The following is a 72,089-nucleotide window of genomic DNA, read 5'->3' as shown; positions in this document are numbered from 1 at the left end:
GCGCCCACAGCGACTTCTGTGCATGCTCTACGAGAGTGGCTCCAACATTGGCGGCTGCTGGATGTTTGTCGCCAGGGCAATACTGATGCTAAGGTATATTCGTTTTACTCAGCCCCGCATCGGCTACATGGGAGACTTGATAGAATATTGGCCTCTCCTAACCTGACCCCTGCAGTTCTGTGGATAGATTACTTAGGTCGCACTCATTCTGATCATAACCCACAGCTTTTGCAGCTGGGAAGGGATTTATCCCCCCATGGAGACTAAGGCCAGAGCTGCTGGAGGACGCCACGTTCGGGACATCACTAGATAGAGTGATCCCAGAATACTTTGCACTTAACGCTGGTACTGCTTCTTCAAGCCTCACTGAATGGGAGGCATTCAAAGTCTTTATGCTGGGATACTGTCTGGACACACAATCGAGTTTGCGCAAATCTATTGAACAAGACCTGGTCCGGGTAGAAAGGTCCCTGCTTTCGCATGAACAAAGGGCTGTTCTGGAATTGGCGTCTGCCTGAGCGGAATACTTGTTTCTGCTGGAAAGGTTGTCTCAACTATGTAGCACACTCGGCCCGCACACATGCAGCGGTAGACAGGTTGAGCAGAGTGATGGCCTTGTTGATCCGCCAAGAACAGGTTCATGGCCCTGTAGTGGAGTTGTGCTCGGCGACGGGTGGGTCGCTCCACACCCCGGGTGAGATACACACCACATTTACTCAATTTTACACAACACTATACTGCTCTTTAACACTAGCGGGCTTAGCTGACTACTGACTATGATGAATTCTTCACCCTGAACACTCTTCCTTTCTTGACAGATGAACAACGTGAGAAACTGGACTCATCCCTAACAATTCTCGAGATACAAGGTAGTATCCGTGAGCTGACTATGGGCAAAACCCCTGGGCCTGATGGTAAACACCCGACAGCATTGGGCTCTTATAGATGCTTAATAAGACTATAAAATCCTGGCAAAAACCCTGGTGACGCGATTGGCGCCCCTAGTGCCCCAACTGGTCCACTAGGACCAAAACGGGTTTGGGCCTGACCGGGCACGTCCCTGAATATTAGGCACCTATTTAGAGTTATGAGATACTCGACTCGGAACTGGCCTTGGGCAGGCTGACTAGTGCTTGACTTAAAGACTTTGATTCCCTGGAATGGCCTTATCTGCTTGAGACACTGCAACGCTTCTGACTGGGCTCACACTTCTTGCGCTTGGCAAGACTACTGTACACCCGACCCCAGCTCAGAGTTAAGATTGGCACAAATGTCTCTTACCCCATTCCGCTATCTTGGCATCAACGTATTCCACACGGAGAAGGACCTTCAAGACGGCAACCTACAACAAGTGGTGACTTCGATCAGAGCCCAGATGGTGTTCTGGCAAACTCTACCTCTCTCGGTGATGAGCAGAATTTCCCTCCTAAAAATGGTAGTTCTACCCCGACTGCTCTATTACTTCTCTAATCTACCTTATTATGTCCCAGACAAATTCTTTCGGGAACTGGAGACTAAGATCAGGGAATTCACCTGGGGTAAGGGTCGCTGTAGAGGAAGCTGTACCTGCCCATGGACAGGTGAGGCCTGGCAGTGCCGAACATGGAGCAGTATTTTTTGGCCTCTCAGCTTCAGTGGATGGCGCAGTGGATTTGGTGTCCAAAGTTCTTTTTTTTTTTTTTTTGTTATTCGGAAAAGAAAGAAATTCATTACATTAGTTAGTCCCACAAAAGATTTAGGGCCAGATGTAGTAAGAAATGGGTTTGCGACTCGCAAATTGCAAGTCGGAGCGACTCGCAATTTGCGAGTCGCAAACCCATATGCAGAATGGTGTCCCTGACACCATCTGCGAATCGCAAGGGGGTCGCAAAGACCCACCACATTAATATTAATGAGGTGGGTCACAATTTACGACCCCCTTGCGATACCCTGCACTCACAGGGATGGTGGCCTGCTGGAGACAGCAGACCACCATGTCTGTGACTGCTTTGTTAATAAAGCAGTTTTTTTTTCTGTATTGCAGCCCGTTTTCCTGAAAGGAAAACGAGTTGCAATACACTCGAGAAAATGAAACCATGAAACAATCTGAAAAAATATTTTTAGAGCCATTTACAAAGGGTAAGGGGTCCCATAGGGACCCCTTCCCTTTTGCGAGTAGCTTAGCACTCACTTCACATAGGTGCTAACTGCGAATTGCTTTGCGACCGCGTTGGCGGTCACAAAGCAATTCTGCATCGCGATGCGAATCGCAAATAATAAGGGGAACACCCCTTCCTATTTGCCAGTCGCATTCCCATTTTGCGAGTCGGTAACCAAGTTACCGACTCGCAAAATGGGAATGTGCATCGCGATGCGTGTTTTGCATGGCGCAAACTGCGAATTTCGCAGTTTGCGCCATGCAAAATGTTACGTACATCTGGCCCATAGTCCTTAGAAGAAAAAGATCTGAGATAAGTGACAATCATAATCAGATTCAACAATAAAAAAAGAAAAGAGAAAAGCGGTTCAAATATCAGTGGGAAAGGTTTGGAACGACGCCCCAGTAAGCATTAACGGGACCGAATCCAATCTTGAAACCGCCCACATATCACAGGGCAATTACAAGATGATACCCAGATAGTAATTTGCCCAGCCACTGTTGACAGGAAGGGGGCGATAAATCCAGCCATGCAGCTCTGTTCGTTTCCTTTGCTTTCTCCGCGACCCCCAAAGCCATAACCTCAGGGGTAAGCTCAGCTCCATACCCCACTACCCCTTTTAACACTAGCCGGACCCCATCTTTCAACGCCTTCAATTTCCCACAGGTAGCAAACATATGGGTGATATCTGCCCCAAGCATCCCACACCTCGGACAATGTATCCCTTCCTGACAACCCCATTTAGCTAGATGAGCTGGGTTATAATATAGATCATACAGTGTTTTATAATGCTGCACTTGTAGCGCTGAGGATAATAACATGGTACACCTGAGCTCTAGTGATTTAAGAAAGATAGTACCGCCCTTCTCAAATTTACCCTTCCACTTCTCACTGTATTTCTCTAAGTCATTAGGCTGTTGTAACATGAGCATTGAGTAAATTGATCTTATTGTCATATTAGACTTCTCGATTATATCCTCCAAAAGGGGAATATTCACAAAGCCATGTGCCCCCCAGCCTTTTTTCCTTAAGAAATCTCTTATCTGTAAATATGTAAAAAAAATCTCTCCGCTTAAGTCCAAACTGCTCTAAAAGATCCTCAAATGCCTTCACTCCAAGTTCATCATAGAGATCTCCTAACCTTCTTATACCTAAGAAGATCCATTTTGCAGCATATTGATCCTTAAATATTCCAGGCAAAGATGGGTTATTATTGATTAAAGTATACTGTAGTAATTAAATCTCCCAAGCCCAGTCTTTTTCTGCCTTTTTGGGCGGCCTCAAGTACCTTAAATCGTACATTCTTATAATACCCAGGTTCATGAAAAATCAGCAAGCTTCCAATAGCTATTGGTCCTGTCAACAACTCGTAAATGTGTGGGCAATATTCTATCCCTGTCTCGCCTTGTTTTTCCCCCAACAATGGGCGCATATACTGAAAAGCTGCTGCAAGCTGATATAAATTGAAGTTCGGAAGAGACCACCCTCCCTTTCTTCGAGGTAAAGACATAAATTTGCCCACTCTTCTAGATTTACCATATGCCCATATAAATCTCATTACTAACCGGTCCACCTCTTTAAACCGAGAGTTAGAAAAACTCAGTGGTATAGCTCGAAAAATATACAGCAGTTTAGGGAGAAGGATCATTTTAACCATATTGTATCTTCCCATTATAGACATATATAAATTGTTCCATCCATTCAAATTCTGTTTTGCTTTGACTAATATCGGGTCCAAATTCAAATCAACAATCTCTCCTCCCCTTGGGGTGATGTCAATACTGAGATATACTGCGTGATCTACCCTCTGAGTGTCCTGCGTACTTCCATAACTATTAACCAACAATTGAGTTTTCGCTTTATTTAGTAAATAGCCAGAGAATATTCCAAATTTACTCGTCACCTCTTCTACTTCTCTCAGTGATACATCTGGGCTAGAAGTTATAACGGCTATATCATCCGCATATGCCAGAACTTTTGTATCCTAACCAAACCTGGAAACTGGCCGGATAGTAGAGTTCACTTTTAGCTGTCTAAGCAAAGGGTCTATATAGATTGCAAATAGCAATGGAGAGCATGGGCACCCCTGTCGGGTACCCTGTTCTATTTGAATATAGTCAGATTGTCCTCCCATCAGCTGGATCTGCACCCCAGGTGATCTATAGATGGCTTGTATTGCCAGGATACATTTTTGCCCAAAACCATATATTTCGAATGCCTGCCACAGATAATTCCAATTCACCCTATCAAACGCCTTCTCAGCATCTAACAACACAACATCCATAGGTTCTTCCGCCACCTCTGTAGCATCGAAAAGCATAATGACCCTCATAATATGTTCGGTGGTATCTCTCCCAGGAATAAACTCATGTTGATTTGATACTACTAATTCTCAATAACCATAGAAAGTTGAGCAGCAAAAGTTTTTGAATAAATTTTAACATCACAATTAATCAATGTGATTGGTCGGTATGAGCCCTGGTTCTGTGGGGTTTTCCCTTTCTTAAAAAAACCCACTATATTAGCCAAATCCCAAGATGGGGGAGTTTTGCTGCCATTTTGCACCTGAGTAAATAATTCCATCATCAGAGGTGACAGGAGTGTTTTGAAACACTCATAAAATTCAAGAGGTAGTGCATTGGGACCAGTAGCTTTCCCCGTGGAAAGATCGCTCATTGCCCTCTCTAATTCATCACTGTTGATAACTTCCTCCAGAATCGATTGATCTTCATCTGATAATTTACTGGTAATAATAGAGTCAAAAAACTCCAACATTGCTGCATCTGCACTTAGAGATGTCGAGCTATAGAGCTCAGTGTAATATCTTTGAAATACCTCCCTAATCCCATCAGTATCTACTATAATTCTTCCTTGTTGATCCCTGATTTCTCTGATAACCCCGGTTGCTGCTTTATGACGCGCTCTCACTGCCAGCAGGTGGCCAGACCTCTCCCCATATTCATACCATTCACTGCAATTAGCAAGATATTTTCCCACAACTTTTCTTGCTGTCACTTCATTTATTGCTGCTTTTGCGATAGCAATCTGCTCCAAAATATTATTTGTGTCTTCACCTCACTCTATAGCCAAAATCAGCTGATTCTCTACTGCTCTAAGTTTGGTTTATGCAACCTTCATCAACTCTTGGGCACATCTCTGTTTCCTAAGACTAAAACTCAATGTTTCCCCCGTACTCCCGCCTGTAAGGCGTCCCAGACCATCTCGGGGGAGGCTGTCCCCTGATTGAACTCTAAAAATTCCATTATCCAGTTCCTCATGTAAGCGCAATATTCAGGGTCCTTAAGAAGCCCCCTCTCAAAAGTCCATTGCCTCAACTTTTGCTCAAAGCCATCCAGGTCAAGATCCAATATTAATGGGTTATGATCGGATGTAAACCGCGGGTATTATTCTATACCAGCATGCCCTAACAACTCAGAAGATGCTAAAAAATAATCTAATCGAGCCAACTTTGCATGAGGGGATGAGTAGTATGTATACCCAGGGTCTGGTGCACACAACTTTACCCAAGCATCCACCAACCCTAACTTCTTCTGTAGCCCTACAATAGCTTTATATACCCGAGGCTTGCGGCCTTGGTATCCCTTGGATGTGGCAACGAGCAAATCTTGCAGCCCATCCCAAGATCCACCGAAATTGAGATCCCCACAAAGGATATAGGGAGAGGGCCATCCTGCTAACTCCACTGCCACAAAGTCCATTACGGTAGGATTATCCGTTATTACAGCATATATAGAGCATAGAGTGAAGTGCCCTTGCCTGTAGTGACATTCCATTACCACCCATCTTCCATTATTATCTGCCATCTGCCTCGTGTATTTTAATCTATTACTCCGATCCAAAATTGCGACCCCTTTAGTCTTGACGCCTTGTTCAGAACAGACAATGACCCTCATACCAAGTGAGCCTAAAATCCCTCTATTATTATACTCCACATGTGTCTCCTCTAAGCAATATATATCAGCCCTAAGGACGTTCAGATCTTCTGCAATATTTTGCCTCTTTCTGGGGTCGTTTAATCTGCAGATATTAACAGATGCAATTTGAAGTCTCGTCATCTAGCCCTTAGTGCTTCTCTGCGAGTATAACCACTCCCCCCCCATCTCTTTCGGATATCCCCTCTCTACTGTCCTCGTATCTTGAACCTTTTTTTTTCCTCTCTTCTCTTGTTCTGCTCCATTAATCATAAACAATACATTACTCCTTTCTTTTCCATTTTTTCTCAAATCCTGTGCCCCACCACACATTCCAGCCCCCTTCTCGAAAGCCCATCCCCCACCCATGACCAACCCTTTCACATCAACCTCCCCCCGACCTCAGCCCCCACCCAAGCTACCCCCCCCACCATCTGAGCAATCAGACCACTAATGGCCTGAATAATGCTGCTTCCCTATGACTACCCCTCCTGCATCCCCCTCAGCTACCAGCAAGCTAATCTTTTTACTAAGATCACTTATGTTTAGTGGATGGGGGGGCGGCCCCTTGGGCAAGGGTCGCTCCCCTTTGGGGGGAATGTCTTTTAGGGTCATTTCTGCCCCGCCTATTATCTTAAGGCTGATCTGCCCCCAAGGGGGACTAGAAACCACAATAACGCCAGGGATGTTTTTTTATTGGTTTATTTATGTGGGGGGCGTCCCCTTGGGCAAGGGGTGCCCCCCCAAGGGGGGCATTGACCTGTTGGCCATTTCTGCCCCCCTTGGGGGCAGATGGGCCTATTTTTTTAGGCCCATCTGCTCCCAAGGGGGGCAGAAGCCACTTAGACACCAGGGATAGTGTGTATGTGTGTGTTAGTGGGTGGGGGGGTGGCCCCTTGGGGGGCACATGTACCAAGGCCATTTCTGCACCCCTTGGGGACAGATCGGCCTATTATTTTTAGGCTGATCTACCCCAAAAGGGAGCAGAAACCACTAGAATGCCAGGGTTTTTTTATGTTTATTTTTGTGGGGGGCATTGACCTGTTGGCCATTTCTGCCCCCTTTGGGGGCAGATTGGCCTATTTTTTTAGGCCCATCTGCCCCCAAGGAGGGCAGAAGCCACTTAGGCACCAGGGATAGTGTGTGTGTTTTTTTGTTTTTTTTGTTTGGGGGTGTCCCCTTGGGCAAGGGTCGCTCCCCATGGGGACACACTACTAAAGGTATTTTCTGCCCTCCTTGGGGCAGATAGGCCTATTTTTTAGTAGGTCCATCTGCCCTTATGGCAGAATCCACTTAGGCACCAATTTCTAAATGTTTGATGGTAGGGTGTTTGTCAACAGATGAAGTATTTGCATTTGCGATAAAAAATGTTTTCCTCCTTTTTGTTCTAGTTCAAAGCTTTTGCTTTCTTTGCTGTGGTTCCATGCGGTTTTGGCGGTGGTTGACCTGCGGTTTGCATATTTGCATGTTTTAGGCAAGTAAAAACAATTTACTCCAAAGGAGTATTGTTGCCATGCATGAATGACATGTTTGTAGGGGGTGTACTAAATTAAGGATTGTGTGTGAAATTGTCCTTAGATTTGTGCACAATGATATTTGTTTTGTCGTATTTCTAATTTGCTTTTCTTTCTTTCTTTTTAGTGGGATATCATTGGTGATTGCTGTATCTGTGCAGAGAAGTTGCTGGTGAGTCAAGCTTTTTCAGGCAAGTGAGTGGTATAGTTTTTGACAGTTTATAACTGTTACTGATAAAGCTACACTTTATTACTTATCTTACACAGTGCTGGTTGTTGGTGGTGCATTTGTCCAGTTACTTTTCGTAGGAAAGATCATGGCTAGCCGCAGGATGACCGCTCAGCAGGAGGTTGGTATGCTTTTTGAGTCATTGTCTGATCATGATTTTGAGACGGACTCTGCATCTGAGGCAGAGGAGGAAGTGAGAGATTCTGGCAGTGATGTTTCTGTTGGAGAGGAATCTTCTGATGAGGAAGCCACACTCAGTGCAGATGAAGGGCCTGTTTTAGAGGAGAACACTGATGTGCCATTAGTGCAGCAACCTGGGGCTGAAAGGTTTCCCGTTATAAGACCTGATCTCTGGGTTGCCCCAAACATGGAGCAGCCAGAGTTGCCTGCCTTTACTGGTCTCCCGGGGTGTAGCGCCAATACAGAGGACTTTTTTCCTGTCGATTTCTTTGAGTTATTCATGGATGATGTGTTTTTGGAAGAGATTGTTGAGCAGACTAATTTGTATGCAGAGCAGCATTTGGGGGACAATGCTGCTAGACGTAGGCCACACTCTAGAGCTACCCAGTGGATTCCAACAAATTTGGAGGAGATGAAAACGTTTTTGGGTTTGACTTTTTTGATGGGGTTGATAAGGAAGCCGTCACTGGCTTCTTATTGGTCTACTAGTCTCTTGATGGCAACAGCTATATTTCCTGCGACCATGAGTCGTAATCGGTATTTGCTTCTTCTTAGGATGCTGCATTTTGTTGACAATGCATTAGCCTTGCCACAAGATCACCCTGATTCTGACCGTCTTTTTAAGATTAGGCCTGTCCTTGATCATGTTGTAGATCGGTTTTCAGAGGTCTATGTTCCAGGCAAAGAGATAAGTGTGGACGAGTCTTTGGTCCTCTTCAAGGGTCATTTGGATTTTAGGCAGTACATTCCTAGCAAAAGGGCACGATATGGAATTAAATTGTATATGCTGTCTGAAAGTAGTACAGGATATGTGTATAGTTTCCGTGTCTACACTGGTAGGGATTCCAGTATTGACCCCCCTGGTTGTCCTCCCACTTTTGGAGTTACTGAGAAAATTGTGTGGGATCTTGGTAGACGACTGTTCAACAAAGGTCACCATTTGTATGTAGATAACTTCTACACTGGAGTGCAGTTGTTCAAGGAATTGTTTAAAGTGGATACTGTTGCTTGTGGCACAATTCTTTGTAACCGGAAAGGCTATCCAAGGGAGCTTGTTTGTAAAAAAAACTTGAGAGGGGACAGTGCTGTGCTTTGCGGAATGATGAGCTGCTAGCTTTGAAATTTTCAGACAAGAGGGATGTCTATACCATCCATGATGAGAGTACTTCCCCGTGACTGTTTGGGGCCAGGTTGCTGACGTGCGCAAACCTGTGTGCATTTTAGATTATAATAAGCACATGGGAGGTGTAGATAGAGTTGATCAGAGGTTGGAACCTTATACTGCTATTCGTAAGTCTTGCATTTGGTATAAAAAGTTAGCAATTCACCTCTTCCACTGAGCAACCTTTAATGCTTTTATTGTGTTTAAGGATAGGTCTCCAGAGTCAAAGATGACATTTGTGAAATTTCAGGAGTACGTGATAGAGAGCCTTATTGTGGTGGAACAGGCCAGAGTTCCTAGAGAAGCAGTGGTGGAGGATGTGGCTAGATTGAAAGATTGCCACTTTGCTGAGCACATTCCTCCCACACCCAAAAAAGACTTTCCAGCTAAGAAATGTAGAGTGTGTGTTCGAAGAGGTATCCGGAGAGAGACTCGTATGTACTGCCCAGATTGTCCTTCAAAGCCTGGGCTGTGTATGGGTGGTTGTTTCAAGAATTACCACACCCAGAAGAATTACTGGGAACAACCATGAGTGTAAACTCATGTCTGTTTTGTATTTTCATGTTTTCAGTTTCATGGTTAGCATTTCTGTCATGTACTTAGAGCTTTTGTGTTTGTAGTTTTGTAATGATTTGTAATTAGTTAGGGGTTTCTTTGTTTAAAAAAAAAAAAAAAGGGATGCCATTGTGTGTGGAGTGGGGCTTGGCTGAGGGTGTACATAGTGTACATATTGACTTGCTGTTGGCTACTGCAACACACTGCCAGCCAAACACCAGTCCACACACTGCCATCAGCTGGTGTGATTGTTGTATCAGGCATGTGGGCGTATGTGAGTGATGGGCCCTCGAGTGGCGCTGTCTGTCGATGTGAGTGTTGTAATGTGCTGGGCCCGTGGCTGGCGGTGTGAATGGTCTTGTGCGTGTCATGTATGAAAGGTGTGTGAATGGACTGTAAAGCGGTTGGTGCCTTGTCGGGGCTTTACAGCTCACGAGCTGTGAGTCATTGGTTCAGTTTTTTGCCTTTCAGTTATTAATAGTGCATTTCATTTTTGTGAAATCTCTTGTTAATAAAATTTGATCCACTGAACCATCACTCACCCTCGTGTCAAATCCATCCAGTATGTGTGGTAAAAATGACAAAACCTGCTCCGCTGTAACCAGGCGTCGCAGCACACCTGTGACATGCTAGGTGCCTCGGGTGGGACCCCGATGATGAAGCATGCCACCAACTTGGTTGGTGGGTGAGGGGTCTTTTTCACATAACCTAAGTGCGTTTCCTTTCACAATTTTAGTGTTTGCCACATCACAGACGTATGTGGACACATCAAAATGATATCTTACAAAACTACCTGTTTGGGGGGAGGGGGCACCTATGTTTTTGGTCCTGGGTGCGGCCTTCATCTAGGGAAACCTACCAAACCCAGACATTTTTTAAAACTAGACACCCCAAGGAGTCCAGGGAGGTGTGGCTTGCGTGGATACCCCAACATTTTCTTACCCAGACTCCTCTGCAAACCTCAAAATTTGCTTTAAAAAGCATATTTCCCTGACTTTCGTTTGTACGATCACCGCTCCAGCACAGAATTCCTACTCCCCAGCATTCCCCTTATTCTCCCAAGTAAAATGACACCTCACTTGTGTGGATCCCCAAAGCAGAGTCAGCCTAAAGATGTATAAAAGAAGAATATGTCCTTATCAACTCGCTATGCTATCCCCTATATCTCTACAAGTTTTTGGCCTTATTCTGTTGCAGGCACCTGGCCCACCCACACAACTGAGGTATCATTTTTACCGGGAGACTTGGGAGAACGCTGGGTGGAAGGAAATTTGTGGCTCCTCTCAGATTCCAGAACTTTCTGTCACCGAAATGTGAGGAAAATGTGTTTTTTTAGCCAAATTTTGAGGTTTGCAAAGGATTCTGCGTAACAGAACCTGGTCAGACCCCACAAGTCACCCCATCTTGGATTCCCCTAGGCCTCTAGTTTTCAAAAATGCACAGGTTTGATAGGTTTCCCTAGGTGCCGGCTGAGCTAGAGGCCAAAACCTACAGGTAGGCACTTTGCAAAAAACACCTCTGTTTTCTGTGAAAAAATGGGATGTGTCCACGTTGTGTTTTGGGGCATTTCCTGTCGCGGGCGCTAGGCCTACCCACACAAGTGAGGTATAATTTTTATTGGGACACTTGGGGGAACGCAGAGTGGAAGGAAATTTGTGTTTCCTTTCAGATTCCAGAACTTTCTGTCACCGAAATGTGAGGAAATGTTTTTGTTTAGCCAAATTTTGAGGTTTGCAAAGGATTCTGGGTAACAGAACCTGGTCAGAGCCCCACAAGTCACCCCATCTTGGATTCCCCTAGGACTCTAGTTTTCAGAAATGCACAGATTTGGTAGGTTTCCCTAGGTGCCGGCTGAGCTAGAGGCCAAAATCTACAGGTAGGCACTTTGCAAAAAACACCTCTGTTTTCTGTGAAAAAATGGGATGTGTCCACGTTGTGTTTTGGGGCACTTCCTGTCGCGGGCGCTAGGCCTACCCACACAAGTGAGGTATCATTTTTATCGGGAGACTTGGGGGAACGCTGGGTGGAAGGACATTTGTGGCTCCTCTAAGATTCCAGAACTTTCTGTCACCGAAATGTGAGGAAAATTAGTTTTTTTAGCCAAAGTTTGAGGTTTGCAAAGGATTCTGTGTAACAGAACCTGGTCAGAGCCCCACAAGTCACCCCATCTTGGATTCCCCTAGGTCTCTAGTTTCCAAAAATGCACAGGTTTGGTAGGTTTCCCAAAGTGCCGGCTGAGCTAGAGGCCAAAATCTACAGGTAGGCACTTTGCAAAAAATACCTCTGTTTTCTGTGAAAAAATGGGATGTGTCCACGTTGTGTTTTGGGGCATTTCCTGTCACGGGCGCTAGGCCTACCCACACAAGTGAGGTATCATTTTTATCGGGAGACTTGGGGGAACGCTGAGTGGAAGGAAATTTGTGGCTCCTTTCAGATTCCAGAACTTTCTGTCACCGAAATGTGAGGAAAATTTGTTATTTTAGCCAAATTTTGAGGTTTGCAAAGGATTCTGGGTAACAGAACCTGGTCAGACCCCACAAGTCACCCCATCTTGGATTCCCCTAGGTCTCTAGTTTTAAAAAATGTACAGATTTGGTAGGTTTCCCTAGGTGCCGGCTGAGCTAGAGGCCAAAATCTACAGGTAGGCACTTTGCAAAAAACACCTCAGTTTTCTGTGAAAAAATGGCATGTGTCCACGTTGTGTTTTGGGGCATTTCCTGTCGCGGGCGCTAGGCCTACCCACACAAGTGAGGTATCATTTTTATCGGGAGACGTGGGGGAACGCTGGGTGGAAGGAAATTTGTGGCTCCTCTCAGATTCCAGAACTTTCTGTCACCGAAATTTGAGGAAAAATTGTTTTTTTTAGCCAAATTTTGAGGTTTGCAAAGGATGCTGGGTAACAGAACCTGGTCAGAGCCCTACAAGTCACCCCATCTTGGATTCCCCTAGGTCTCTAGTTTTAAAAAATGCACAGGTTTGGTATGTTTCCCTAGGTGCTGGCTGAGCTAGAGGCCAAAATCTACAGGTAGGCACTTTGCAAAAAATACCTCTGTTTTCTGTGAACAAATGGGATGTGTCCACGTTGTGTTTTGGGGCATTTCCTGTCACGGGCGCTAGGCCTACCCACACAAGTGAGGTATCATTTTTATCAGGAGACTTGGGGGAACATAGAATAGCAAAATAAGTGTTATTGCCCCTTGTCTTTCTCTACATTTTTTCCCTCCAAATATAAGAGAGTGTGTAAAAAAGACGTCTATTTGAGAAATGCCCTGTAATTCACATGCTAGTATGGGCACCCCGGAATTCAGAGATGTGCAAATAACCACTGCTCCTCAACACCTTATCTTGTGCCCATTTTGGAAATACAAAAGTTTTCTTGATAGCTATTTTTTACTCTTTATATTTCAGCAAATGAATTGCTGTATACCCGGTATAGAATGAAAACCTACTGCAGGGTGCAGCTCATTTATTGGCTCTGGGTACCTAGAGTTCTTGATGAACCTACAAGTCCTATATATCCCCGCAACCAGAAGAGTCCAGCAGACGTAACAGTATATTGATTTCAAAAATCTGACATTGCAGGAAAAAGTTACAGAGTAAAACGTAGAGGAAAATTTCAGTTTTTTTCACCTCAATTTTAATAATTGTTTTTCCAGTTGTTATTTTCCGTAGGAAACCCTTGTAGGATCTACACAAATTAACCCTTGCTAAATTCAGAATTTTGTCTACTTTTCAGAAATGTTGCGGTTTCTGGGACCCAGCATTGGTTTCACTCCCATTTCTGTCACTGGCTGGAAGGAGGCTAAAAGCACAAAAAATCGTAAAAATGGGGTATGTCCCAGTAAAATGCCAAAATTGGGTTGTAAAATCGGGTTTTATGATTCAAGTCTGCCTGATCCTGAAAGCTGGGAAGCTGGTGATTTTAGCACCGCAAACCCTTTGTTGATGCCATTTTAAGGGAAAAAAACCACAAGCCTTCTTCTGCAGCCCCTTTTTCCCATTTTTTTGAAAAAAATGAAATTTTCTCTGTATTTTGGCTAATTTCCTGGCCTCCTTCTGGGGAACCCACAAAGTCTGGGTACCTCTAGAATCCCTAGGATCGTGGAAAAATAGGACGCAAATTTGGCGTCTGTAGCTTATGTGAACAAAAAGTTATGAGGGTCTAAGCGCAAACTGCCCCAAATAGCCAAAAAAAGGCTCGGCACAGGAGGGGGGAAAAGGCCCGGCAGTGAAGGGGTTAACATGTGATATATCAAGTGACATACAGAGAAACATCAATAGAGCTATCTGCAACAAACTATATGTCCATGTTTTCAATCCATATCTTTAAAAATTACTGGTTTATAATCATTAACATATTTCGAGGCTTCTCTTCTTTTGGGGTTGTAAGTATTTTTCAGCACCTTTCGTGTCAACGTATATCTGACTGCAAATAGAAAGCTGTTTACTCTTCTTTGTGAAATGACAGGTTGAGGAATTCAAAATGGCATCTTGTATGAAATGTACCTTTGGTTTTCTATTTTTGACAACAGTACTTTCCACATCTGTGATTTTGGAAGCACAGAACTTGTTGTCTCAAACTTTTTTCACCAGTATCAGTTACTTCACCAAGAAGAGGGTTTGTCTTGTTGCAGATGAAAGACATCATAGCCTGATTTCAGTCCTTTCCATAAGCTTTTTCAACAAATTCCTTAGCAGAAAGATTTTGAAGTATATGATTTACAGCGTATGAAAGTCCAGACAAGTCACTCTCAAAGAGAAGATAAACTACATATGGAACACACTGGCGAAACCGAGTATCTTTTGAATATCATCTTGTTGAGCTGTATTCAGCTGCTGGTATCTGTACAGGGCAATCATCACAGCATCCACCTTCTCCAGTGGGAAACAGTGTGGAAAACAGAGAGCATCCAAGATTTTCTCCCAGACACTCATGGGAGCCCTTTTAGCTTGCTTGATTTGAAAAAGGTCAATTGCAGCACAAATAACTTCTTTAGAATTAGGAGGATGAATGCAGTAGTGTTCTTAAATTTCTTCTGCTCATGATTGATCTACCTTTTCTATCTGATCACTTGATCGTAATGTTTTATCCTCTATATGTGTTATACCTTGAACAACATCAGCATTTGTATAATAAATGTTATTTTGTGCCAGGTATAACATTGTTTTTTTACCTTATTAACACCTATTAATTCTTGACATATCTTTTTGCTCTTTGAATGGACATCATTTCTAAAATACCAAGTGCATCTTCAAAAACTTTCTGTACCTCTATAGTTTCTATTTTATTTTTAAAATCTAATGGCAAGTAAATAACTCTACCCTTAAGACCTTTCTGTAACTCTTTAGGAGGTAATTTCCCTGTTTTCGGTCCCATATGAGCTATAGCTTGGAAAGGATGTACCCACATGCATAAGAACTGATTCCTAAACATTTAAATCTTGAAGTTCTTGTGGAACTGAAAGTATTTCCAACTTGTTATGTACTGCTGTAGCTGGCATTTTATTATCCTCTATCTTACCGTAGCAGTATTTATATATAATAATTTGTCCTATGGATAAATCAAACCATTCCTCTACAAATAAAAAAGGCACCAGATTCCTGCAACTTATGTCTGTTCTCTTCTTCAGTTTTAGAGTACAGAAGAACATTTCAAGTTTGATTTTTGTAGTGGGTGTGTTGACAACATATTCAAATGCATTTTTGTTTCTCTGATGAAACTGTGTTCAACTTTCTAATCTGCTCTGTAAAATTATCAACACTAAAAGCTATATCCTGTTCCTGCACATATCAACTCTTTATTTTCCCCAGACTACTGTTCAGGACCAAAGAAACAAAATTCAACATCTTCACATACTCTTTTCACATCTGCTACTGTACCTTTTAAAAGTGCTATATTCATTTCTCACAAACATAGAGCATGAGTTCTGACACAGTAAAGCCTCCTAATTAGAGTCTGCATTTTCAAAAGGAGAATAGCTAACATTCTAAAATGATGAAAGGTGCTTTGGTAAACTTTCTTCGATATGCTAGTTAATATCCTTGTACATTTGTGTACTTCCTTACTTTGCATGGATCTAATCCTTGCAATATACTTATTTTCAGATTTTTGCAGGAAAATATACAAAGGAAAGTTCTCACTATATCAATTGATTCTTCCTGAACACTGCAAATACTACTACAGTTTTATTTGTACACAGGTGGCTGTCTACGCCTTCACGGTACCGCTTCAGCTATCACTTCTTCAAAATTCCTAGTTACCATCTCCTCTTTTGGACTGGGAGTGCCATTATCTATCTCATAACATTGTCCAGATGTTTCAACTGTATGCATTAATATGTTCTTTTGGGAGAAGCTTTCTTCATTAAAGAAAGGCTCAGTACTGGAAGTATGCTTCTATTCGCCACTGAACATTTTGCAGGACTTACTTCTATTCTGTTTTTTTTTTTCCTTTGGCTTCATTCCTTATAGACAACAATATTTTATCCAGTTTCCTCATTATGCTCAGAATCGAAATAAATAGCTTCCTCTTGAGGGCAAGTGCCTTTTCAACTACAATCTCAACACCTTCCTTTTGTTTGATTGCTTCTCTTTTTTATTCTGTTTCATAGTTTTCATAAGATTCTCAGTTACTCTGCTGCAAAACAGTCTGCTTTTTCCATCTTGTTAAATTATCTGCTTGCTTTATAGTACAGTTTATTGCTGTTTTTATCATGCAATTTTGTTCTTTCTTATGTAATTCAAAACTTTGGTTTCTAATCACTTTCTTTTGCTCACTTTGCCATTTTTCACATACTATTTTAGGAATTTTTTGGTTTTCTTACCAGCAGTTCTTTACTCTTTGATGACATTTTCTGGATTGTGCTCAGTTTTTTCTCAGTTGTAAGTACATAATTACATTTTTTCTGTTGCTGTCTTCTTTCAGTTTTTGAAAGTGTTGCATTTGCCTTCTATTGGTAGATATTTGCAAAGAGAAAACAAACAAATAGATTTCCCATACCTTAAAATAAAGTTGTTATATTATTTAAATATTTAACTAATAAGAAATAATGCCAGTAAAACACCATACAGAGAGGGTGTACTAATAGGGCTAAGCCATGTATGAAGAACTAGTTGTCTGAATTTGCAGGTAGGTTTTGTTAGTACTGGACTAAATATTTCAGTAACTGTATCAGTCCCTCTATGAGTGTGTCACCAAAATTTCAATTACGTATGCATGTATATAACTGGCTCTTTAGGTAACTCCATGGTCCTATAAATCTCTTTGTAGGTGGCTGTATGAATGTCTCACTGGCTCTTTTGCTCAGTACACAGTTATGTAACTGTCTCTGATACTACTGTATAGGTAATTGCTTTCTGGTTGTGTGAGTGAATATCACCTCTGTTACTCATTACTCTCTGACTAGGTGTGTGAGTGTGTATTATTCTCCAAATAAGTATATGAGTTGTAGTATGACTGCGACACTAGATGTATTACTAGACATAGGGCTCTGCAGTTCTACCTATATCTGAGTGAATGTTAAAAACACATGTCTTACGTTTTAACCACAAAGAACCTTCCTTTATGGCCTACTTATAACCTAGCTGTCACAGTGTCCTTTCCTCAGGGTTTTGCTGAACAAAAGGCCCACCTTCCGGCATCACCAACTCAGAAAGCTATTATAGCACAGAGTTATGGTGAAGCCAGTCGGGGGGAAGGGAATTAGGGTAGGGAACAGCAGGGAGAGGGATCTGAAAAGAAAAGGTTAGAACAGATATGTACTTACTCATTCATAGAAATATAACTCATCAATAGACTCTTGACTAAATGCGTCGCCGATATCAGATGGAGACCCCTTTTGAAATGAGGGCAAAGCCCCTTCTTTGAATCATGGAACAAGAATACACTACGACCTCAGATCCAAGAGATGGCAAGAGCTTTGGACTATGATCATACTCAGAATATCAATCCTGTAACATCGATGCATCCATAACATAAACCTTTGATCATGACCTAGAAAATCTCAAAGAATTAAATATGCTTTTCACATATTATGCTTTCCAAAAAAAACAATGAAAACTATGATTTGCTTATCTCAAAAAATACTTTCACATTCACAGCTATAAAGGCCGAAACGTTTTACTCATTGAACTTGAAGCGCTTTACTTATAATACCAGGAATCGCTTTTACTTGTCATGTCTGAAGCGCTACGCTCGTTATGCTAAGGGGGCGCTTTACTCATGTGGCCTGAATTACTTTGATTGTTGTGCCAAGAGCCTTTTTACTCCTGTGGATTGAAGCGATTTGATTGCTGTGCCAAGAGCGCTTTACACTTATGGACTGAAGCGCTTGAATTGCCATGCCAAGAGCGCTTTACACCTGTGGACTGAAGCGCTTGAATTGGCGTGCCAAGAGCGCTTTACACCTGTGGACTGAAGAGCTTGAATTGCTGTGCCAAGAGCGCTTTACACCTGTTAACTGAAGCGCTTGATTTGCTGTGCCAAGAGTGCTTTACATCTGTGGACTGAATCGCTGGAATTGCTGTGCCAAGAGCGCTTTATATCTGTGGACTGAAGCGCTTGAATTGCTGTGCCTAGAGCGCTTTATATCTGTGAACTGAAGCACTTGAATTGTCGTGCAAAGAGCGCTTAACACCTGTGCTCTGAAACCCCTTTGATCGTCGCGCCTAGGCCACTGTACTCTGGAAACTGAAAACTCTTTGTTCGTTGTGCTAAGGGGCGCTTTACTTCTGGAAGTAATGACTTCCTCCAAAATTGGATTCATCAATGCCTTACCGCTACGAGTATGACCTACTCATTTTTTAATTCACCATGGAAACAAGGATACTTCGATTGGATGTCACTCTGCCATGCAGGAACTCTGCTCTCCTTCAGAGAACCCCAAACGAGGTCTGACTGCATCGGAGTCTTCAAAATAGTGAGCAACGTGCTTGGGTGTAGCTGGGATTTATAGGCCTGCCACACCCCAAGATGGCTGCTGACTCTAAAAACATGGGAATTGTAGTCCCTTCATGGAATAGCACTGATCAGTGCATCTTGTCCACCAATGTCCTGAACCTGCAGCTCTATGAGCTTTGCCACAGGGCAGACGACGCTGATGGTCACCTTTGGAACAAGAGGGGATGACAAGTGGTGCGCATAAAGCGCCCCAGAGCCGCGCAGCTGAGTTTCGGGCGGGACCTGGACCGCACGTGGCCTTATTCCTGACACTAGCGGATGCATGAGTTATGTGTAGTATAAGAAGAGTTTAAGGGTCAGCAAGAGGGTTTTCTAATGGCAAGTCTAACTAGCAATAAAGGTGCACACACAGCCTCAGCACTACTAGGCCCTACCCCTGTTTAAACCACTATTTCTCTGAACAGAAAAGTAGGCTGTGAAAGTGCTTCACTACATATCTTAATCAGTGTATCAGTCACTCTAAGGGTGTACCACCAGATGTTTAAGTATGTATTGCAGTATGTCACTAGCTTTGTGTTTTTTTTTAGTAACTCTAAGGCATAATATTCTGATTAGGTCTATGAAGCAGTGTATGAGTCTCTAAATAAATTTGTGAGTGGGTGCATGAGTCTCTGAGTGAGTCTGTGAGTGTCTGCATGAGTACCTCAGTGGATTTGTGACTGGGCACATGAGTCTCTGAGTTGGTCTCTGAGTGTGTGCATGAGTCTTTCAGTCTATGAGTGCATGTATGAGTATATGGGTGGGTCTGTAAGTGTCTGCATGAGTACCTCAGTGGATGTGTCAGTGCATACATGAGTCTCTAAGTGTGTGCATGATTACCTCAATGGATCTGTGAGTGTGTACATGAGTCTCTCACCAGGTCTCTCAATGTGTGCTTGAGTAAGTCACTGGGTCTGTGAGTGCTTGCATGAGTGCATGAGTGTCTGAGTCTATAATTCTGTACATGAGACTTTCAGTAGGTCTGTGAGTGTGTGTAGGAGTACCTCAGTGGGTCTGTGTGGGCATACATAACTCTCAGAGTGAGCCTGTGAGTGTGCGCATGAGTACATCAGTGTGTCTGTAAATTGATGCATGAGTCTCTCATTCTGTGAGTGTATGCATGGGTCAATGAGTAGGTGTGTGGTTGGGTGCATGAGTCTAAGACTAGGTGTGTGAGTGGCTACATGAGTCTCTGAACGTATGAGTGTGTGCCTGAATTTCTGAGCATGTCTTTGAGTGTGTGCATATGTACCTTAGTAGATGAGTGAGTGGGTGCATGAGTCTCTGAGTGGGTCTTTGACTGCATGCATGAGTACCTCACTGGGGCTGAGAATTTTTGCATGGGTCTCTCAGGTCTATAAGTGCCTTCATGAGTCTCTGAGTAGGTCCTTGAATGTGTCCATGAGTACCTCAGTGGATCTGTGAGTACGTACATGAGTGTCAGTTCCTGAGTGGGTCTGTGTGTGCATTAGTACTTCAGTGGTTTTGTAAGGGTGTACATGAGTCTCTGAGTTGGTCTTGTGTGTGTGTATCAGTACATTAGTGGGTCTGTAAATTGCTGCATGAGGCTCTTATTCTGTGGCTGTATGCATGAGTCTGACTAGGTCTGTGAGAGACTGTATAGCTAAGAATGTATAAGTGTGTGCATGACTCTCTGAATATGTATATGAATGTATGCATGAGTACCTCAAAGAGTGACTGAGTGGGTGCATGAGTCTCTAAGTGAGTCTGAGTGCACGCAGGAGTACCTTACTGGGGCTGTGAATGGTTGCATGAGTCTCTGAGTCTGTGGGTGCATGCATCAGTATGTAAATAGGTCTATGAGTGTGTGCATGAGTACCTCAGTTGATCTGTGACTGCATACATCAGTGTCTGAGTGGGCATGTGAGTATGTTCATGGGTACCTCAGTGGGTTTCTGAGTGCGTACATCATTTTATATATGGGTCTGTGAGTGTATGCATAAGTGCCTCAGTGAGTCTGTAAGTAGGTGCATGACTGTCTCAGTGGGTCTTTGAGTGGGTGCATGAGTACCTCAGTGGGTGTGTGAGTGGGTGCATCAGTCTCTGACTGTGTATGTGGCTGGGTGCATTAGTCCATGAATATGAATTGTGCATAGTCATACAGCTATAAACTCAGGCACTCAGTCACAAACCCACTTTCTGACTCATGCATCCAATCAGAGACCCACTAACACACTTATACTCCCACTCACCGATCAAGTGTGGCACTCATGCACCCACTCACAGACCCATTAGGACACTCATGCACTCACTCACAAACTCACTCAGATACTCATGTACCTACTGACAGACCCACTCAAACATTTATACACCCACTCACAGACCTACTTAGAGACTATTACACCCACTCACAGTCAGGCACTCATGCACCCATTCACAGACCCACTGCGGCACTCATGCACCCACTTGCAGACCCACTGAGGCACTGATGCATCCACTCCCACGTAAAGAGTCTTGCATGTAATCACGGAATAAGAGAGTCATGCAGCAAGTCACATACTCATTCAGAGACTCATGCACTCACTGATACACCCACGGAGGTACTCATACACACATTTACAGGTTCACTCAGTGAATAATGGACACACTCAGACCCACTAAGGTACTAATGTACCAACTTGCATACCTACTGAGATATTCATGCATGCACTCATTGAATCAGAGATTCTTGCATCCACTCACAGACCTCCTGGTGCACTCACACATCCACTCATATATTGCAAATACATTTGTATATATAATACTTACTTTTATAAATCTAACATACACACATATATTTGTAATCATATTTATTTGTAAGTATATTTCAAATCACATACCTAGAAATAAAGTGGGTGGATAAAGTATATATTTTGAATTTATATTAGATATATTCAAATATTTTACGAGTTCAGAAAACTAAGCAGGAAAATGGCATACCATTCTCACACAAAGCAACCACAAATGGCAACCTTTTCAACTTTACACTCACTCATACTGTTGAAGCCAGCAAATCAAAACATCCCTCCCATACTACATTTTTCTTACTGTACTTGTCACTGGCTATTGTGTGTTAACCCTTTACTTACCTTCTGTGAAGAAGCCCAATATAGTACGCTATTTATAGGTATTTGTGAACCCATTGCGACACTCAGCACGCCCCCCCAAGTAAGTTCCTGAGGGATTTGTGAATATTTACAGGCACTTCACAGTGTTGTGATAACAACGCAGGGCGTCAGTGGAGTCGCGTCAATGCCAGATTAGCGCTGCAGGCTGCGGTCATTGCGTGCAGCGAAGTCCACGGGACTGAAGCAGGCTGCACCGTCTGTGCTGGTGTTGCTGAAGTCGGACCAGGCGTTACTGAAGTCGGAAGGCTTGTCCCTGAGATGTCAGAACAGGAGGAAAGCTAAATCCAAGCCCTTTGAGAGCACTTTTGTGGACGGCAGAGACCCCTTTTCAGCCCAGTCCTGTCTGACAGGATCCCTGTGAGGGGATTATCAGTCCTTAGTGTGAAGGCAGGTCACTGGCCTTTGAAATGTAAGAGGGAGCCCCTCCACCCTTTCTGCCCAGGGAGACCCATTCAGTATGCAGATGAATGCAGATGTGACTGTGTGTCCTGTGTTTATGGCTGTCTGGGTGGAATGCACAAGGGGAGCTGTCAACCAGCACAGACCAGACGTGGATTGGAGACAGGCTGTAAGGCACAGATGGCAGTAAGTGCAGAGAAATGCTCACTTTCTAAAAGTGGCATTTCTAAAATAGTAATATTAAATTCAACTTCACCTGCAAGAAGGATTTTCTATTAACTTCTGGCCATACTAAACATGATAGAAACCCTCCTGCCAGATCAGAATTTACTGCTCAAAAGTATATGAGGGCAGATCTAATGGTAGTCTATGAGAGGAGCAGGCTTCACAGTAGTGGAACATTAATTTATGAGTTTTTCACGACCAGGACATGTAAAATACATAAGTACATGTCCTGCCATTTTACCTATATAGCAAACTGCCCTATTGGTTGCCTAGGGCCTACCTTAGGGTGACCTATATGTGGAAAAAGGGGAGTTTAAAGCTTGGCGAGTAGCTTTAAATGCCAAGTCAAAGTGGCAGTGAAACTACACACACAGGTCTTGCAATGACAGGCCTGAGACATGGTTAAGGGGCTACTTATGTGGGTGGGACAATCAGTGGTACAGGCCCACTAGTCGCATTTAATTGGCAGGCCCTGGGGACATGTAGTGCACTTTACTAGAGACTGATAGGTAAAATAAATATGCCAATTGGGTAAATGTTACCATGTTTAGGGGAGACAGCATATGCACTTTAGCACTTATGAGCAGTGGTAAATTGAGCAGAGTCCTAAAGCCATCAAGGAAAGATTTATTAAAACCTTAACAGCACAGAACACATTTCAACAAGGCATGCCTTTGTCAACATGTTGACGCTATTTTCCTTACTTTATTTACACCCACTTCGTGATCGTAGCAAAGAATTCATAACATCATAATAACCACATATTTCCATTAAAGTGATCTTTTAAATAACTCGTGCTGTGTATCATTTCATATTAATACTTTTAGCTAAAATAATTTTAACTTTGTGCTCCTCATGAAAGACCCTCAGGCCAACATCTACAATGATGTGGATATATCCACCAATACACTCTCACTAGGGTAGCTCCCTTCTAGAGCAATTAAGCCCAAGTGGGCACAAATATAAATAACAGACACTTATTGTGTTCTCTCCAATTGCGCCCCAGTGGGCTTTTAACTCAAACACCCATATAGTAGATACAACAGCTCTTTTGCTTCTTTCTTCCAATTTTCTCTCTAAAAAGAAAATATAATCCGATGGTTAGATATAATATTCACAAGAAAAGAACAGCTCATAAGCCTGTACTCTACTGAACCGAAAAAATACTATATCATTATTTTGAAATGAAAGGGAACACTATTTGGAATTTCCTTTATCCGCATCAATTCCCCCCATGAACACAACAAACTTCCCCACAGTTCATCCCCTGTGGTTCCTTTCACACAAAAGCTATAATATATTGTGATTCCAGTACTCTCGGCTTTTTCTCTCTATTACCTCCTCTCAAATCTTGTTTAGCTCCATTGATAACTGCATAATTTAAATCTTCAATTTGTCCTGTATGGGTTGCATTCATATGCTTTGCCACTGGGTAAGATGTATCCTTATTTTTTACTGCTTGTAAATGTTGTAGAATGAACTTGTAAGGCTGTACTCCCTAAATATACCTTGGGACAACTGCATCTTAGAATATACACTACAAAATCACTTTTGCAGTTCGATTGACCCCGAATCCCTTGAAAGACCCTCAAACCAACCATCACTTTCTTCACCCACTCTCCATTCTCACATGCTTTGGCCTCAGCACACTTTACAAACCCATCATTTTTACTGTTAATCCGTGAAAAATCAGAAGAGCTCTACGTGGCATCTGTTTCTGAATCACGGGTCACTCCAATGCTTGGGCAATGCTGGTCTACGTTACTGATGTGTCATTTTGAACGTAGTGATAAATCTATGCAGTGGCATGGAGTCATCTTTACCTCTAGACCTGCTAAACAATACATTTTCTCTCCATACAGCATCCACCCGTCTGGAAGCATCGTCCAAAATATCCTTTTCATACCCTCTCTTCCTTAGTCTACACAACATTTCCTGTTTGCTAGAAAACTGCGTTCAACAAGGCACATCAGAGTCATTAAAGATATATATATATATATATATATATATATATATATATGTATAAAGATAACATCTATGTATTAAGAGTAGAGACTCACCCAGAAGTTCGCTGGTCTGGAAACGGAAGTACTTCCTCTGATGGGGTTTTGGCGATGCGGACTTTCATGAAGAGAACTTCCAGATGCACACAGTAAACATCAAGCCAAACCCTAAGTATGCCCTAAGCAGGAGTTATATAATACAAACATTAAGTAGTCATGCATTAAACGACTTTTTGCAAGTGTTTAAATCCCAGAACTTGTCATCAGCTCTCATGGACTACAAAACACCAACTCCCACCCCCGCTTATGACACAGATTTGCAAGTTGTAGCAGAAAACAATGTGCTCATTCACGACGGCTTAGCTAAAGGAAATGCATATATTCTACCACCCTAGTAGAAGCTGTAATTTTTCTGAGTTTGAACCGCTGCACCTTAATCCCTTTTCACATGTTTCACTGTGGGGCGGCCTAAACTGTTCGAGTATTTTTTTTAGTTCCATAGTGGATTTTCCGATAAACAAGGACATGACTTCCTTATCACAGAGCACTACAATGTCACAATGGTTACTGACACTGAAGAATCCCCTGCACGATACACAGTTTGGATGTTTTCGATTTAGAGGGTTTAAAAATGAATGTCAGTCATTTTACTTGCTCCCTTTATGACGACATCCTCTGTTGAGGCAAACGTAGTTTTGCATTTTACCAACAAACTGAAAGTCACCCACAAACCCACTTTCTGGGTGAAAAGTGAACGAATACACCAGGAGGAAGTATTGCCTTCTACATCCAGGAGGAATACATCAATGAGAACATCCTTAGATTAAATCGTGCCGCCTTCTGCAAGCTAGCAGCAGCAGAAAATGTGAAAAAAACGTTTCCAGGACATTGGAATGTTCTGCAGTCTGCATAAGCCGCGAGATAACAATAGAATACCCAATGGTCTAAATGAGAAGTACTAACCCTACTGTTTGTTATTCCCCAGATTTCATTTTTTATAAATCAACATTTCTTCATTTTTCAGGAACATCTATTCACTTTAGCAAACAAAAACATAAAAAAAACAATTTACAAGGTCATATTACTAGTCCAAAAATAGAACGTTTTCTATCTGTTTTTGTTCCCCATTTTTGTAAGTATAACGGTCACTGCGCTTAAATCTTGTATATTTATTATTTATGAAGGTGTTTTTCGCTCGGTAAAACCACGGTTTTAAAGTTATATAAGACCTGATCATAATCTAGCTACAGCTCTTGCTCAAAAGCCAGTGCACATAAAAGACAGCAATGACTTTTGGGTCCATATGTCATAAAAGTGATTTCTAAATGTAATTTGGCCAGCAGCTGTGTGCAGCGGGGATAAATTGTCCAATCGTCCAATCTCTGCTGCACACGGTCTTTAACTAAGGGCAGCAGAGGCGTGGCACGTATCCTGGGCTGTGGCCAGGCACGTGTGCCCTACAGACAGGGCAGCCAACCTCTAGTTTGCGCAGTATTTGGCTGTTTTCAGCAAGGGGTAGTTGCAGGATCTGGTCTGTGAAAGGTCTGTGCCCAATCACCAGTGCTTTAAATGGGCCGGTACTCTCCGGTACTGAGTACCGGCACTTTTTTATTTTGAGAGGGAGAGTACCGGCATATCTCAAGAAAAACGTAATACTTTTAATTGGAGAGTACCAGCACTTCTCAGAAACAAGCAGGCACTCTGGTACAGAGTACCTGCACTTCTATTTTTCCATTTAAAGCACTGTGTATGACCAACTTTAATTGAGCGTAGCCAAAAGATGCATGCAGTCAGAGACCACTCCCTACCTACAGGGCAATTAACCCCAGTGGGTATGGTCTGAGGTCTTTGGTCATGCTAGTGGGAGTTTGCTGCCTTGTGGGTCAGAAGGCCCAACCCAGCTGTGCAAAGCAAAGGGCTGTCTGTCCACAGTGTGTTGAATGCATGCTGCCTGCTAGATTGCCAATCTCCTCTGCATATGATCTTTAAAAAAATGGTAAAGATAACTGCACACAACAAATTAACATAACTAAGTTAGAATTTCACAACTACGGTTGTTACAGTTACTATGCATTCTGGTTACGGGACACTGCACGGGATCATACCTCGAGTTTTGGCATGTGCTACTTATAACCTCTGTTGACTTGTAGATTCTGGATTTTTTTGTAAGTGCTGGTAAACTGACTCACAAAACCACAAAACAATATGCAAGTCGGCGCAAGGCCACTGCACCTCATCCAGGTTTCGTGAAAAGTCAGTGTTTTTTCGTATAGGTGTAACAGTTTTTTCTCTATCAAAATCAGCATAGTGGTTTTCATTTATTGGTCTACTAATGACGTTGGGTCTCCATGAGGAACCTTGACAAAACTCCGTGGATCACATCAGTGTGGTTGCTTCAAATATTAGGAAAGGTGCCATAACGATAATGCTCATAAAGTAGTAATATATCATTCTAAAAAATCGTAAAAATGCTTTGAAAAAAGCTAAAATAATGTTATACTTACAGTGCAATTCCACAACTTTTACGAGCCCTCAGTTATTGTAAGCTGTGCAAACCATTATTGACTCGCCAAGAGGTCCTGTCCTCTTTTAAGACATTACTAATGGCATTTCATCAAATTACATCATCAATTTCACCAATACATGTGTTGGAGCGTAACTCTTATAATCAAAATTAACATAAATTTTTTTGTGAGTTAATGCATATTAAGGCTGCATAGAAAAATATTCGCCAAACCTGCCCAATTGGAAATTAGGGGACTGTACAACAGAAAAGGGATAAAATCCTTTGACACGGGGAGCCATGAAGATGCCATTGTGAGCCATTCTTGCTATTACCCAGCCACTTTGTCACTCTGCCTAAAGACTTTGCTGTTTGACTCTTCAACCCATCCTCACACTTACCTTGCCCGTTCTATACTTCTCCTCCTTATGGGGGAAGTGTCCCTACTTACCCCGTCTTGCTGAACTTTGCTGTGTTTCCTGGCTGATGGCAAATCAACTGATGTCCTGAGGACGAAGACTGACTCTGTATGCCAACCCATTACTATATGAGGATGAAATTGTAATTGTCTGTTTGCCTTTCCTTTCTAGGTGCCAACTGCTTCTTTTGATAGAGACCTTAGTTAGATGATTTCCAATTTTGTGTCATTAAACGTTTTGCATGAAGTCCAACATGCTAATGCTAATTCGAGGTTAGGTAAGGAATTCACTAGACGGACGCAAATAGACAGAGAACTGAATCAATGCTTTGTTGAATAATGCTCTAATGATACTCTACTAAGATTAATCCATACTGACATCATGCTATGTTCTAACGTTTATGAGTCTTGCTTTGATGAAATCTTATTCGAGTTGCCATATTATAACGGTGTTGATGTGTTTTATGGTTTTGAGACTAATAAACTTGCCAGTAGATTGTAATGAATAGGAAATAAAAATCAAATCCTTACAAATTCGGGGTGGTTATTCATGACTGAAAGGTCATGGTGTGTCCTGATTCTCATCAATGTCATTTACTTGATTTGTTATGGTGAATATTGAGAACATTATTGACTTATTGATTGACATGTTGATCAGTTATCTCGTCTTAAGGTGTCTCCAATCAGGGTCAAAAGATTAATCGGCCTAAAACGAGTCCCAGAGTGAATAAATTATCTAGTAAGGGATGCGTCAGCAGTTATGGTAGGAGAGGATGGTTTAGGCCTCTTGGGGCCCTAGGACGAGGGACCATTGTTTAAAAGTGTTTTGGTAATAATACAAATTGGAGATATGATGTGCCCCTAAGTACCAAATGACTTTCCCTGAATCTTATGGTTTGCCGAAGTGAGTTGGGTATGTTCTCGGCATTCTAGTGATAGCATGTGTGATGTAGAATTTGCGCTTGCTCAATTTATGCATAACGCAGATGATTTGTGAAATTTGTGTGAATTTGGGCCAGGTAATGTTTTAGTAGGAGTAGGCGTACTCCGCAGTATGAGAGTAGGGAAGTCGGCGAACTTCATATGAGTGTCGGGCTTTGTGCTCAAAATTGTCCACATGGTTGTTGGTGATGCACGGACCCGTCCTGGTCTGAGACGCCGGACTATATTGAGAAGTGTATGAGATACTTGGCTTATGTTGTAATTTGTGCGGTTTAATAGGTCAATCGGGCGTGGTTGACAAGTTGGGTTTGAGTCAAAGTGTGTGAGTGAAACCTTCAATGGAGATTTGGCAAGTTCTAAAGTGCACTAAAACGAACCATTGACAAGTCGAGAGTAGGATTTGCGGGTCGAATTCTGCTTGCGAGTGCGGGATCTGAGAAGGAGAGAGTAGCGGCCGAGGCTTCAAGTGAAATCTCTGTAAAGTTCTGAAGCGATTGTGTTACCCTTCCTGTAGTAAACTGGCAAATTTGAGTTTATTATTAAGGTGCTCGCAATATATTGCATTAGTTTTGTGTGGATTCAGAGTGAGAAAGACAAGCCGCAAGACTTTGTCAGCCGCAGTGTGTGTGAGTGTGACATCATTGGAGCCGCGCTGGGATAGGTCAGTTGCTGAGAGGGGTCGCGCACAGATTGGCAGCCGTCCGTAAGAGACAATTGGTTGAGAGGGTAGGCAATAAGTGTTCTGGGAATTAAAGTCACTTCCTGATTAGATTCTAAACAAAATAAAAGACGGAAAAGTGAAGTTTTTCAAGGCTCTAAAGAGTGCTTTGAGGGGAGATACATATATTACCGCAAGTGTGGGGGAGCCTACACCGCCAGAGGATACTCCGGCTTATACCGTAATGGAGGAGAAGGGAGTCGTGCCATGTCTTTGGCTAAAGCAGTGGTGCAAAATGACAGAAAAGGAGGGATGTTTGGCGTTTCTGGAGTATGGAATGTTTAATATAAGAATTTTGGAAAATTTACGGAGGGTGTTAAGCGAGCAAAAACCGCCTCCGAGACCAGCTCAGTTTGAGGCATTAGCAATTTGGGATTTAATGGCCATGCGACAGAGACAGCAGAAATTCGAGAGTGAAATGAGAAAAGCAGAAAAGACTCTAGCGGAGGCTAGATGGGATAGTGAGACCAAGATGTGGAGAAGGGGAATAGTAGACGGAATTAGGATGTTTCCGGCAATAACTCAAGAAGCCGAAACACAGGGAAAGAAGGCCACTTGTAAAACCGACAAGGGCTCTAGCAAGCCAAAGGAGCCTCAGAAGTCTTGGGCGGATGCAGATGATTCAGACGATGATGAGTTTCTTAATCAGTTGTTACATGATCGACTGCCACCATATGCCATGAATGCTAATGGACCGAGTACTAGTGCGGGTCCTGCAAATCTGACGCAAAATCAGGGAATTACAAATACAGTACAGACAAGCAATACAGTTCCGATACAGAATGGTGCTAATGTATCCACTGTACCAGACATGCAGATACAGTTGCAGCCGCTACCAATTCAGAGGCTCTACCCTGATGTCCCAGTACTAGAGACAACTATGAATTTGATGGTGCCGTCTGATCTGGTATACACAAGATCAAAGTTAGTGCAGATCGATCCAACTCCACAATTGCTGCCCCAGCCGCAGCAACAGGTGGTTCCGAATTACACTTCAGTCGCAGGACCGCAGTCAGCAACTACAGCACCCATGATGAATCGAGCTATGGGAGTTAATGCTCCACAGGGTTTGGGAACTGGAGAGACACCACCTGCTATATTATTGACAAGTAACGTTGTATGCGCAAGCAAAGCCTAACGTATGCAACAAAGGAGTAATGACTCAAGATGCGATAAGAGGAGGGTTCGCAGGAAGCTCCCAAGTGATGACGCAAGGAGAACAGACGCCTGAAAGGTCTAGATCCTTGTTGGACTTCAGTCCGATTGGGGTTCCTTTAGAGACAATGAGGCAAGCAGGGTTGGGTACACTAACCCCACAGGTAATGAGTACAAATACGTCACAGTCACCAATAATGCAGCCTGGAAATGTCTCGTTGCAAGACTTAACAGCACAACAATTGAACGAGTGGTTAGACAAACTCAACACTCTGCAGACTACTTCAGTGACTGCAGAGCAATCAGAAAGAGAGGAATACCTGAATTTTGTGAGGCTGGATGTGGAAGCCACAGAGTTAGTAGAAGGAATGATGGGGGTGAACAGATTAGAGTCATACACTGAAGCAGAATTGAGGTTTCTGTGCCCCAGGATAACCAAAGAAGTGAGCAGGGTGCATCAGAGGTTGGCAAACCTAGCGGACAAATACGGCATAGACTTAGAGAATACTAAGCATTTGAAGAGGAGTTATAGGTTAGACTTTGAACCTAAAGACTTCGATCACATGAGATCTACTGGAATGAAGGCACACCTCAAAGAGATATTGCAGAGTGCTCTAATTTGGGGAGCATTAGAGAAGTGGGAAGGCAGATGGGCAAAGAAGAGAGATAAAGGGAAAAGTGACAGCCTGGAACCGCAGCAGGCGAAAGCTACACCAGATACGGGAACAATAAAAATGTTACCAATGAGAGAAACAGCTGGAGGGGTTCTAGTCCATGTACCGTGGTCTAGGGGTAACATTCTGTCATTCACAAATGATTATCCCAGGTTGAGGGAGAAGCCAATAGAGTGGTATCAGCAGACGGACAGGTTTGGGAAGCTTGCGAAATGTCTTTGGGAAGACTTGAACACATTGTTTGAGATTATAGTCCCAGCTGATTTGTGGCTTGAGTGCAACAGGGGTGTGGATTGGCCAGCAGAGGAACCGACAAGGGACAAGGCTACTGGAGCACCATCTCCTGATGTGATGAGGTATTACCATAAAGTGATTGAGTTTTTGAAATAGAAGGTGTCGCTGGAAGTCACTGATTGGCAGAAAATTGATTGTACAGCACAAGAAGGCAAGGAGTCTATACATGCTTACTATGAGAGTTTGTTAAAGGCATTCAAACACTATAGTGGCACTGAGGTCATAGAACCGAAAGACATGAATCACCTTGTGTTCAGATTTGTTGAACGGTTTAGGCTAGAGATTAGCCAGATGATTAAGAATCATTTGATCTGTTGGCAAGTGAAGCCGATTGATGAGGTGTTGCAGTATGCAAAATACTGTAGCGATGAGATTGAATTGAAGCAGAAAAAGCTGAAAGGTGATGGTGATGCAAATTAGAGCAGCTCAAGCAGGGATGCAGGGAAATGGAGTACAGCAGATGGTACAGCAGCAACAGCAAGGAAACAGGATGTTTCAGGCACAACCGAGAGGACGAGGTCGAGGAGGTTTTGTGAACCGTGGTCCAGATTTGAATACCATTGTGGTTCAGAATAATGTGGAAGGGATGAAAAAGATGTTACCATGCCATGCGTGCGGGGGCGTGGGACACTGGAAGCGAGAGTGCCCAATGATGGTGCAGGATGGTGTTGTTGAACAAAGCAGTGATGTTGGTACATTTCAAAATGTAAGGGGTCCGAGAATGAGGGGTCCAAATCCAAACTTTCAGAATAACATGGTTCAGATGCAGGGTCTCCAGCCCATGCAGCAAATACAAATGCCACGTGTTCAACCAGCACAGATGCAGCAGGTACAGCAGCAGATTCCCTTGGTACCTAGACAGCAAATGCAGTTACCATTAGCTCTAATGGGACAGCAAAAGGGGATGCTTCCTCAACAGGTCACAGGCCAAACAATGAAACAAAATAATACAGTACAACAGTTCCCATTGCGTGGTGAAGATGGAGTAAACGATGAATGGTCAGATGATTTTTCAGATAGTGAGGAGTGCAGGCTTGCAGCGTCCCTAAAAGTAGATCAGAGAGGACCTTACGTGCAATGGAAGGTGATGGGTCACAAGATTTCATTTCTAGTTGATACAGGAGCTACACGCTCTAGAGTCAGAAGTACAGAAGTTCCGAAATTGCCGCTTTCGGGGCGTACCATAAGGGTGGTAGGAGTAGCAAATCAGCTTTTGACTAGCCCGATTATAGATCCAGTCCAAATTGAGATTGGTACCTTCCAGGGATTACATAGATTTGTAGTCTGTGACTTGAGTCCCGTATCCCTACTGGGAAGAGACTTACTGTGTAAAACGAGGTGTTCGATTACCTGTTCCAATGAAGGGATTGAAGTGCAGACAAACAGTGATGATGAAGGGAAGGATGGTTAGATCTCCGAACCGGAGACGGAGTCTGTAGATGAGCAATACCCTTTGATAACCTTCTTCCTGATGTTCACAACGACTGATTTGCCAACCGAATTGCAGGGAACAGTGACAGGGAAAGTGTGGGACTTGACAGGAAAGGAAGTGGGATTAATAAAAGGAGTAGAACCAGTCAAGGTAGAAGTGAAGCCAAATGCAGTGTTTCCCCAAGTCCTGCAGTACCACATGGCACAAGATGTCCTTATACAGGTGACGCAAATAATGGCAGACTTTGTAAAGCAAGGGGTCCTAGAAGAAGTGATGAGCAGCCCGTGTAATTCACCAATAATGGGTCTGAAAAAGCCTTGTGGGAAAGTTCGAATTGTCCAAGACCTGAGAAAAGTTAATGAGATTGTGGTAAAATGTTGCTCCATTGTGCCAAATCCAGCCGTGATTATGTTTCAGGTTCCGTGTGATGCAGAGTGGTTCACAGTTGTAGACCTGTCTCAAGCATTCTTTTCAGTGCCTCTTCATGAGGACAGCCAATTTCTCTTCAGTTTCAAATTCCTGGACAAGGTTTACAGTTGGTGTCGAATTCCTCAAGAGTTTTCGGAATCACCTTCCATCTTCAATCAGATATTGAAGAAGGACTTGGAATCATTAGAATTGCCATTTAGTTCGACTCTAGTACAGTACATTGATGATTTGTTGATTGCGTCCAAAACAAAAGATGACTGCAGGTACGATACTATTGCCTTACTGAATCATTTGGGAAAGAACGGACATAAAGTGTCCCCAAAGAAGCTACAGTACTGTCAGAAAGAGGTGAAGTACTTAGGCCACCTGATTGAAAAGGGGTCGAGGAAAATATCCAAAGAAAGGGTGACAGCCATATTGCAGATGAATCACCCGACAACCTAGAGGGACGTTAGGATTTTTGGGGGAATGGTGGGTTACTGTCGACAGTGGATTCCCAATTTTTCGATTATCTCTAAACCTTTGGTGAGGTTGACTGTCTAAGAAATTCAGGATGGCCTGGGTGCCATAACAATGCCCGAGAAAGAGATGAGGGCATTCATTGAACTGAGGGAAAGCATGTGCAGGGCACCAGCTTTAGGTATGCCTGATTACACAAAGCCTTTTGTATTGTTTTGTCATGAACGTGATGCTTGTTCTTTGTCTGTCCTGACACAGGTCCATGGAGGTGCAAACCGCCCAGTAGCGTATTTTTCAGCTACTTTGGACCCAGTCGCAGCAGCCTTACCGGGTTGTTTGCGTGCAGTTGCAGCAGTTGGTCAAAGCCTCACCCAGTGTGAAGGTATAGTGATGGTAAATCCCTTAACAGTAATGGTCCCACATTCAGTTGAAATTCTGTTGACCCGAACAAAGACTCAGCATATGACGAATGCTCGCCTGACTAAATATGAAACTATTATACTGGGGTCACCTAATGTATCTTTGAAGAGATGTACTGTGTTCAACCCGGCAACTTTGCTTCCTAATGAAAATGCAGCTATTGATGATGCTGAGGAGGTAGAACATGATTGTCTTGAGGTAACAGATCTGTGCACCAAACCAAGACCCGACATTAAAGATACCCAATTGGAAGAAAATGATTACATTATCTTTGTTGATGGTTCATGCCTGAGAGACTCAGTAGGAGTACTGAGAGCCGGATATGCCGTGTGTACAATCTCTGGAATCCTAGAAGCATCTTGGCTCGAGAGAGTATACTCTGCTCAAGTGGCTGAATTGGTTGCTCTTACAAGGGCATGGCATGCCGCCGAAAATGTGAAAGTCACTATCTATACTGACAGCAGATACGGATTTGGAATTGTCCATGATTTTGGCCAGCTATGGTCACAGAGGGGTTTCCTGACCTCTTCTGGTTCTCCATTGAAAAATGGCGAAAGAATTAAGAAATTGTTGCATGCGATTCAGTTACCTCTTGAAATTGCCGTGGTGAAATGCAATGCTCATGTTAAATCTCAAGACCTTGTGTCAATGGGAAATGGCTATGCAGATCAAGTCGCAAGGTTTTGTGCACTCAACTGTATATCATTTCAAGACCAGTGGGAATTGTTACCTGAAGCTGAAAATGAAACATGCTCAGGTTATGCATTGAGGGTGGTTGACACACTGGAAGAGTTGAAATTGTTGCAGGGACGTGCCAGCAGAGAGTAGAAACGCTCTTGGCTCAAAATGCAATGTGTACAGAGACCTGATGATTTATGGGTGTCAGATGAGGGAAAAATGATTTTGCCAAACAGCCTTTTGTCACAATTTGCGAGGTTTTACCATGGTCAAGCAAATGCTGGGAGAGATGCAATGATCAGGTTGTTCAAAATCGATTGATTCAATCCAAAATTCAGACAAGCTGCAGAAGTTATCTGTCACAGGTGCATTATCTGTCAGTAGATGAATGCGGGGAAAGGGACCGTGGTGAATTTGAGCCACATTGGGAGAGCAGTAGGTCCATTTAGCAGAATGCAGATGGATTTTATTGAGATGCTTGTGTGTGGAGGTCTGAGGTACGTGTTGGTGATTGTGTGCATTTTCAGTCACTGGATTGAAGCTTACCCTACACGTAGGAATGACAGTCTCACAGCAGCGAAGCTGCTGCTTAGGGAATTGATACCACGCTTCGGGTTTCTGATCTCTTTAGAATCAGATAGGGGAAGACACTTCAACAATGAGGTGATTAAGCTCTTGTGTGCTGCACTGAACATTGAACAGAAGTTGCACTGTAGCTACCGCCCTGAAGCATCAGGACTAGTGGAGCAAATGAAGTGTACCTTGAAGTCGAGAATGGCAAAAATGTGTGCAGCTACACATTTGAAATGGCCAGATGCACTGCCCTTAGTGCTAATGTCAATGAGAAATACACCCGACAAGAAAACAGGACTGTCTCCTCATGAAATTCTCATGGGCTGAGCTATGAGGTTGCCCGCAGTGCCTGCAAATGCTCTTGTGAATATCACGGATGATATGGTGTTGGACTACTGCAAGGGTCTGGCTGACGTGGGCCGCTCTTTTTCTCACCATGTGGAAGCAACCGCACTGCCACCGATAAATGATCCAGGTCACACTCTGAAAGCCGGTGACTGGGTTGTTGTCAAGAAACACGTGAGGAAGTTGTGTTTGGAGCCAAGTTGGAAGGGGCCATATCAAGTGATACTGACAACTACTACTGCTGTGAAATGTGCAGGACTTCCAAACTGGATCCATGCCAGTCACACAAAGAAAGTGACGTGTCCAACTGATGAGGAGCTTGAGTTGTCGAAAGCAACAGCTGCTGAGAAAGAAGTCTCAGGGCCGGAGTGTAATCAAAGGGGAACTGAGACTGAAGGAGAGCCCGTTGAGGATGGCTTGGTCACTCAACCAGAAAACGAAATCCAGAGGGGTGACGGTGAGCATATTTGAACTGAGGCGCCAGGAGGACTGACCCAAAGAGAGGTTCTACCAGGAGCGGACGGATACAGGTTTGAAGTTGAACCCCTGACAGACCCTGAAGGCGAAGGAGGTGAGGTAGAAGGAAGTCAAAGTGTTCCGACTCCTCCTGAGCCGCTTGCAGATCCATCAAGAGAAAACACCATGGCACAAGAGGAGGGCACTGATCAACATCCTGAAAAGCCTAGCGGTAGGAAAACACTTAAAGGAGATAACTGGCCAGAACCACAAGCTGCAAGGGAGAAAGTGGTCCTTAACGAAACAATAGAGGAAGAAGTTGACACAACAAGGAAAGAAGATCTCAGTAAAGGAGAGTTGCAGGATGATTGCAAACTGAAAAGAAAGAGAGTTGCAAACAGGCGGTATGCAGGTCCTGAATGGGCTTATGCAACATCAGCTGAGTGGCAACAAGAATTCTTGGCATTTTGTTTTGTTCGTGAAATTCCAGGTCAATAATATGGTACTTGAAGTTGCCCACAAATAAGAGACTGTGTTAAGTTGAAATTGAATAGAGAGGGAAACTGGGAGTGAGTGAAACGCTGTAAATAATTGCTAAAGAAAGACTTTGCTTGAGAAGAGAAAAAAAAAAAAGAGCTTTAGATCTTCCTCAAGTTGATTGTTTGCTTTATATTACTCTGCTCTTTGATTCTTTACAGATCATGAGTAACATTAGAGATAATGATAATAGGGGTAGGATTCGTAGATGGTTGAGTGTTATTTTGGGTGTTGCGAGTGCAATAGTTATTATAGGTGTGATTGTGGGAATGCCATTGGTGGATAAGAGTGCAATTAACAATGCTTCAATTCTTGAGACTGCTACACTAACACCATGGGAGAGGTTTGAGCAGGATATGAAATATTTGCCTGAGGGAACTAACACAAAAAGGGAACTATCTACTAATGTTTTCTATCACTTATTGAATGAGTATGTTGAAACAATGAATGCAAAGAATTGTTATGTGTGCACAAAGATTCCTTTGTCAGTACAAGAAGGGGTTACTTACCATAGTTTGCCGCTAACCTACGGGATAAGTTGTAGTTTGCTATTAACAAGGTTTTATGATCAAGAGTATATTCAGTACTTCTATTCCAATCTAAATGTAGTGTTTTCTTTTGTGCCTTAAAATGAATATTTGAGCTAGATAGCTAGAGATCACAATATAAAGATAGTTAGGGGTTTCTTTGAGGCTATATTGACATTTGGCACAGCTTATGCGCATCACAATAATCTAACCTGCTTATTAACGCCTGCAGAAAAGAGCTTTTTAGATCACACTGATGATAGAAGAAAAGCGTTAAAAGAAAAGCTAAAAAAGGGATTAGAAAAAAGAATGTTTGCAAATGATTATGCTTATAGTGCAATAAAGACACAAGGCAAGTTAGCTATAGATGCATTACACGTAGGAAAGCTTTGTATATATAGACCAAATCTGATCATGACACTTTATTTGTGGGAACGAGTGAGTGCAGGTATGTGTTTTTGTTTCAGAGTAAGTGGACGTTCATGTTAAATGGACAGGATCCAGCGATCCCTGGGATCTATTACATATGTGGACTTAATGCTTATTACCGTCTTCCAAAGGGATAGTATGGGACATGTTATTTGGGAATAGTTTTTCCAAAGATTTACCAACTTGATGACTTAAGAAAGTTTCCTAAAATGTCTGAATGTCATCATACTAGACAGAAGAGAGAGACAGCGGCTGCTGTCATAGGTGATATATTTGCAGCCATAATTCCTTCAGTGGGGGTTATTCGAAACTCCATAAAGATTCGAAAGTTGTCTACTATTGTGGATAACATGCTGAAAAACTTCACAGGGGCTATACTCCTGATGGATACTGAACTTGCTGCGGAGAGGGCTATGACTCTTCAAAACCGTCTTGCTCTAAACATTCTTTTAATGAAAAGTGGCAGAGTCTGTAGGATGCTTAATGAGCACCACTGTTGTACATTTATACCTGACAATAGTAATAAGATTAGGAGTATGCTTACTAACCTAACAAGAGATAGTACAGATTTGAAGGACCTGAAGGAACCTGGAGTTTGGGAAAAGGTTGGAAAGGGACTTGCAAAAGTAGGAAGTTGGTTTGGTAGTATTTGGAATGGGATACTTGCAAAAATAATATGGGGGATATTGATTGTTCTAGCTTGTTTATTCAGACTATTGTTATCATGCAAAATTAGTAAGAGAATTAGAGAACAATTGGCAAAACGCAATAAGAGGAAAGAGGAAAAGAAAAAGGAGAAATTTATGAAAAGTCAAAAAGGGGGGAAGAAATTGAAATGCGTGAATTAAGAAAGTGAAAGATTATAAAGGGAAAGGTTTTGTGTGATGACAAGTGTCATCAGAGGAGGGATTGTTGGAGCGTAGCTCTTATAATCAAAATTAACATAAAAATGTTTGTGAGTTAATGCATATTAATGCTGCATAGAAAAATATTGCTGTGTTTTACTAAACGTGTGTCTGAAATGTGCCCACGGGGAGTGGCCATCAATATATACGGTGACTAATAATGAATTATTGATGTACTAATGTATGATTTTGTATTGAGTATTAAGAATTATATGTTAAGGTTTTGCAAATTAATCACTAAGCCGTAGTTAGCATGAGTCGGGGCCTAGCTGCCCGGTTGCATATTAAATTTGTTTTTCTAACGTGCAGTGTGCTGACTTGCTGAAGAACATGTAATCGTATTTTTCCAGAAGGTAAAAGATGAGTGTAGTAGATCCGTTCTCATGAGACTCGACTTGCTCAAGGAAGCATTCTTGCTGAATGCAACAGTGTAAACTTGCAACAGGTACAAGGTTGCCTAAACCGGTATAGACAATGGAACTACTGACTGGGGATGTGAGAGGACCACGAGAATATGAAATCATACCGGACATTCTACCCGTTGGAGACGTCAATCACAGGAGCCAATAAGCTACGTGAGAACTGTTATGAGGTGACAATTTTGATGGGACGATCAGTAAACTATTGGACGGAAATAGAGGTGCGCCAAACCTGCCCAATTGGAAATTAGGGGACTGTACAATAGAAAAGGGATAAAATCCTTTGACACGGGGAGCCATGAAGATAGCATTGTGAGCCATTCTTGCTATTACCCAGCCACTTTGTCACTCTGCCTAAAGACTTTGCTGTTTGACTCTTCAACCCATCCTCACCCTTACTTTCCCGTTCTATACTTCTCCTTATGAGGGAAGTGTCCCTACTTACCCCGTCTTGCTGAACTTTGCTGTGTTTCTAGGCTGATGGCAATTCAACTGATGTCCTGAGGACGAAGACTGACTCTGTATGCTGTCCCATTACGGAGGGTAACTATATGATGATGAAATTGCAATTGTCTGTTTGCCTTTCCTTTCTAGGTGCCAACTGCTTCTTTTGACAGAGACCTTAGTTAGATGTTTTCCAAATTTGTGTCACTAAGCGTTTTGCATGAAGTCCACCATGCTAATGCTAATTTGAGGTTAGGTAAGGAATTCACTAGACGGACGCAAATAGACAGAGAACTGAATCAATGCTTTGTTGAATAATGCTCTAATGATACTCTGCTAAGATTAATCCATCCTGACATCATGCTATGTTCTAATGTTTATGAATCTTGCTTTGATGAAATCTTATTCGAGTTACCATATTATAACGGTGTTGATGTGTTTTATGGTTTTGTGACTGATAAACTTGCAAGTAGATTGTAATGAATAGAAAATAAAAATAAAATCCTTACAAATTTGGTGTGGTTATTCATGACTGAAAGTTCATGGTGTGTCCTGATTCCCATTAATGTCATTGAATTGATTTGTTATGGTGAATATTGAAAACATTATTGACTTATTGATTGGCATGTTGATCAGTTATCTCGTCTTAAGGTGTCTCCAATCAGGGTCAAAAAATTCATCAGCCTAAAACGAGTCCCAGAGTGAATACATTTTCTAGTAAGGGACGTGTCAGCACATGTACAAGGATGAAAAAAGAGCACTATAAACTGATCAAGCTCATACTCATGGCCGCCATGGAAATAACCATGACACGTCACTTCATGGGTCACGTCAAAATGACGTCATTCAGAACTGCACCGAAAGTTGGCCATTAGCCATGCTTAGCCCTCGATTCATTCGATGCAGCTGTGGGTGGTTTCTGGCCTGGTGAAGCATATTTAAAATGCAAAATTTATACGGCAGGTGCGCACAGCATTCATATAATCTGTAATGTACCCAAGAAAAATCACAAAAATGCTTGCAGTCCACACACAAAAAGAACGGAATATTATCTAGTATTACATACTGTCAATGTTGGTGGGAAAGGGTCAAATCACTGATATACCATCAAAACACAAGTATAGAGAGCTCTCTACACACAGCCTATGGATGTATGCAGTAAGGACTGGGCACAAAATGTGAGCTGCAGCTACATCATACATCCATCCCTAGTCCATCCCAAACTCACAGTTTACGAGGTTGGAAAATCTTTCTGAGGCACCTGCACATGGCTATTGGCAGAGTTCAGTTGTGCCATTTTTTCTGCAGCTCCCAAAAACCACAGCACTGACTGTGCAGCTTGTTCTAATGTGCACAGTGGAGACTGGCCACAGGGTAAGCCATTTGTAGGGCATGCTGGGTAAGACAAAGTGATTGTTAACGCAAATGTTTTAATTAGAAAATTATTAATGAATGTTTATGTGTTTTGAATAATGACTTATGTAGAAAATGAATAATGTAGAAAAATAATGTGCACATTTGAAATTGTGACCTCTGAGAATGGCCATCAGTATTTAGGAATTGTACGAAATGAGTGATTAATCTACATGAAATATTGAAAATATATTAGATTAATATAGTAATATATCGTATTGAGAATTATAACCTATGTTCTGTATAATTGTAGGCCTTAATTTAGAGAGTGTCTTGGCCTAGTCTTGCCAGACCTCATGCAGAAAGCTGAGTTTCTTAACAATCAATGGAACAATGCTGACAAATGAACTAACCGTGAACTGCTCATTGTTTAATAAAATGCTTAACTGCAGCTTCTATGGGAACCGACGGACAGGAGTTGATGCCTCCTGAATGTATCGAAAAATGTGTAATGCGTGCTAGACGTACTTTCCCAGGACTCGAACAATGAAGACACTGACTGGAGAAGAAGATGCAACATTTTTGATACCCGACGAGCCGGATGATGTGAACATCATAAAGCGGACCAATCAACGGCATGTGAACTGTGAAATATTAGAATTCATAGATTTAGTGCATAGACATTATTGGTTAGGGCAATAACATATGACTAATTGGCCAATTGGAAATTGGGTGATAGTCTGGGTGACTTTGATATAACAACGTGACAGAGGGAAGAGAGCTCAGATGTTAGGGGAGTAAACCTTATTCCGATTTTGTGATGCGATATTGAGAAAACAGGTGATTTGAGATTCTGTCATTGGGATCATACTCTTTGATTCAGAGCCTGATGTGATGCTGATTGATTTATGACCTGAGGACGAAGACTGACTCTGTTGCTGACCCATTCCATGGATAGGTAGATATGACAATGTGACTGAATATATTTTTATGCCTTTTCTTTCTAGGTACCAACTGCACTGTCTTAGTTAGTTTTCCTTAGCTAGATGCTTTTTCTAAATTCTTGCTTCCTAAATTGTTTTCCATGAAGTCCCACATGCTGATGCTAATCTGGGTTAGAAGAGGGTTTCTGTACATGATGTTGACAGATTACAGAGATAATTGGTTGTCGGACTGTTTTGCTGAACTTCATGATCAGGAATGACTTATTTGCCTTTGATTCTTTTATTGACCTGTGTTAATGCTTTAGAATGTACTCTGATGCAAGCTTTGATTAGTTTATGATTTTGGCGTCTTCTAACAATTTGATGCTGGGTTTTATTTGAATTGAATCATGATGAATTAATCTCATGACTTAGTATTTTAATCAATAGGGAAATAAAATTACTAAAAAAGTATATTGAGGTGTGGTTATACATGTCTGAAAGGCCATGGTGTGATGCTGATTGCTTTTATATACTGATGATTTGTCTAATGGTTATTACATTTTGTACACTGATTATTGAGAACATTGGTCACCCCATGATAAGGATACTCCAGGCAAATCAAAAAGTTAATCGACCTATACATGTCACCTTGTAAGTTTGCTTATTAAGTACCGACACGCTAACATGGTGAACTCCACAAAAGCCGCATCAACCTGGGTTCCCTCTGGTCTCTACCTAAAGAGATAGTCTGGGGTTGATATGTTCAGCCGACTAAAGTCCAAACCCAGGCCGAAATGCTGCAGCTGTGCACTGTTCAAGTGCTTTTCTTGTCGTGTGCTAAAGGTGAACCCATGCATGAACACTTTTTATTGCAAGACATAGGGCAACGATGGATGTTCCAATTTTAGCATCCTCCACAATTTCTGTAGTTTATCTCACATTAATGAGGGATTTGTTTTTTAAACATAAAATGTAATAAGGTGTGAAGCAGTACTTGCTTCAAAAAAGTAGAGGGAGCAACTAAGTTACACCACCCTGGATTTTCCTTGTCTCTAGTTTTCAGTAATGTCTGAGGTTGGTAGGTTACCCAGGCAACTTGAAGCCTAAATACAACTGCTATTCGCCATCACAAAAATCCACAATTTGAAAGCATTTTTGATTCCCCTAGATATGTTTTTGTGCCATTCTTGTCAAAACAACTTATTCTACACTTAGTTACCTGTGTGAATGATTCCTTAGTGTCCAACCTAACTGACCCAACTGAAAGTCATTAACTCAGTTCCTGGCTTGAACAAGTGGGTAGGGTGTTACAGGTTTGGGGAACACTAGGGGTCAGAAATGGTAAGGTTTTTTTTTGCATTCCCAAACAGGTCAATTCGCAGAAAGGAAGGGGAAAGTTTAGGGCGTCCCTTGCACATACTGAATCGGAATGGTATGTTTTAATGTTTGGCGACTGAATTCAGGTCACAAAACATTAATACCTTACAGACAACAAATGTAGTTGTATTTTATTCGCAAATGGGAAGGGGTGCCTTGGCCGCTTCCCTTTGTGAATGTACAAAAAATAGTTTGTTTAAGAGGAGGCAGTGGTAAAACCCAAACTTTTCTTTATAAATGCAGTTCTGCTTCCTTTAATGGAAGCAAACTACATTTTAAAAAAAGATTGCTTTATGAAATAGCCATCGCAGACATGGAGGCCTGCTGTTCTAAGCTTGCTAGCATCCCGGTGATTGCAGCGATTCTTAGTGGGTTGCAATTTGTGGCCTACATCATTAATATTCATGGGGGAGGACAAAATACGATTCACTACGAATCTGTAATTTTCAAACTGGCATATTAGTACATAGATCAGTTCACAAATTATCACACTGATCGCTAAAATACTAGCTGCAAATTGTGACCAGTATTTTGTAAACAGTTGTGCGTATATTTGGCTATTTGTGTTTATGTTTAAGTTTCTAAAGAGCATCTTTTATGATTTTTGAGTTTATGGCTTCCTCTATTTCTAATTCTCCTCCACAGTTTCAGAATTTCCTTCAATAGCTTCAGAATTTCAAAATCTTCACAAACATACAAAAACACAGTGAATACACTAGATAGGACAAGAGGCTTCAATTACAATGATTTCTTACTGTTAATTGAGAAAGTTTATAAACATTCACCTGCTCATAATCACAAAGTCCCTACTTGACAATCCTGTTTAAATTCTTTATTTGCTGTTCACTGCTCACATCTTCACATTTAATTGTTAACAATTTTAACTGCCAATAGTTCTGTTCTCTTGCTACTCAGTGTTTTTTTATACGTGTTTCATAGCTTTATCCTTGCCCTCTTATGTAAGTGTTTAAGGACTGTACTGAGTCTACGGTGAGAGGGACAAAAAAATAGGTATATGATTTTTTGCAAATCGCAATTAAGAAATCGTTAATCCTAATGTATAAAACTCTCGAGTTTCAGTAGCAATTTGTAGTTGGTTGCAAACAGACCTACCTAATGAATATTGATGAAGTAGGTTGCAATTTATGACCCACTATGATTCTCTGCCCTCACAGGGATGGGGGCCTGCTGGGGTCAGCAGACCACCATGTCTGTGATTGCTTCTAAGTAAAGCAGTTTTTTAAGGGAATGGAGTCTGTTTTGCTTAAAGGAAAACTGGCTGAATTGAAAAAGTAAAAAAAGGAAACTTCCTGCTCTTAAAAAATATTTCCCCAACCTTGCAAAACCCAAATTGCATTAGGGTAACAAGTTACTGAATTGCTATTTGGGTTTTATACATCCCAAAAAGCATTTTTACTCTTCCAAGAGGCCCGATTCTGTGTTTCGGGCCCTTTGCGACCTCAAAAATACTTCTTACATCTATCCATTAGTATCCTTTCAAACAAAAAAGTGCTTCGCCATTTCACACTTCTTTCTGTTACAATCAGGAGTGCTATATTTTTATTCTTGGGATTTATCTTACCGACATCTATATACCCGTGACATCATCTGTTACAGTTCGTAGAAGTGATCCAAACCTTTCTCTCTCTGTCAGTAAAAACATTACGTATGAATAGCTGCATTACTCGAGTTACTTCTTAATCTGTTCATCCATCGATTTTCTGAGACTCACCAGAATTTTTAGTACCTTCACGAATTTCCTTCTCAAATTAATGAGTTTTATTGCCAGTCATCGACAAGAATATAATTCTCAGACGTATGTGAACACCGTCTTTTCCTCACAACGTTGACATAAGCATCTCAACTTTGAACATGGTATTTACTCAATTTCTTTCTAGTCTCAATTTCCTTGATTCTGACTTGCCAGGCGCGTAATCGAGCAGGAGTACCGCCAGCAAGCTACTCTTACGGCTGGGTCTAGAAAGCCAAGCACAAGTGTAGAATACATTAAGCTATGTCAAAGATGACTTTCTTCTCTTTCTTCTGTTGAACCTGCGCAACACTTTGGCTCACAAGTACATAATGCGGTTTGATATTACTGACCAGACCGCACCAACTGCTAATAACTGGTCTTTTCCATATTTACAAACAAAACACTACTGTCCCATCTTTTTCATACTCTATTTAGTTACAGAATCCAAGCTCTGCAGCTCCCCACTAGTTCAACCAAGGATATAAAGACACGTTTTGCATGCCATGTCACTCTCATGACTGGCTTATGCAATTTCAGAGCAGATATTAGAGATTTTACAGGTTTGTAGTTTAGTACATTTTTAACAGTATGAAGTATGGATTTAAACACACAAATTCACATGTAGAGACTGATATAACATGGTTGGTTTTGAAATACATTTTCTTTGATGTGTAAAAGTGTGCTTTTCTAATGATTATTAACTATGTTATGCCACATTTCTGGGTAAATGTCTATCTTTTACAAGATAGAAGTCATCTCTGTCAGTCATTCAGTGCTCCTCCTTGTGCACACATCCTCTCCCCACAAGCTTCGCAGAACACAGTGAAGCTGCAATATACTGAGTTATTTTCCACTGCTATTATTGTTTTGCTCATGTAAAACCTTCCCCAATTTAGCCATAATTTGTAACATGATTTGTTTTTATTCCACTGGTACAGTGAGACCTCTTCCTTCACATAAGACTTTATTGTTGATGTATCATATTCTGTTGTGACATCTCCGGTTGATAATAGCATAGGGAGTGTTGAATAATTATTGATTAAATGGGATAGTGTTTAGGTGTTAAGGAAATATGATGTTTATTTTTCATGTGCTTTGATTTGCTGAAAAATTATACATTTTCTCACACCACGATGAATCTGCAGAAATGTTGATTTAATATGCAAGACTAATGTATAAAAAAAACCTCTTTATTTTGGATGTGAGCTAGAAGATTTCCCTGGAGACTTAGGGCCAGATGTATGAAGAAACCACTTTGTGATTCTCTAATAGCGATTTTTAAGAAATCGCTATTTCTGAATTGCAAAATAGTATGTATCATATTTGCGATTTGGTAATAGCGATTTCTTAAAAATGCTATTACCGAATCGCAAATAGTGATTCTGAGCCCATTCGTCCCCATGTGTCTGTAGCACCATATTTGCAAATTTTTTGCATTTTCCAAATTTCAAATTCCTAACTGGAATTCGCAATTTAGGAAATGCAAAACACCAGGGTGCTGGGAGCCTAAGGCACCCCCAAAAAATATTTTAGGACATGTAAGGCACACACATGCCAAAGGGGCATGTGTGCGTTACATGTCAATTTGAAAAATGCATTTTTAGTGCATTTTTTAAATTTGTACATGGTTACCACCAAGTTTTACTTGGTGGTAATTGCGATTCCTTAATGCCCAATTCTCATGAAGGAAAAGCTTCATACATGTGCTTAGGAAATCGCAAATAAGGATTCCTTATTTGCGATTTCTTATTTACAGAATCGCAATTCGTGATTCTCTAAACTGGCTCGCAATTTTAAGGAATCGCTATTTTAGCGATTCCTTAAATTTGCATTCCAATGCCTTTCATCCATACTGAAAGGCACTTTTGCATTCGCAAACGGGCATTCCCACCGTTTGCGAATGCAAAAAGGCTTGATGCATGTGGCCCTTAGATGCTGCCAGGGATGCTGCCCATTGTTCTTTTGATTTTGCTGTCCATTTGTGATTTAGAATAATTTCAGATTTTTACCTATTCTGATTACCTCTGCAAGAGCTTTCATGGCATTTAGAGCCTGATTGATATCCTGACAGAGGGATTACTCTGTCAAAATCCTGACAGATATCTCTCTGCCGTATTATGACCTCCATAGGATACTATGGAATCATGTATAGGATAATATGGGATCATGATAATGTGGATGGGAGTGACAGAGTATTCCCCTCCGCCAGGAACTAAGTCAGGCCCTCATTCTGTAAGGCTTTACTTCTAAATGTTTAAAGAAAATCCTTTAACATTTAGTGATCAGTGACAGAGTGGGCCCAATCACTTTCCAAATTGAATTTATTTTAATGCATTGTATTTCATCCTATTTTGATGTACCAGGAGGTGATTTAATGCAGGGGCATATTGCCTTCTAAAATTGAGGCTTAACACTGTCTCCCAACCAGTTATTGTGGGAACACTGTCCGAAGTACATTTTGGGTATCTTAATTTAGGGTAAGTGTTGGTCTTCCACAGTTCTTTTGGTAGCAGAGGATGATTACACGTTAAAGAGTGCCGTATTTTTTGTCTGTAAATTCGCTTTTTAGCCAGTCCAAAGTGATAGTGTATTTTTCATAGTAGATTACAGTGGTTTGTCCAAAATCCACCCGGAGCTGGATTTTGCAGAGAAACCTGACTTGCAGTGCTGTTCCTGAGTGCTCTGGATTGTAAGTATGAATACAGTGGAATGATTCCTGTGTTTTCTGTGCGTTTGGTATGTTTCTGGTCTGCAACTGAGATTTTGATGTTACACTGAAAAATGGATTGCTATGTCATAAGTGAAGTGTTTTGTTATGCGATTTGATTCTGGGCTCAGTTGGTGGTTTGATCAATGTTGTTTTGATGTATTTTTCTTATTTATTTTTAAAAGGAATTTTGTTTGTTATTGGTTGGATTTGGTTCACGGATTTGTTAAAATCCAAGACCTTGAGAAATTGTAGTTTTACCTGTTTGCATGAGGTAGTATGTTATGCAAGGTGCCGCATACACAGAGATAGGGCTTTTTGAATTTAAGAAAGTTTTCCTTTCAACATTTTCTGTGTTTAATATGGTGTGGCGTCTTTGCTCCTAAGTGCACTGGGGAAAAATCGACAATTGAGGTAGATTGCTGCTGAATGGAGGTCTGCATAGTGTGAATTGTTATGTAAACTGTGGCAAAGACGTGATGTTCTTCTTTCTTTTGTTTGTAAGACGTCTTGTTCTAACTCTTTGATTTTCACCCTATTTAGGTTGAGCAGACAAGGTTTATTTTGTTTTATTTGGTGTATGTTAATTAAAGAAGGCATTGCGATTGTTTTCCTCACTCAAAGAGAGGCAGTGGTGTGACTGGTTAGTCAGCCAGGGAGCTATGTTGAGACTTGTGAGAGGTAACCACAGTGACTTGCTGCCATCGGTTGCTTGCTGATAAAGCCACCCTATGATAGGGTGACTTTTGACACAGCCACTCTAGGATTCCCTGTGGTTCACTAGCTTGTGCTGTGTGATTTTGTAGTAATTTTGAGAAGAAAAAATAGGTACTTTGTTGAAAATGCTCAAGGTCTTTATTGTACTGTGTACTGAGGGTCAGAAATTACCTACTGAGGGAACACCTGTATACGAAATGATGAAGGACATTATGGTTTATACATGTACCTGGATTTCTGGATGGCATGCATGTACTGCTTTTGACAAGAACTTGCAATTTTATTTGGAGAGTACATTTAACAATAGAAAGCTGAGTTTCCTGAGACAGACCATGAATGATAGAAAGCCTCTACTTAGACCTACTCAGTTTAGTTTGAGGTGCTATATATATGGAATTGCAAGGCCACTTAGAAGGGAAAGAAAACTACAAAGCAAATGAAGGGCTTATGGCCTTATGAGTTTGTGACCTCCTCCATATGTAGATGGGGTACAGAGACAGGTACTTAGTCTCACTATAGTGCCTGATACAGGGACATCAGGGGATAGTGTGAATATATCAGCAAAGGGAACAACTATTTTTGTGCTTGCGAGTACAACAGCAAGTGCCCAGCATGAAACTGCAATGACAGCAATGCAGAGTACTAGTAGGGATACTACATTTGTTTCTCTTGCCCTTGTTGAATTGAGAGCCACTACTGCAGTCATTGAAGAACCTCAGAAAGAGAGGTTTACTAATGTCAAGCTTCTAAAAATGGAATCTGGAAAAATGCTACAGAGAACAGTTGACTGGAATAAGGTTATTAACCCATTATGTTAAAGAAATTAGATATTTGATCAACTAAGATGCAGGATGTGGCAACAAGGCTCACAGTAATCTTGAGGAGTTGGCTGATAAGTGTGAAGTTGACCATAGCAAAACTAAAAATGTGAGAAGAAATTACAAAATGTACTTTACTAATAATGAAATGAAAGGTTAGGGTTTAATAACAAGGGCTCAGAGTATGAATTTATTTGAGGGCAAGATGAAAGAGATGGGCGACCAATAAAAGTAAAGTTATAGAGACAAGAAAGAAGGAGAAGGGGTCTGCCAATGAACCAGAAACAGATGATTTCAGCATTTCCATTTAAAGAAGTAGATGAAGGGAATTGTGTGCGCATGCCATTGACAAAAGCTAATCTTTATGCCTTTATGACAAATTTTCCAGAATTGAGGGAAGACCCTGAAAAGTGATATAAGGAGGTTCATACGTTGACTACTATTTTGAAAATGCATGTAAGTGACTTCATTGTTTGAGATTGTGATCCCCAGTAATCTGTGCTCTGAGTGTAAGGCTTCTGTTGCTTGGCTGACTGATGAACCAGCAAGGGTTGTGCCAAATAATCCACCTTCTGATGAGGTAGTTGTCAGATACCAGCAGGTGATTGAACACTTGACAGAGAAGGATCCAGAGAAAGATATCAATTGGGCAAAGATTTTGAGAACTTCACAAGCGCAGCAGGAGTCAGTGCATGGTTAATATGGGAGACTAATGCAGATTTGATGAAACATTGTGGAGTCTAAGCCCCCGGGTTAAGAGGTGGCAGTGGTTTTGTTCTTGAGTTTGCTACGTTTCTGCATCCAGAGCTTAGTAATCATATACAGCAAAGAGAAATGTGGGCGCAGACAAAGGGTGTAGATGAAATTCTGAAACCTGACGAATATAGTAGAGATTAATTTGATGAGAATCAGAAGAAAATGAAAGAGAACCTAATGGTTGCCCAGCTGAAGGATTTTGGCAGGATTAATAGGAATCAATTGATGGGTTCTGATTTGGATTATATACATTTTGACAATGATGGAATGAATGGAATGTCCTCAATGCAAGGTGTGAAAATGGTAAATGGAATAATGCAAATGCAAGGTTGTGGAAGAGGAATTGTGAACAGCTCAGGAGCTAATGCAATGTTGACTTGTTAAAGCAGAGCACTGCTTGTCACTTTTGTGCTAAAATTGAGCATTGGAAGCAGGAATATTGACAGAATCTAGATTGAATTAAGAATGATCCCATTCTTCAGAGGCAGAGAAATATGAATTTGATACAGGCACAGTCAGTGTCCCCAGCCCAACTAGCATTTGTGCAGAGTATGCAAGATCAGAGATAGCTTTGCATGAGTATACTTACATTCCCAATCTTGCAGCAAAACATGGAAAACAAAATGCTATATAATCCATTGATTCTGAATAATGAGTACCCTCAATGTTCTCCAGAAAATAATTCCCAGTGATGGTGCCTCAGAGGGGAGGAGGATTGCCTATTTGAAGCAGTCCTGGAGGTAGACCCAGCTCATACACTGACGTTGAAGTCAATGGCCAATGTTTTTTTTTTACTGTTAAGGTAGCTAACCATTATACATTTCATTCTGTGGAAGTCTCAAATCTACCCCTCTTGGGAAAAGTAGTCCATGTTGTAGGGATCAGTAACAAATAGATTATTAATCAAGTCACAGCAGATGCCCTTGTAAAAATAAGGTAAATGAAGAATAATCCTCAGTTCATTTTGTGTGATTTAAGTATTGGGCAGAGCTGTGCTTTGCAAGATAAATTGTGTGGTTTACTGTCCACATGATGGGGTTACAAGTCAAACCTAGGATGAAGAGTCAAGCCCTCATTATGACCCTGGTGGATGGCGGTATTATGGAGAAAAGTACTGCCAACAGGCTGGCGGTACTTCTCCCCATTATATGATATAGAGAGCTCTCTACACACAGCCTATGGATGTATGCAGTAAGGACTGGGCACAAAATGTGAGCTGCAGCTACATCATACATCCATCCCTAGTCCATCCCAAACTCACAGTTTACGAGGTTGGAAAATCTTTCTGAGGCACCTGCACATGGCTATTGGCAGAGTTCAGTTGTGCCATTTTTTCTGCAGCTCCCAAAAACCACAGCACTGACTGTGCAGCTTGTTCTAATGTGCACAGTGGAGACTGGCCACAGGGTAAGCCATTTGTAGGGCATGCTGGGTAAGACAAAGTGATTGTTAACGCAAATGTTTTAATTAGAAAATTATTAATGAATGTTTATGTGTTTTGAATAATGACTTATGTAGAAAATGAATAATGTAGAAAAATAATGTGCACGTTTGAAATTGTGACCTCGGAGAATGGCCATCAGTATTTAGGAATTGTACGAAATGAGTGATTAATCTACATGAAATATTGAAAATATATTAGATTAATATAGTAATATATCGTATTGAGAATTATAACCTATGTTCTGTATAATTGTAGGCCTTAATTTAGAGAGTGTCTTGGCCTAGTCTTGCCAGACCTCATGCAGAAAGCTGAGTTTCTTAACAATCAATGGAACAATGCTGACAAATGAACTAACCGTGAACTGCTCATTGTTTAATAAAATGCTTAACTGCAGCTTCTATGGGAACCGACGGACAGGAGTTGATGCCTCCTGAATGTATCGAAAAATGTGTAATGCGTGCTAGACGTACTTTCCCAGGACTCGAACAATGAAGACACTGACTGGAGAAGAAGATGCAACATTTTTGATACCCGACGAGCCGGATGATGTGAACATCATAAAGCGGACCAATCAACGGCATGTGAACTGTGAAATATTAGAATTCATAGATTTAGTGCATAGACATTATTGGTTAGGGCAATAACATATGACTAATTGGCCAATTGGAAATTGGGTGATAGTCTGGGTGACTTTGATATAACAACGTGACAGAGGGAAGAGAGCTCAGATGTTAGGGGAGTAAACCTTATTCCGATTTTGTGATGCGATATTGAGAAAACAGGTGATTTGAGATTCTGTCATTGGGATCATACTCTTTGATTCAGAGCCTGATGTGATGCTGATTGATTTATGACCTGAGGACGAAGACTGACTCTGTTGCTGACCCATTCCATGGATAGGTAGATATGACAATGTGACTGAATATATTTTTATGCCTTTTCTTTCTAGGTACCAACTGCACTGTCTTAGTTAGTTTTCCTTAGCTAGATGCTTTTTCTAAATTCTTGCTTCCTAAATTGTTTTCCATGAAGTCCCACATGCTGATGCTAATCTGGGTTAGAAGAGGGTTTCTGTACATGATGTTGACAGATTACAGAGATAATTGGTTGTCGGACTGTTTTGCTGAACTTCATGATCAGGAATGACTTATTTGCCTTTGATTCTTTTATTGACCTGTGTTAATGCTTTAGAATGTACTCTGATGCAAGCTTTGATTAGTTTATGATTTTGGCGTCTTCTAACAATTTGATGCTGGGTTTTATTTGAATTGAATCATGATGAATTAATCTCATGACTTAGTATTTTAATCAATAGGGAAATAAAATTACTAAAAAAGTATATTGAGGTGTGGTTATACATGTCTGAAAGGCCATGGTGTGATGCTGATTGCTTTTATATACTGATGATTTGTCTAATGGTTATTACATTTTGTACACTGATTATTGAGAACATTGGTCACCCCATGATAAGGATACTCCAGGCAAATCAAAAAGTTAATCGACCTATACGTGTCACCTTGTAAGTTTGCTTATTAAGTACCGACACGCTAACATGGTGAACTCCACAAAAGCCGCATCAACCTGGGTTCCCTCTGGTCTCTACCTAAAGAGATAGTCTGGGGTTGATATGTTCAGCCGACTAAAGTCCAAACCCAGGCCGAAATGCTGCAGCTGTGCACTGTTCAAGTGCTTTTCTTGTCGTGTGCTAAAGGTGAACCCATGCATGAACACTTTTTATTGCAAGACATAGGGCAACGATGGATGTTCCAATTTTAGCATCCTCCACAATTTCTGTAGTTTATCTCACATTAATGAGGGATTTGTTTTTTAAACATAAAATGTAATAAGGTGTGAAGCAGTACTTGCTTCAAAAAAGTAGAGGGAGCAACTAAGTTACACCACCCTGGATTTTCCTTGTCTCTAGTTTTCAGTAATGTCTGAGGTTGGTAGGTTACCCAGGCAACTTGAAGCCTAAATACAACTGCTATTCGCCATCACAAAAATCCACAATTTGAAAGCATTTTTGATTCCCCTAGATATGTTTTTGTGCCATTCTTGTCAAAACAACTTATTCTACACTTAGTTACCTGTGTGAATGATTCCTTAGTGTCCAACCTAACTGACCCAACTGAAAGTCATTAACTCAGTTCCTGGCTTGAACAAGTGGGTAGGGTGTTACAGGTTTGGGGAACACTAGGGGTCAGAAATGGTAAGGTTTTTTTTTGCATTCCCAAACAGGTCAATTCGCAGAAAGGAAGGGGAAAGTTTAGGGCGTCCCTTGCACATACTGAATCGGAATGGTATGTTTTAATGTTTGGCGACTGAATTCAGGTCACAAAACATTAATACCTTACAGACAACAAATGTAGTTGTATTTTATTCGCAAATGGGAAGGGGTGCCTTGGCCGCTTCCCTTTGTGAATGTACAAAAAATAGTTTGTTTAAGAGGAGGCAGTGGTAAAACCCAAACTTTTCTTTATAAATGCAGTTCTGCTTCCTTTAATGGAAGCAAACTACATTTTAAAAAAAGATTGCTTTATGAAATAGCCATCGCAGACATGGAGGCCTGCTGTTCTAAGCTTGCTAGCATCCCGGTGATTGCAGCGATTCTTAGTGGGTTGCAATTTGTGGCCTACATCATTAATATTCATGGGGGAGGACAAAATACGATTCACTACGAATCTGTAATTTTCAAACTGGCATATTAGTACATAGATCAGTTCACAAATTATCACACTGATCGCTAAAATACTAGCTGCAAATTGTGACCAGTATTTTGTAAACAGTTGTGCGTATATTTGGCTATTTGTGTTTATGTTTAAGTTTCTAAAGAGCATCTTTTATGATTTTTGAGTTTATGGCTTCCTCTATTTCTAATTCTCCTCCACAGTTTCAGAATTTCCTTCAATAGCTTCAGAATTTCAAAATCTTCACAAACATACAAAAACACAGTGAATACACTAGATAGGACAAGAGGCTTCAATTACAATGATTTCTTACTGTTAATTGAGAAAGTTTATAAACATTCACCTGCTCATAATCACAAAGTCCCTACTTGACAATCCTGTTTAAATTCTTTATTTGCTGTTCACTGCTCACATCTTCACATTTAATTGTTAACAATTTTAACTGCCAATAGTTCTGTTCTCTTGCTACTCAGTGTTTTTTTATACGTGTTTCATAGCTTTATCCTTGCCCTCTTATGTAAGTGTTTAAGGACTGTACTGAGTCTACGGTGAGAGGGACAAAAAAATAGGTATACGATTTTTTGCAAATCGCAATTAAGAAATCGTTAATCCTAATGTATAAAACTCTCGAGTTTCAGTAGCAATTTGTAGTTGGTTGCAAACAGACCTACCTAATGAATATTGATGAAGTAGGTTGCAATTTATGACCCACTATGATTCTCTGCCCTCACAGGGATGGGGGCCTGCTGGGGTCAGCAGACCACCATGTCTGTGATTGCTTCTAAGTAAAGCAGTTTTTTAAGGGAATGGAGTCTGTTTTGCTTAAAGGAAAACTGGCTGAATTGAAAAAGTAAAAAAAGGAAACTTCCTGCTCTTAAAAAATATTTCCCCAACCTTGCAAAACCCAAATTGCATTAGGGTAACAAGTTACTGAATTGCTATTTGGGTTTTATACATCCCAAAAAGCATTTTTACTCTTCCAAGAGGCCCGATTCTGTGTTTCGGGCCCTTTGCGACCTCAAAAATACTTCTTACATCTATCCATTAGTATCCTTTCAAACAAAAAAGTGCTTCGCCATTTCACACTTCTTTCTGTTACAATCAGGAGTGCTATATTTTTATTCTTGGGATTTATCTTACCGACATCTATATACCCGTGACATCATCTGTTACAGTTCGTAGAAGTGATCCAAACCTTTCTCTCTCTGTCAGTAAAAACATTACGTATGAATAGCTGCATTACTCGAGTTACTTCTTAATCTGTTCATCCATCGATTTTCTGAGACTCACCAGAATTTTTAGTACCTTCACGAATTTCCTTCTCAAATTAATGAGTTTTATTGCCAGTCATCGACAAGAATATAATTCTCAGACGTATGTGAACACCGTCTTTTCCTCACAACGTTGACATAAGCATCTCAACTTTGAACATGGTATTTACTCAATTTCTTTCTAGTCTCAATTTCCTTGATTCTGACTTGCCAGGCGCGTAATCGAGCAGGAGTACCGCCAGCAAGCTACTCTTACGGCTGGGTCTAGAAAGCCAAGCACAAGTGTAGAATACATTAAGCTATGTCAAAGATGACTTTCTTCTCTTTCTTCTGTTGAACCTGCGCAACACTTTGGCTCACAAGTACATAATGCGGTTTGATATTACTGACCAGACCGCACCAACTGCTAATAACTGGTCTTTTCCATATTTACAAACAAAACACTACTGTTCCATCTTTTTCATACTCTATTTAGTTACAGAATCCAAGCTCTGCAGCTCCCCACTAGTTCAACCAAGGATATAAAGACACGTTTTGCATGCCATGTCACTCTCATGACTGGCTTATGCAATTTCAGAGCATATATTAGAGATTTTACAGGTTTGTAGTTTAGTACATTTTTAACAGTATGAAGTATGGATTTAAACACACACATTCACATGTAGAGACTGATATAACATGGTTGGTTTTGAAATACATTTTCTTTGATGTGTAAAAGTGTGCTTTTCTAATGATTATTAACTATGTTATGCCACATTTCTGGGTAAATGTCTATCTTTTACAAGATAGAAGTCATCTCTGTCAGTCATTCAGTGCTCCTCCTTGTGCACACATCCTCTCCCCACAAGCTTCGCAGAACACAGTGAAGCTGCAATATACTGAGTTATTTTCCACTGCTATTATTGTTTTGCTCATGTAAAACCTTCCCCAATTTAGCCATAATTTGTAACATGATTTGTTTTTATTCCACTGGTACAGTGAGACCTCTTCCTTCACATAAGACTTTATTGTTGATGTATCATATTCTGTTGTGACATCTCCGGTTGATAATAGCATAGGGAGTGTTGAATAATTATTGATTAAATGGGATAGTGTTTAGGTGTTAAGGAAATATGATGTTTATTTTTCATGTGCTTTGATTTGCTGAAAAATTATACATTTTCTCACACCACGATGAATCTTCAGAAATGTTGATTTAATATGCAAGACTAATGTATAAAAAAAACCTCTTTAGTAGTAGGAAGGGATACCTTTAATCACCATATTAAAAGTGACAGTTATCCCGCCCCGGATATGACGTCATATCCGGTGGCTGGGACTTCCGTTGTCCCTGAAAGCCCTCCCCGGAAGTGACGTGTGTGCATGGGGTTGTCAATTGGGCTGGGCCCTCATGGTGTCACGTGTTAGCCCTGTGTCTGGGTCCTAGCCCCTGGGTTTTGGCCTATGAGATATGTAAAAAGTATGACTTAGTGATGTGCACGTGGTTTCAGAGCTTGAGAGGGACAGGTCTGGACATGTCAGACATTCATGCCCAAGTGACTGTTAGGGTGCCTCTGCATAGGGCTGCAAAGTGGGCGGTCTGGTCAAACCTCCACACTGTTGGCTAATCCAAAAAAGTGGGAATGGTCAAATGCTGCTTTTGTTAGAGCCAGCCTATCAATTTAGAGAGGTAAATCTAAAACAGATGTGTGCCTACAGCCTTTCCCAGGGACACAGTGGTGTCTAAATTAGAAACTGACCCAGTAATTAAAAGTTTGAAACACAACAGAGGATGATGGGCATGGCTAATCTAAAACAGAGATGGGCCTACATTCTTTCCCAAGGACACAGTGGTGTCTAAATTAGAAACTGACCATGTAATTAAAAGTTTGAAACACAACAGAGGTTGAGGGGCATGGCTAATCTAAAACAGAGATGTGCCTGCATTCTTTCAGGGGGGTCCCAGAACTGACCATGTAATTAAAAGTTTGAAACACCCCAGAGTTTGTTGTGACATGGCTAATCTAAAACAGAGATGTGCCTGCATTCTTTCAGGGGGTCCCAGAACTGACCCAATAATTAAAAGTTTGAAACACCCCAGAGTTTGTTGTGACATGGCTAATCTAAAACAGAGATGTGCCTGCATTCTTTCAGGGGGTCCCAGAACTGACCCAGTAATTAAAAGTTTGAAACACCCCAGAGTTTGTTGTGACATGGCTAATCTAAAACAGAGATGTGCCTGCATTCTTTCAGGGGGGTCACAGATGGTTTAAATTAGAAAAATGACCATGTAATTAAAAGTTTGAAACACTACAAAGGACAAGTATTGCTAACCTATAACAGATGCCTATTTCCAGGTCCCACCAATCACAGAGCCCAGGCATAATTACCAATGTGAGCCTAGTATAAGAACCCCCCACCTTCACAGGCCTCTTTTTTCTGAACTACCTACTGACATTTGTGGCAAGCAGGGACGCATCAGGACATCATGGATGGAAACATGAAGGGCAGAGTTCAGACTGGTGCTGCTAAACATCTTCTACTTAAGGTCTGTAACAGTGTGGTGTGTGTATGTGTTTTACTATAGTTTAACAATGACATTAGCACCAACCTGTTTAACTATACATAGAGATGTAAAATGCCTGCTTTTAAAAAATAAATAAAAAATAAAAATGTAAAAGCTATTAGTGTATTTTTGAGATACTGTAATTACTTTGTGGGGTGATTTTGTTTAAATGGTACTAGTAGGGTCTTGTGCTATGTATTTGTCTGTATTTTTATGGGGGCGCAATTATTTTGGGGATTGTATTGGTACTGCTTAACTTGTACCTGCTGGTTCTGGACCTGTGTATGGGCATGTATTTTTGAAAATCTGCACTCATTTTGTGGGGGTGTATTGGTACTGCTTAATTTGTACAGGGGGGGTTCTGGGGCTGTGTATCTGCCGGTATTTTTTAAAGTCTGCACTTGTTTTGTGGGGCGGGGTTGTTTAATTGGTACTTGTGGGTTAATGTGCAATGTATAGGCATGTATTTCAGGGCGAGTGCACTTACGATGTGGGGTGTATTTGGACTGCTTAATATGTACATATTGGTTCTGGGACTATGTAGGGACCTGTATTTTTTAAAGTCTGAACTTATTTAGTGTGATGGTCTTGTTTAAGTGGTTACTTGTGGGGTCTCGGCGCTACTCTCAGGGACCGCATGGTCTCCGAGAGCAGTTTAACACTAGTGAATAATTATACGTCCTCCGGTCGTCCGTAGACACTCGGAGGCCGTGTAATTATTCATTAATGCTAAAATGCTCTCTGGGACTATGTTCTCTGAGAGCATTTCAGCTTTAATGTATAATTACACCGGGCTCCTGGGCGCCCGCGGCCTACCAGGGGCCCTTTGTAATTATTCATTAGTGTTAAAATGCTCTCGGGAACCATGCGGTCCCTGAGAGCGTTTCAGCATTATTAAATAATTACACAGGGCTCCCGCGGCCGCGGGAGACCCGGTGTAATTATTCACTAGTGTTAAAACGCTCTCGGGGACCGTATGGTTCCCGAGAGCATTTCAGCATTATTAAACAATTACACCGGGCTCCCGCGGCCGCGGGAGACCCGGTGTAATTATTCATTAGTGTTAAAATGCTCTCGGGAACCATGCGGTCCCTGAGAGCGTTTCAGCATTATTAAATAATTACACCGGGCTCCCGCGGCCGCGGGAGACCCGGTGTAATTATTCACTAGTGTTAAAACGCTCTCGGGGACCGTATGGTTCCCGAGAGCATTTCAGCATTATTAAACAATTACACTGGGCTCCCGCGGCCGCGGGAGACCCGGTGTAATTATTCATTAGTGTTAAAATGCTCTCGGGAACCATGCGGTCCCTGAGAGCGTTTCAGCATTATTAAACAATTACACCGGGCTCCCGCGGCCGCGGGAGACCCGGTGTAATTATGCACTAGTGTTAAAACGCTCTCAGGGACCACATGGTTCCCGAGAGCATTCCAGCATTATTAAATAATTACACCGGGCTCCCGCGGCCGCGGGAGACCCGGTGTAATTATTCAATAGTGTTAAAATGCTCTCGGGAACCATGCGGTCCCTGAGAGCATTTCAGCCTTATTAAATAATTACACAGGGCTCCGGGAGGGGCCCAGGGGCCCTACACGGAGTAAGGCGGCTCCCAGAAGCAGCTGGGGATTCCCTAGCGGGTTCTGAGAACCGCCTGGATGGTTTAAAGACAGAGAATGCAGCGTTTGTTTCAACGCTGCATTCTCTGTAATTAAACCATCCGATCGGATCACCAAGACCTCGTGGGGTTCCCAAGGTCTTGGGGATCCGATCGCTTGCCGCCAGAGTGCGGCATTTGCTTGTTTTAAAAAAAAATATATATAGTAATGGCGCGAGGCCCGGGTCTGTGGGGCCCTGACCTCGCGCGCTAGGGCCCTAGGGCCCATATAAATAAAATGAAGAAAAAAAGAAAGGAACAGGGTTTTGGGGGCCTTGGGATTGGGGCCCCCAAGGCCCCATAGGGCAGCATTTAAAAAAAAAAAAAATACAAATACAAATATGAGGGCCCTGAGCACAGGGCTCAGAGACCCCCAGGCCGCCATGTGGCAGCCTTTTAAAAAAAAAATATATATATATATATATATATATATATATATATATATATATATATGAGGCAAGTGTGACCAGGGGTTTAGGGGCCTACAAGGTCGTTTTTTTAAAGCATATAAATAAAAAAAAAATATTGAAATAAATTAAAATAATAATGATTAAAAAATAACTATCCCTGCTAAAAGCTTTTCAGACCCCTCAAGTACCCCAGCCCACTCACTGTCGTTCAGGATGGCCTTGGATCCTCTGTTGTTGCCCTGAAAAACCCAGGACCTCACACATGTTGCATCCACATCCGGCCATTTTCTTTTTTTTTTAAAACAAAGACTGGGTGCTGTTGGAACTGACTCAGCTTGTAGTTTAGACTGAGCTCCGCCCCCACACATGGTTCACAGCCTTGTTCAGCTAAGGTGAAAACCAGGCATGGCTCCTAGGATCCATTTTCCTGACTATGTCTTATAGAGACAATCTTAGAGCTCGTATTATGCAAGAGCGCCACCATGTGGAATTTGTTTATTAAACCGTGTAGAGTTTTTGAGAAAAGTTTTACAGTTGTCAATATGTATTTATACTTATAGAACATAGGGATTCAACAATTTGAATCTTGATATATATATGTATATAAAAAAAAAATATATTTTTTTTTCCTCAAATTTAAAAATAAAAAATAAAAAAAAAAATGTCAACACTCGGTGTGCTTTTATGAAGGGTTCTGCCCTAGAAGATGAATTGTGGGGTGCTTAAAGGTAAATCTGTCTCTCTTGTACACAGGACTGTCAAGAGTCTGGGGAACCCCCTGTGCAAATGGAGACCGTGCAGCAAGGTGAGTTACAGGCCCTTGGTCGTTCTGAACGACGTTGTCAGGAATGTTATTTTTATTTTACTGCTAATGGGAACCCATGTGCTTGCATAGGTTATGATGCTGAACTCAGGTGTGTGCTTGCCTCTCTCCAACAAATCCTTCATGTTCAAGATGGGTCAAACACCTTGTCACAGGCTAACGTTTCTGCGGGTAAATATTAGGGTTCTTTTTGTAACCCCCTCTGAAAACCTAACAAGCCCTACAATCAGACCTATATTTGGTCATCATGGTGAGTTCGTATAGTCTATGTATTATCTTGTATGTGTAACATTATTTTTTATGTTTTTTATCCCGAGGGGTCCCTGTGGATGAAGCGATCCGGAATTTGGATGCAAAGCTTAAAAGCCAGCCCCGCAAAAGGAAGTCCCCTGGTTCTAAGGACGGCCCGCCCATTAAGAAGGGCCCCTCAAGCCGAAAAACCAAAGGTGATTTTTTAGAAAATGTAGAGTCTGATGTATACTGTCCTTAGTGTGTCTAAACGTCTTTCACACCCACCGGTATACCAGCTATAACTAACCCTAATATGTATTTTGCTATCTTTACATCCTAGAATCATCACCCCAGAGCTCCGGAGACGTCGGCCCTCAGCCTAAGCAGCGGCTGTCGTCTTTAAAGGTCTGCACTGGGACTGCTCAAAACCCCACCGCGTCATCGGTACACGTGAACCAACCCGAACATCAAGACCCACCCTGCAACCTCTCTACAGCCACCGATCATGGTCCAGGTACAACTCTTAACGGCCCCACACCAACCGTCATAAAGGGAATGCCTAGTACAGCGAACACTTCTGCAACAGCTATCCCGGGGATGGGGCATGGACAAACGGACAGTATCAATCGTACAACACCAAACGCCCAACTGTTTGTACCGTGTGAGGTCTCTGGAGGGTCCCCAAAACAGTGCAGCAGTCCTAAAATAAATCGGTTGTCCTTAAAGAGTCGTAGGAAGAAGTTCCAGACCCCAGAGCTGCAATCTGGACCTTTAGACCTGTCTTTTAAAAATGTTGTTAAGGTACAACCGGCTCCCCCTAGGGCCCAGAGTTCTAATACCGGGGTGTCTGGCCACACCCCAACCCCTACAGGGTGTACAACTATCCCCTCTGTGTTATATGACCCCTCCTTGGAAAATGATCACCCTGCAGAGGATCCCTACTCCCACTGTATAGAGCTTCTTAAGGCTCTAGCTGGTACTACCCAAAGTTCTGAAGCCCCGGCATCCCCATGTCTGATGTCCCCCGATACACCCCCGGGGGCATACGACCCCACCAGTCCTGCGCCAAGTGCCCGTGCGCAGTGGTCTTCACCATCCTCATCAATATACCCTGACAGCAGTATAGGGTGTAGCGGAACGCAAAATCAGAGTTTTGGAACACCCTCGAGCGATGATCAGGACTCTCAAACTCCTGGGTGTTCACACTGGAACCCTGTTTTTACGTCCCGCCCTGGTCCAGCAACAGTGAGTGGTGGTGATAACGCCAGCCATTGTCCTATAACTGGGGTGGCTCAGGGAGTTGGCAATCATACCTCTAATGTCATAAGTACGGGCCTTGAAACCAACCTTTCAAACCGTGCTAGAGTTCTAGACAGCTACATTAAAGAAATCCATCAGTCGTTCAGACAATTAAAATGCCAGCTCCGTCTAAAAACTTTAAAACTGTGTAAGAACGGCGGTAATATAGCGGCATCCAGAGCTAGCATAAAGGCTTTAAGACAGCTGATGGCTCGGTGTAGAAACACAATGGCCCAAACTTGCGCTTCAACAGTTATAGCCATGGGTAACATACCATCATGACTAGGCGCGCGTACATACACGGGGAATGTTAGAGGTACCTTTACCAGTACAATGGGCCATAGGTCTAAATATGAAAAGAAGCCACAGCACCTACTTAGTAGAGCTCTAAGAGTTTTACGAGCGCTCAATAGTCAGAGGTCATGTCAACCCCCAAAACCAGCACCCATAAGACCTCAAAATATAGAGTTAGGAGGTGCTGTTGGTCTTTACAGGTCCTCTGGGGGTGGCGGTCCGGGCCGTCTCAGCCTTAAGCAGTCTGGAGGAGCCCCATCCGAAGTAGGTGTAGGGTCAGTGTCACCATTTGTAAACAACACAAATATTGTTCAGATCGGCGGGGGACAGTTACCAAAAACCAGATGGGCCCATAAGAAGCCAAAGTGGCTTGGTAGCTCTAGAAAACGCAAGGCTGTAATAAAAAAGTTAAAGAAAGCCAGACTCTGCGTTACCAGAAGGTCTAAAAACACATCTACATCTAACCATACCCCTGTGAGCTCTCCAACAACCAGTAATTCTCAAACTGAGGCTTCAGAACCAGTATTTATGGAAAGTGTGAGACGGTATAGTCGAGTTGTAGAGCGGTTTAACGCTACAGAGCACTATGAGGAGTTTAGGTTTGTTAACCTAGATCGCCTACACTCCTCAGATCATGGCATTATAGCTATACATCAGGCTGTGCAAGCGCTAATCGAACGATTGTTACACGATGTGGGTCCTAATGATTTCTTTCAGATGCGTTTTCAGGGACAGGGTCTCATTAGTCCCCTGTTTACCAGACGGTCATCTCGGGATGTGTTTGACGCTGTAACGTTTTTAGAAAACCTATCTAAACTTTTACAGAGCAAGGCTGAATTATTGGCGTACGGGTCCTTTAGAATCATCGCCCTCGTTGTTAGGGGTCGCGAGGGTGGTGCTTCCAGAGCCTTAAAGAGCGTTATGTACAGTAAAATCATTGGCAAGAAATCTCGGTGGTTGCTCGATTTTAATACCGGAGCTACCAACATGTGTCTGGCCGCAAGCATTGCGGGCTTATTGATGGACCGCTCTACCCCAGACGCCGTCATTATGTCGATGGCTGTAGCGGCACATGAGGCACTTCAGATACCGACTGACAAAATGGTCGGTTTTGGGGATCTGGGCCTTTTTGAGAACCACTTTGCCGTGACGGTTAAAGTTCTATACCATGCCGGTTCTTGGAAGTACTTCACTACCAATGAAAGTGTGAAAAACAAGACCGTGTATGTGTTGCATCATGAAAAACACTTTTACGGTGTCTTGAACCTGAAGGGTTTTCTAGGGGCCAAGTATGTGTGCGAGCATTGCGATCATCTATACAACAATCGGACCAAACACCAGTGTGAATTTCACTGTAAAATGTGTCAGAGGGACGGTTGTGTCAATGACAGTGCTCAGAAAGTGAACTGCACAAAGTGTAAGCTGTTTTGTCGGTCGCAAGACTGCTTAATCACGCACATCGGCCTAGCCCAATGTGTTCTTAAAGCCGACTGTGGGGCGTGCGGTCGCTATAAACCTGTCGACCATGAATGTAAAGGCATGGAATGCCCTAGGTGTACCGTTGCTTTTATAGCCGGAACAACACATGAGTGTTACATGCTCAGAAGTCACTACCCAAAAAAAACAGAAGACTATGGCCCTCATTCTGACCTTGGCGGGCGGCGGAGGCCGCCCGCCAAAGTCCCGCCGTCAGGTTACCGTTCCGCGGTCGAAAGACCGCGGCGGTAATTCTGACTTTCCCGCTGGGCTGGCGGGCGGTCGCCTTCAGACCGCCCGCCAGCCCAGCGGGAAAGAGGCTTCCACGATGAAGCCGGCTCGGAATCGAGCCGGCGGAGTGGAAGCTGTGCGACGGGTGCAGTTGCACCCGTCGCGTATTTCACTGTCTGCGCAGCAGACAGTGAAATACATTTAGGGGCCCTCTTACGGGGGCCCCTGCAATGCCCATGCCAGTGGCATGGGCACTGCAGGGGCCCCCAGGGGCCCCGCGACCCCCCCTACCGCCATCCGGATCCCGGCGGGCGGACCGCCGGGATCTGGATGGCGGTAGGGGGGGTCGGAATCCCCTCGGCGGCGCAGCAAGCTGCGCCGCCTTGGAGGATTCAATGGGGCGGCGGTACACTGGCGGGAGCCCGCCAGTGGTGCCGGTCCGACCGCAGCTTTACCGCCGCGGTCGGAATCCCCATTGGAGCACCGCCGGCCTGTCGGCGGTGCTCCCGCGGTCCTCCGCCCTGGCGGTCTTTGACCGCCAGGGTCAGAATGACCGCCTATATCGTCTTTGATATAGAGTGTACGCAAGAGACGGGTGTGCACCAGCCAAACTATATTTACGCCCACCATCTAACAGGTGATGAGAGCTGGGAGTTTGAAGGACGGTCCTGCGTGAATGATTTCCTCATCACGTTCATGCAACCTCGATACCAGGATTTTACATTTCTGGCTCACAACTCCAAAGCATATGACTCATTCTTCATTATCCGTGACCTGATACATGAAAAGTTGCCCATTAGTCTCATAACCCAAGGTTCCAAACTAATGCTGCTTAAGGTTGTACCTTTTGACATTAGGTTCATAGACACCTTGAATTTTCTGCCCATGAAGTTGAGCAAACTGCCAAAAGCCTTTGGGTTTGAAGGCTGTAAAGGTTATTTCCCTCACTTTTTTAACACCTGGGCTAATCAGAATTACAGCGGCCCTATGCCTCCGCCCGACAGTTATGGTTGCGAGTACATGATGCCCTCTGAAAAAGAGAGTTTTCTACAGTGGTACGATGAAAACCGTGAAAAATGGTTTCATTTTCAAACTGAATTGAAAGCATACTGTCAGGCGGATGTTATGATATTGCGAAAAGCATGCAACCTTTTCAGAGATGTTGTGGTGGCGATGACAAAGCGGGTCCTGTTTGTTGAAACCGAATCACTCAAGAGTAAAAAAAAAATAACTGTATACCTGGACCCATTTCAAAACATTACTCTGGCTTCAATGTGCATGTCTATTTATAAACACATGTTTTTATTGCCTGAAACTATCGCCTTAGTACCACCCGACCTCTATAACGGCAAGCAGAAACGTTACTCCACCCCCTCTATTCAGTGGCTCATGTACGTCTCTGCGCGTGAGAGCATCTTCATTCAGCACGCTCTGCAGGGTGGCGAATACCGGCTGGGTCGCTACTATCTAGACGGGTATGCATTAATTAACGGCGTACCAACGGCCTTTGAGTTCAACGGGTGTTTTTACCATGGCTGCCCTCAGTGTTACAAGCCCCATGAGTTTAATAGACTGCAGGGAACCTCGTTTGAACATCTGCACCGCAGGACTATGGCGAAGGCGCAGTATATTGAGAGTTGTGGGTTTGTTTTGAGAACTCTATGGGAACATGATTGGGTAACTGAGCTATCGAAAGATGGTGAACTGAGCACTTTTATTAAGAGCCAGCAGTTACCTTCACCGCTGGAACCCCGTGACGCCTTATTCGGCGGGCGTACAAACGCCATTCAATTGTACCGTGTAGCTGGCCCTGGTGAGAAAATACATTACTACGACTTCACAAGTCTGTATCCGTTTGTGAACAAGGTGAAGTTGTACCCTATGGGCCATCCTACAATCATATACCAGAACTTTAAACCTCTCAAAGAGTACTTTGGAATCATTAAGTGTCAGATTCACCCACCGCGGAAACTTTACTTTCCGGTGCTTCCTTATAGAGTCGAGGGTAAGCTAATGTTCCCCCTATGCCGTACCTGCGTTGAAAGTAAACAGCTTAGCGAGTGTCGGCATAGTGATGAGCAGAGGGTGCTGGAGGGGACATGGTGCACCATCGAGGTGCAGACGGCCCTAGAGAAAGGGTATCGCCTAGGTAAAATCCTGGAAGTCTGGCACTTTCCAAACACAACAACCCAGCTCTTTTCTGAGTACATCAACTTGTTTCTCAGAGACAAGCAGGAGGCCTCGGGGTATCCAGAATGGTGTGTCGATGAGCCCTCAAAGAAAAAGTATATCGCTGATTACAAAGCTCGCGAGGGTATTAAACTGAGACCGGCGTTCATTAAGGTTAACCCCGCCCGCCGTCAGCTAGCTAAGCTCTGTCTCAATTCCTTGTGGGGAAAGTTCGCACAACGTACCAATTTGTCAAACACTTCCATCGTCACAGATCCAGATGAGCTTTTTAAGTACATATTCACACCTGTTTATGACATATCCAGTTGTGAATTTATTGACGACGAGACGGCCGTTCTATGCTGGAAATACGCCAAAGAGTACCCCACAACGTGTAACAATATAAACATCTTTATAGCCTGCTTCACAACCGCTCACGCCAGGCTAGAGCTTTACAGGTTGCTGGACAAGCTTCAGGAACGGTGTTTGTACCATGACACTGACTCGGTTATCTTTGTGAGTAAAAAGGGTGATGAAGATCCTCCGCTGGGTGATTATCTAGGGGATTTGACCAGCGAGCTCGAAAAGGGGGAGTATATACAGGAATTTACCTCATCAGGCCCTAAGACGTACAGTTATAAGACCTCAAACAACAAGGTTTGCATGAAAGTCAAAGGTATCACTTTAAACGTCAACAATACGATTAAAATAAACTTTGACAGTCTGAAGGGTCTGGTGCACGAATACTCCGCCTCGAGCGATCACAAAAATAGCAAAGCCATTGTTGTAAACCAGCCGAGCATTGTCAGGTCCAAGAAAAAATGGGAAATTACAACCCAACCGATGTATAAAACCTTAAGAGTAGTGTTTGACAAACGGGTCCTCACATCTGACTACAAAACACTGCCTTACGGTTACTAAATGACATTAGAGGCGCGAACTCCACCCAGACATGGACACTAGACTACAACACCCATTCTCCTGCGTTTTAGCAGGCCCCTCCAACAGCGGTAAAAGTTTTTTTATAAAGAAACTGCTAGAAAATGCTCCCAGTGTTTTATCTCAGACCCCAAACAACATTGTGTGGCTTTATTCATGCTGGCAGGATCTTTACACGGAGCTCACCCTAAAGTTCCCCCACATTCGGTTTATAGAGGGTATCCCCGATAATCTCAACGACGATGATTTGCTACCAAAACAACTTGTAAACATGGTCGTGGTGGATGACCTCATGCGTGAAGGCGGGGACCACCCCGAGATTGAGCGGGCTTTTACGCAATATTCACACCACCGTAATCTGAGCATATGTTATATAGTGCAGAACCTGTTTTACAAGGGCAAGAGCAGCCGATCCATAACTCTCAACGCCTCATACCTGGTCTTATTTAAAAACCCCAGAGACAAACTTCAGATCTCCATTATAGCTAAACAAATGTACCCCGGAAACACCCCGTTTTTCATGGAGGCCTTTAACGATGCTACAGCAAAACCCCATGGTTACTTACTGGTGGATTTGAAACCCAACACTCTTGAAGACTACAGACTACGAGCCGGCATACTACCACCTGACTTCCCAGTCGCCTACACGCCTAAAACAATGCCCAAAACCTATAAAAAGAACAAGTAAAAAGATGTTTATAACATTTACACTCTAAACCTTGTAATATAAGGACACCACAATGTCTGCGAGGTTGCGGCGTAATTTAGGCCTTCTAAAAATGTTGATCACAGCCAGCCCCTCTAAAAGAAAAGCAATCCTTTGCGCTGCCTCGGATGATCTAGTGGCCGCCATTTCAGAAATAGCCCTAAACACCCTAAAAGGTAATGTCCCGATATCAACGAGCCAGTTCCGCGTTCTGAAGAAGAAGCGCCACATTATTAAGAAGCTCAGCAATAAGAGGGCATCGCTCCTTTCCAAAAGAAAACTGTTCAAACAGTCAGGAGGCTTTATAGGGTCGCTGTTAGGTATAGCTATACCCCTAATCACAGGGTTACTGTCGAGGTCCTGATGGAGCACGCCCACAAAATGTACCTCGTACCACGGCAACAACTGGAACATCTTGGCCCTTCTAACACGGATGTCTGGGACATACGCAAAAACTAAACGCAGCGTCTCGATGCTGAAATCAAAGCCATTTTGAACCGAACTGATTTAAAACCCCACGACAAAGCAGCGCTTTACTCAGGAGCCCTTCAAAACTTTCTACAATACTACAAGCAGCTAACCTCTGAAAAAAACAAACTGACGCTGTATACCCCAGATGCTGAACAGCAGCCAGGACCCTCTATGGTGTCTCAAGACATAGGCCACACAACCACAACGGATGCCTTTGTCTTAGACCTTTTAAAAAATATCAGTCAGAAATATAGAGGGGCTGCTCAAATGTTGCTCAGTAAAATGACTACTACTAAAGATTTGACCACCTGGAACGACCGGGGCGAATTCGTTTACAAAGGGCAGCCGATTGCTGGTTCCCATATGTATGATCTGGTCCGGGGTCTCACACATGGTAAAAGCCTATCGACACAAGACGCTCCTAGAGGCTGGGAGCAGTTCCTAAGTGCAGCTGCGGAACTCAACATTCCCTCCACGATTATCGGTAATGCAGAGAATCGCCGTAAGCTTGAAAGATTAAAAGATCCGGCCCCAGCTGTTTTTACAAGGAGCCCCGCTATATCGACATCACCTTTCTTTCCACAACTAACACCCGTTCGGAACCATGCTGCTCTTCCTATGGAGCCTAAAAAGAGCCTATTCAAAATGAACACCTGGCTACCGCTCTAATTTTGCACACTTGTACAGTTTTTGTTAAAAGTTTTTACGGTTCGAAAAATTATGCTTCATTTTATATGTTTAACCTTGTAAATGTTAGTATTGAAACATGCTTGTAATAAACACTTTTAAATTTTCATCAGGAGTCTGCCATCTTTTTGTTTATAAATGCTTTGAAAATGTGCGCAGTGTGACTTAAAAAAAAATGCCACGGATGAAAGTATGTTTAAGATGTTTTTTTTTATTTTAGGCACACATAAGTACAAATAACAGCTTTACAGTACCTTACACTTTTGACAAAGACCATATTCTGCTTTAACAACGTGCGACATTGTCCTAGAGTTTTCATTCACATATTTCATAACAACATCATCGTTGTTTACTAGATCGTCTGAGTACAGATTTAAAAAAATTCTAAACGTTATACCTTCAGACATTTTACTAATAAAGTATATACAATGTTCCCCACATGTGATGGCCATAGGATCCTGTACCCGAAGTTTATTATACACAACAGTGGGTGATGCTTTTTTTACATATTTGAATATCGGCTTTGTATAAATACTATGCTCAGGGAATTTGGCTAAACTATCAAACACTATAACCTTGTCCACATCCAGAAACAGAGCCGCCCAATGTGCACCACCCCTGTAATGGGGATCGGTGTTAAAGACGAGGGTGCGGGGCCTTTCTGGACCTATCTTTTCAGGTAGTCCATCGCTAGGGTATACCCCTAGAAAGTATTTCTTAGCATGTTTATGTCTACTTAAGAAGTCCCGTATCTCCGTAGTGTCCATTTTATATCTTTAAAAAAAAAATTAAAATTTTTATTTTTTTTATTTTACACTCTTTCAATGGTAGTCAAACATAAGCTGACGGGCGTGGTTGACCTGGATAACGCTGTCGAATACCGAGAACACAACCATGTTCACATTGGCCGCCAGCGCCTGTGTAAAACGTATTTCCGCTTTTAGATTTCCGTTTTTGATCAGGTTGTAATGGTCGCCGTCTTCCATGTCCGGCGTCAGGTCGAACGCAAACAGAGTGTAGCCGGCAGCATACCCTTCTCTTGAAACAACTACTCCAGAGTCCCTCAGCTGTTTCCCCGTTATCGAGACCAGTCCTAGATATTCCCGGACAAAATTTGATGCTCCAAAATTCGGCGTGAAAGGTTTTGCGGGGATCACGGCGCCCTCGTGAACCAGAGCAGCATAGTTGATATCATAGTGTTTGAAGTTGAAAGGGTTTGAGTTGTAGGCGCCACTAAAAGCGGTATTGTCCACAAACCCTATGATGATGAGTTTCGGTAACTGCCCCAGAAATAGATTCTGCTGCTGCGTTAATCGGGTTCCGGCGGGGATGCTGAATATCTTCAGAGCAACTCTTTCAATGGCATACTTGGCGTTCGATAATTGTAAAGCTTCAGCATGGGCCAGTCTGACACTTGGGGACACTTTCACTCTCTTTACAAACAGGCTCGCTGACAATATAACCAGTTTATACTGCTCTGCATCACCGCTGATGAGACAGAAAGCGTCTTTGTTACGATTGAGTTTGATCTTAAGATCGATACCGTTGACTAACAGTTTGTCTTGGAAGAAAAGGTCTGAATGTACGCGTCCCAGGAGGTCAAAATGCCTACTGCCGGCGACGAAGCTGGCTCTTTTTTTAAATCCCTCATTGTCACCGTCCAAAGCCGTGTTCTCCAAATGCGCTTCGGTATCTCGGTAGAAGAGCCCCGCTGAAAGATGTGTGTCCAGCGCATTGCGACTATAATTTAGAATACTCTCTATGTATGCCCTGTAGGCATACATGTTATCACTCTGTGTGACAAGGCGATCGCCTAGGTTAATGTCCACTTGATTAAACATTGTTGCGATGGGATAGGCTATCGGGGCCACTCTAGCATCATCCTCGATGTTGTCACCGTTCGCTTTGGTTATTTTACAGACGAGGTGCAGGAGAGTGTTGTTGAGATCAAGGTACATATCCGTGGACCCCGACACATAAAACTCTATCGGTGCAAGGGGTGTCAGAGCGGCCATCGGCGACACTTCCATGAAAAAACTGTTTTCAATGCTAGTCTGTGTGGGTTTGAGAGAAAACAGATCTAACTCAGATTTGGCGCATTCACCCGATGCACAGTGTACGAAGGCCATGATCGATGTTTTAAAAAATATTCGCACTAGAACGAGTTCTCTTCTTCCTGGTCGATCTCTTCCGTCTTACGGCTCTTCTTTTGTGAGGGCCTTTTGAAGTAGTCCGGCGCTTCTTATAGGGCCTTGGTGGACCCCGACGCCTCGAAGCCCTGCGCTTCCTTTTAACACCACCATGCGCTTTATACAGCAACCCCGCTCCTTCTTGGGGCTGTCTATTCATGCGTTCAGCTACCGCAGACGTTACACGACCCACGACATCCTGGGCGATGTTTGTAGCAGCCGCTTTAACATGAGGTTTTGCAATTTCGAACCCTCTTCTCAAAAAGGGCATGGCTCTCCTAAACATGCTCCGGAAGAAACCACCCAATCCCGCCCCATACATAACCGGAGCCCCTTGAAAGTAGGGCTGGGGGCCTCCATACCCCGCCTGAACTCTATAATAGTCCCTGTACATAGAGGGATCCCCGTAGGTTTTCATGATGACCATTGCAGCTGTCTAATAGTCACCTTCGCGCCGTGGCCTTAAATTAAGCTTGACAATAACTTTCCCGTATTTAAAGGCAACCGGCTCCGACTGATCGTTGTACACCATGATGGTTATAGTGTCAAAATGGTTTTTAGAAATTGCAACATAGTCGAGTTTGTGATGTTGTATATTAACCATTGTGTTATTTTCGCCCTGCACAGGGACCCACCTCAACAAAGGTGAATAACTGTCCCCGACCCTCTGCGGCTCTACAATATCGCTATAAACGTAGAGTGTATAAAAGCCTCCGTTAATATCGGGACATGTAGGGTCTGGATCCACCTGCCTCTGTTGATGTTGTACTGTCCCTAAAACCCGCTGTAATTTACCACTACATTTAAACACAGTACTGAGCTCAGGGGCTTTAAGAAACACTTTTCTTCTAACGTAATCCAACACCAGATATATATTCGCATACGTCTCGATGCTGCCTATAGTTTTGTTGATGGCCTCGACTACCGCCGCTACGGTGGGGTAATAGCCGTGTGGGAAAGACAGGTGATAGGTCAGGGTATCCTGAGGGCGCTTTA

At 42.4% G+C, this 72,089-nt stretch overlaps 1 long non-coding RNA gene across 1 annotated transcript; it reads right to left on the bottom strand.

The window, feature by feature from the left end:
• Positions 1 to 23,011: 23,011 nt before the first annotated feature.
• LOC138288597 (uncharacterized) lies at positions 23,012 to 59,879 on the bottom strand. Its single transcript, XR_011202480.1, has 3 exons — positions 59,781 to 59,879; positions 24,461 to 24,582; positions 23,012 to 23,476 (listed from the first exon to the last, which is right to left on the bottom strand). It is a non-coding gene; the product is annotated as an uncharacterized lncRNA (long non-coding RNA).
• Positions 59,880 to 72,089: the final 12,210 nt, after the last annotated feature.

The sequence above is a fragment of the Pleurodeles waltl genome, chromosome 4_1 (assembly GCF_031143425.1).
Source record: "Pleurodeles waltl isolate 20211129_DDA chromosome 4_1, aPleWal1.hap1.20221129, whole genome shotgun sequence".
Lineage (NCBI taxonomy): Eukaryota > Metazoa > Chordata > Amphibia > Caudata > Salamandridae > Pleurodeles > Pleurodeles waltl.
The sequence above is the reverse complement of the archived record's forward strand: the minus strand, read 5'-3'. Positions and strand labels throughout refer to the sequence as shown.